General features: G+C 44.7%; 4 protein-coding genes and 1 non-coding gene across 6 annotated transcripts; 2 read left to right on the top strand and 3 right to left on the bottom strand.

Moving 5' to 3' along the window:
• Positions 1–14,736: 14,736 nt before the first annotated feature.
• On the top strand, positions 14,737–19,101 carry LOC109772411 (E3 ubiquitin-protein ligase SPL2). 2 transcript variants are annotated; one of them, XR_002235093.4, is made up of 8 exons: positions 14,739–15,176; positions 16,410–16,511; positions 16,600–16,773; positions 16,871–16,992; positions 17,131–17,250; positions 17,734–18,029; positions 18,698–18,793; positions 18,827–19,101. XR_002235093.4 is itself a non-coding variant. In XM_020331098.4 (7 exons), exons 1-6 carry the CDS (start codon positions 14,853–14,855, stop codon positions 18,026–18,028), a joined length of 1,137 nt encoding a protein of 378 aa, XP_020186687.1. In that variant the 5' UTR covers positions 14,737–14,852; the 3' UTR covers position 18,029; positions 18,698–19,101. The 2 variants fall into 2 exon arrangements, 1 of the variants encoding a protein (XP_020186687.1); XM_020331098.4 differs by having other exon boundaries at positions 14,737–15,176; positions 18,698–19,101.
• A 172-nt stretch (positions 19,102–19,273) lies between these two features.
• On the top strand, positions 19,274–20,238 carry LOC109772412 (uncharacterized). Its single transcript, XM_020331099.4, has one exon. It carries the CDS (start codon positions 19,501–19,503, stop codon positions 20,101–20,103), a length of 603 nt encoding a protein of 200 aa, XP_020186688.1. The 5' UTR covers positions 19,274–19,500; the 3' UTR covers positions 20,104–20,238.
• A 59-nt stretch (positions 20,239–20,297) lies between these two features.
• LOC120963732 (U2 spliceosomal RNA) lies at positions 20,298–20,493 on the bottom strand. Its single transcript, XR_005755480.1, has one exon. It is a non-coding gene; the product is annotated as a U2 spliceosomal RNA (small nuclear RNA).
• A 436-nt stretch (positions 20,494–20,929) lies between these two features.
• Positions 20,930–28,639, bottom strand: LOC109772413 (copper-transporting ATPase PAA2, chloroplastic). The gene is made up of 17 exons (XM_020331100.4): positions 26,930–28,639; positions 26,699–26,776; positions 26,128–26,225; positions 25,998–26,051; positions 25,408–25,494; positions 25,035–25,199; positions 24,379–24,489; positions 23,880–23,948; positions 23,686–23,795; positions 23,475–23,580; positions 23,148–23,214; positions 22,860–22,939; positions 22,323–22,777; positions 21,847–22,021; positions 21,608–21,739; positions 21,372–21,522; positions 20,930–21,259 (listed from the first exon to the last, which is right to left on the bottom strand). The coding sequence occupies exons 1-17, from the start codon at positions 27,558–27,560 to the stop codon at positions 21,159–21,161; spliced, it is 2,670 nt and encodes an 889-aa protein (XP_020186689.1). The 5' UTR covers positions 27,561–28,639; the 3' UTR covers positions 20,930–21,158.
• Positions 28,640–31,516: 2,877 nt separating this feature from the next.
• LOC141021970 (uncharacterized) lies at positions 31,517–35,512 on the bottom strand. Its single transcript, XM_073497839.1, has 6 exons — positions 34,592–35,512; positions 34,009–34,093; positions 33,057–33,386; positions 32,643–32,724; positions 32,509–32,560; positions 31,517–31,858 (listed from the first exon to the last, which is right to left on the bottom strand). The coding sequence occupies exons 1-6, from the start codon at positions 35,510–35,512 to the stop codon at positions 31,517–31,519; spliced, it is 1,812 nt and encodes a 603-aa protein (XP_073353940.1).
• Positions 35,513–71,795: the final 36,283 nt, after the last annotated feature.

Consider the following 71,795-nt stretch of genomic DNA (forward strand, 5'->3'; position numbering starts at 1 on the left):
TGATCCGGGAACCCCGAAGTGACAATAATCGAGACCACTCCCGGTGATGACCATAGTTTGAGGAGTTCATGTATTCACTATGTGTTAATGCTTTGGTCCGGTACTCTATTAAAAGGAGGCCTTAATATCCCTTAGTTTTCGCTAGGACCCCGCTGCCACGGGAGGGTAGGACAAAAGATGTCATGCAAGTTCTTTTCCATAAGCACGTATGACTATATTCGGAATACATGCCTACATTACATTGATGAATTGGAGCTAGTTCTGTGTCACCCTATGTTATGACTGTTACATGATGAACCGCATCCGGCATAATTCTCCATCACTGATCCAATGCCTACGAGCTTTTCACATATTGTTCTTCGCTTATGTACTTTTCTGTTGCTACTGTTACAATCACTACAAAACGCCAAAAATATTACTTTTGCTACCGTTACAGTTAATTCCATACTACTTTGCTACTAAATACTTTGTTGCAGATAATAAGTTATCTAGGTGTGGTTGAATTGACAACTCAACTGCTAATACTTGAGAATATTCTTTGGCTCCCCTTGTGTCGAATCAATAAATTTGGGTTGAATACTCTACCCTCGAAAACTGTTGCGATCCCCTATACTTGTGGGTTATCTCTGGCCCTCTCTCTCTCCACTAAGGCCCATCTAGGCCCACTAGTTTCCCGGGGGGTTTCCGGTAACCCTCCGGCACTCCGGTTTTCTCTGAAATCACCTAGAACACTTCTGGTGTCCGAATATAGCCGTCCAATATATCAATCTTTATGTCTCGACCATTTCGAGACTCCTCGTCATGTCCGTGATCATATCCGGGACTCCAAACTACCTTTGGTACATCAAAACACATAAACTCGTAATACCGATCGTCACCGAACGTTAAGCGTGCGGACCCTACGGGTTCGAGAACTATCTAGACATGACCAAGACATGTCTTCGGTCAATAACCAATAGTGGAACCTGGATGTTCATATTGGCTCCCACATATTCTACGAAGATCTTTATCGGTCAAACCGCATAACAACATACGTTGTTCCCTTTGTCATCGGTATGTTACTTGCCCGAGATTCGATCGTCGGTACCTCAATACCTAGTTCAATCTCATTACCGGCAAGTCTCTTTACTCGTTCCGTAATGCATCATCCTGCAACTAACTCATTAGTCACATTGCTTGCAAGGCTTATATTGATGTGCATTACCGAGAGGGCCCAGAGATACCTCTCCGACAATCGGAGTGACAAATCCCAATCTCGATCTATGCCAACTCAACAAACACCATCGGAGACACCTGTAGAGTACCTTTATAATCACCCAGTTACGTTGTGACGTTTGGTAGCACACCAAGTGTTCCTCCGGTATTCGGGAGTTGCATAATCTCATAGTCATAGGAACATGTATAAGTCATGAAGAAAGCAATAGCAAATAAACTAAACGATCAAGTGCTAGGCTGACGGAACCGGTCAAGTCAATCACATCATTTTCTAATTATGTGATCCCGTTAATCAAATGAAAACTCATGTCTATGGCTAGGAAACTTAACCATCTTTGATTCAACGAGCTAGTTAAGTAGAGGCATAATAGTGACACTCTGTTTGTCTATGTATTCACACATGTACTAAGTTTCCGGTTAATACAATTCTAGCATGAATAATAAACATTTATCATGATATAAGGAAATATAAATAACAACTTTATTATTGCCTCTAGGGCATATTTCCTTCATTTTGATTGGTCCATGCTATTATATTATTCATCTTGGATGTTTTATATGCATTATTATGCTATTTATATCATTTTTGGGGACTAACGAACAAAAGTTTTTGAGGATTTTTCTTAGACCAGAAGACACCCAGGAACCTTCGGGAGGAGGTCAGGGGGCACAGATTGGCGACAAGCTAACAGGGCGCGCCCTAGGCGGGGGCGCCCTGCAAGCTTGTGGGCCCCTCGTGGCTCTCCTAACCCTAATCTTTGCTCTGTAAATACCCAAATATTCCCAGTATACCAGAGGGCCCATCAAAAATACTTTTCCGCCGTCGCAAGCTTCTGTTCTTGTGAGATCTCATCTTGGGGCCTTTTCCAACACTCCGCCGGAGAGGGTTTCGATCACGGAGGGCTTCTACATCAACTTTGCTGCCCTTCCGATGATGCGTGAGTAGTTTATCACAGACTTACGGGTCCATAGCTAGTATCTAGATGGCTTTTTTCTCTCTTTGATCTTCAATACAATGTTCTCCTTGATGTTCTTGGAGATTTATTCGATGTAATCTTCTTTTGTGGTGCGTTTGTTGAGATCCGATGAATTGTGGATTTATGATCAGATTATTTATGAATATTATTTGAGTCTTCTCTGAACTCTTTTATGCATGATTAAGATAGCTTTGTATTTCTCTCTGATCTATTGGTTTCGTTTGGCCAACTAGATTGATTTTTTTTTTGCAAAGGGAGAGGTGCTTTGTAGTGGGTTCAATCTTGTGGTGCTCATAACTTTTAAAATTGCGGACACCAAAATCCTACCATCGTCAACAACGGTGGCGAACATGAAAAGTGACAACACAGATGAGTTACTAGGAAAACGTGACGATTTTTCTCTCATCCTACCTCTATGAGCTCCTCCGAGTGACTGCACCGACGAGTTTTGAAATCGATGTCATCACAAGCGTCTCGCTATGGACGAGAACGATGCATCCAACTAAAAGAACATTTCGCCTTTAAGAGACAATGAAGCGCCGAACACGAGGTTTAATCCCTGATACATTTTTTATTTATTCAGTGGCCACACATGCATGCACTGCAATAATAGATATTGAAGCATGATATGAAATTCTTATATAATTCGGGACGTGCATCCCTGCCCCGTCATGATGCGTTGATGCAGTGGCGGACCTAGCATTTGACAACAGGGTGGTCCGCCCTCCAAAAAAATTGATAAGCAATATGACTTGTGTAAAAATATGTATGTGTTCATGTACACAAAATTGGGGGCAAAAAAGCAAACCCTAAGTCTGAAAGAGGCATTTGGGTACTAGTAAATGTGCACGTGCGTTGCTACGGATGACAATGAAGTTAAATGAATCAAACAAATGATTAAGTTTCATGGATGACTTCTTGAAGATGGAATGCATGGATAGTATCATGAGGTGACACTAAGACCTACAAAAATTTATTCAATGGCGGAGCTATGTGCACTTGGGGGGGGGGCTGCTTGTGCCCCCCACCCCAACATTATTGAGAACACAGGAGTTTTTTTTCTAGGGGCTAAGATTAAAGAAAAAAAGTAGTCATTAGCCCCCCCCCCAAACATCCATATTTCCTGCTCTGCCCCCCTGTTGTTCTCTGCTAGCTCTGCCACTGTCCAAGAGCAAAATTTAGTCTAGGGATTGTTCGGACCTCCTTCAACTCTGTGTTTCACTGGGCTCCGGGCTCTGGCCGGCGGCCGGCGACACCGCGACGGCTAGACTGCTGGGTGTCGGGGTCGGGCAAGCAGAGGAGATGCTTTTTTTTAGAACAGCTAAGGGGTTGTTGTGCTAGGGGGAAGAGGGTTCTGCTCGTGCTCAAGGTGGACACTGGACATGCCGTGGCTGCGTTCGTCCTTGGATATGTTAGTGGGTCTTTTTTTCTCTTTGGACCAATTAGTGATAACAGGTATATAAGCAGATCCAAAATTCAAGGGTGAGCATCGGCCCACCCTGGCCACCCTATACATCCGCCCCTGCGTTGATGGGTGTTTTGCTGAACACTTTACTTTTCTCCCCGTTACAATGCATGGCATATCTGCTAGTAATAATAATAAAGCGGCTATTGCTTCTTTCTTTCGAATTTTCGTCCGTCCGTATGTTTCCAAAAAATAATTCATCCAACCATACATACGAATTTCAGATTTTTGACCCATTGGCCATATGGGCCTCAGCCCACCCACATGATGGCCCAGGCAAACTGAAGGAGAGAGAAAAGTAGGTACTGGGAGTCGAACACACGACCTCACATTCAATTTTCAAGGACACGTTCAACTCACCACACCGGAGATTGTGTAAAGAAATTAAGTGCGTATATTTTACATTGTCCCACCTCGCTCCCTTATATAAAATCTCACCAACTTATATACGTCTAGCAATTTATACTCCCTTTGTTTACTTATACAAGGCCACTATGAAATATACGTTTTGTATCTATACAAGGCCACCAACAGGAATCGAGATAAAATTAACAATATTTTCTCGTACTACAACATGTTTAATACTCGCATGCATCTAGTTATAATGACAGTCAGCTACTCTCTTCACTCAGTTTTCTTGCATGCATGCGATGTATTAATGATCCGAATAAACAAAAAGAAAAAATGACTTGCAAAGCTAGGCATTAAATTTTACATTGGTACCTGCAATCTAAGTTTGTGGCCTTATATATAAAAATGGAGGGAGTATCAATAACCAGCCTATAAAATGATGGGTGGATCGGTCTCTTCGTAGGAATAAAACTGGGGAATTAAATGGGAGAGAAGAGTAAAATGCATTCATGGTTTCTGAACTTGTATCAAAAGCTCACTTTGGTCACCGTACCTAAGAATATGGTCAGTACGGTCACTATATACGACTTGAGGTGATTCTACGGTCACTGCCTCATGTATAGCTCTGTATTTTACTTATTGACCAGTCAAACGCCACATAACCCTCTCTCTACCTTTTACGTGGGTCCCACCTTTCAATGGAAAAAAGAAATAAAACACTATGCTTCGAAGGGGAATCGAACCAAGGATCAGCCGCAGCACCGCAGGATCAAAGTGTGCACAAATTGTTAGTGTGGTAGCCGCCGCGTGTGTGCATGCTATTGTGTGCGGACGGGACGGGTCTTCCTTCTGTTCGAGACGCTGGTCCAGAATGCAAGACGAGATAGCACGAGAGAGACTGCAACTATATTCAACTGTATTCATTCACGGGGCCGGCTCAACTTTATTCACCATCGTGGCACGAGGGAGAATGTACGGGGATGATGAGCACGTAGGTGCGGATTTGACTCACCTAGATAAGCTCATGCAATCATGTAGTACGTTAGACTAGGTCTAGTTGTTACATTTCTCTAAAAAAGGTCTAGTGATTATAGGGAGAGAGCTACGTGAATGAATCTCACGCTGGTGCAGCCGGTCTTCTACGGGCATTCCAACAGAGAACACGCTATTCCTTGCTGATGGTGCGTGTATAGGCCTGCGCGTGGAGCTCAAGAAGTGAAGAAGAGGATACTAGTACCTGCTTCCAGCGTGGAGCTGCTGTTGGCCCAGTCCGTATCGCCAGCACTTTTCGACGACACGTGACTGAACGACGCTGACGATCCCGGTGAAGTTCTTCTACGTCGAGAGGTAGCGTAGTATGCAAAGCGCTTGTACTAGCTGTTAGATCCTCTGGATCGGGGTAGGTTAGAGACTTCGGTAGTTCTTACCTTCTCCTTGTGGCTCGAGGAGGTCCCAGTGCCGGCCATGGTGACGGTGGCCGGAGATAGCAGAGAGCAGCGGTGGCGGTGCTTCCCGTCAGCACTGCACTAACCCTAGATCGGTAGGAGATGTAGGTGGGGTGTACGGCGTCATGACGAACCTCGTATTACGAGCCGCGGCCCCACCTCTTTATATAGTGCAGGTGACAGGGGCCCGTCAACCATAGTGGGTTGAGCGCCCCCGACCAGGGCGCGGATCTAAGGGCCCGGTGGGCCGTTGGGCCCACACGGTGGAGATCATCCTAACATTCTCCCCTTTGATCTCAACTTTTACTTTTGACCTTATACTTTTACTTTACTCGTTTCATAACAGATCAATACATAGAACATGTTTCATCGTCACAGCTCAATTGCCGATAGAATCAGACAACCACAACGTACCTTTCTGTTTTGAAACAAATTCTTTAACTTTGGGCCCTTTATTGACCGGAAATCTTAGACTATACCATAAAACCCATGTCGACTGTGTGTTCTCCGAACACACTGGGCGGTAAGCCTTTAATAAGCAGATCTGCAAACACTTGTCTGTTGCTTTTATGCTTCAAACATTTATACATAATTTCGGACTTTCTCCTTTACAACGCATAACTCTATGTCAGTGTGTTTGGCATCAACACTTGACTCGTTGTCATAGGAGTGAAAAACTTAAAATGGTTATCGCTGTTGTCAATCATTATATATCAACTCCCGATACATGTCTCCTTAACCATTTTGCCTGTCCCTCAGCCTCATATCAAGCTATAACATATCTTTGCATTACATTGATGATAATTGTTTCATTCTTTGAAGCTTTTCCACACAAAAACTCCAAGTGTGAAAGTTGGCGATAATTGTGGATTTCGCTATACATTACACAAGTCATGTCTTTGTACTCACAATCTTTTGAGAGCACTTATTTCTTTCAGCATGAGGCTGATATCTTTGACTCCATTCCAGTGGTCTATATATGGACTGGACATTCCCAAAACAACCTGGATACGTGGACTGTGTCTGGGTAATATATTGAGCTTCCAACAGCTGAAGCATATGGCACCATATCCATTTTCAATCTTTTCTCATCAACTTTTGGAACACCATAGTTTCCAGTTTCATTACCCTTGACTATAAGAACAGGCGTAGGTTTTCTCGCATGCATACTTTAGAGACCTTTCTTAGCATGTTCATGCGACATTTCTAATACCCCTTTTATTCTTTTCTTGGTGAATCTTGATAATTATAACGAGAGACACTCTATCGAGAACATTCTTTTTTTTGAACTTTGAGAACAAGAACTTCTTTTCTTCTCCTGCAGTAGATTGACATGACCACTAGCAAGTAGGACGTCATCCACATGAACAGGATTAGGAAATGAATTTCACATTCTATAACTTTGCATGAATACAATTGTCCTCTCATTTTCTTTAACCCAAAATAACATTTGATTCTTCTAACTTTAAATGCCACTGTCTAGAGACTTAGTCTAGTCCATAAAATACTTCTTGAAGCAGTATCCCTTGCGTTCTTTACTTTCATCTGATGTAACTCAGATCATGATGTCGATCATGATGTGCCACTAACACTCATTGTAATCTATTCATTCTCTTTGCACAAAATCTTTCGATTTAAGTCGCGCTTTACACCTTTACATATTCCCTTTGGAGTCACATTGACCTTGTAGACCCTTTACAACCTACTATTTTGGCTCCATTGGAAATTACTTACGAGTCCCAAACATCGTCGGGATTCACCAATCTTATTTCATATCATATAGTCTCTTATCATTTAGACAAAACAAACACTTCTCAAAGCTCGATTGAGCGCTTTAAATGAGGTGGGATCAACCTCCATTTGAATTTCACTAACATAGACTTTATATTAATTAGAAGTATCTGATTTTCTCATTCCTGGAGACCATCTGTGTTTCAGGTACTGGCACTTCTTTCATATGGGGCTGTTGTTGCTCTGTCATTGCCAAGAGGCAAATTAATTGTATAGTCTTTCATTTCCAAGAGGCAATAGGTTTTATAGGGACCTTTATCACAAGATCCATGTTTACTCATTCCTCCTTTATAGAGCTAACAACAGGTGTTGTATAGGTCATACAACACGCTCCCCCAGATTACTCCATCTTCACTAAAAATGGCGTATCTTTAAACTTAATTATTTGGGTTTATTCTGTTAAAAACTTTCTTCTTTATGGCACTTTAAGCACTGTCTTAGTATTCCTTAGTCTGCTTTCGGAAATGTAAAAGATCCAGAAATACAACTATTTCTTTTCTTTAGGAGTATTATTATGACCATCGCACTCCCCCAGACGATCACATTCTTCATTAATGGATCACTTTAGATGCATAATATGCATCACATTATCTAAAGTATAGGGGAGTTTCATCATTCTTAATTTATCTCATATTTCTTTCTCCCCCTCGAAATGTGGCAAGGAACGTTTCTGCCACAATTTCAAAAAACCATTCATAATTCTTGTGAATTGAGGAAACTTCGATTATCTACTTCATTTATCTGATTACTTCATACGAAATGAAGTTATCTGTTAACTGGTATGGGAGTACTTTTTCCTCATTCCATTTCAGAAACTCAACAAAGTTCTTTATCATTAGTACTTTTGCAAGTCACACTTGCATATCATCCTTATCTTTAGGTCCGTCTGTAACTTTTATTCTCTTTGGATTTATTGAGTGCTTAATGACCGTTACACATAAGGTGTACGGTCGATACTAGAAAAGCATAATAGCTACTCCATACTTTTCTCCCAGAGTGGGACACATTAAACGCACATGAGTCATCGTATCTTTCTCTTGTCATACATGATAAGTCCTTTGCCAAAATTTCTCTTTACCCAGTTACGCAAGTATTTTCCCAGACTTTTTCCCGCCATGCGGGTTTTATTATAATCATCTTTTCCCGCTATGCGGGTAATTCCCTGTAAGGGATATAAATGCCAGAATTGGCTCTTTTGCTTGCATATTCAATCATCAAAAACAGAAATAAATCCGAATGCTCTTTGACACACGTGCTTGATCCAACGTTGGTCAAATTAAACATGCATGTTGCTTGTTTCATCTCAAATCATGTTGACTGGAAAATCTTCTTCATAGAGAGTACATGAAAGACATTCGTCAACCAAGACTCTCAATGATCTATCTCTTTTCTTTTCTTGGATTAATATCCAATAATTCTTTTCTTTTGAATCCATTCTTTAGAGAGAACATACTCCCTCACGTTATGACCTTTCTTGGTCATCTTTCGGGTCACAAGTACCCATCCATTCGCTTTCATGAATGAAAGCATGGAAAACTTTTAGCCTGAGAAAACTTAGCCCAATAATCAACAATAATGAGCATAAAAAATAACCCTACGTTGGTTTGGTTAAAAATATGCACATTAAACTTTTTAAAACTTTCTTTTTATATTCTAAATCACGTTGTGGCAGAATTAGAATAAAACATCATCCTTCTACATTAATTCCATATCACCGTTGGGCGGAAATGGAAATAATGCGTATAACTCATAAACAATGCGATGATAGTATGTCTGTTAAACAACTTTGCTAAGAAATAATCATCAACAACTTTATTGTAGCGGGAACAAGAAATATACATTTCTCGAGTTCAAGAGCATTTCTTGATCTTTATCGATTCTCTGAAAATTGGTCATTTTGATACAAAATTTATCAGAGATTTAAGCTTTGAACATAAGACTCATAGAATTATAGTACTGTTATCATCAACGTTGGTCAGAAAATAACAATACCATATTTTAACTTTAAAACAAACATCTTTCTTTTGTCATAGCGGAAACTATCTAAATCTGATTTCACCTACAGGGGAAAACATTGCTAAAAACAATTCTTCCAATTAAATTTTCCCGTTGGTTCCAATTTAATTGGAGAATAAATTTTTTACTTTCTTTGTAAAAGAACACTATTAATTATTTATGCAGCGGAAAAACATGAATAAAAATTCATGACTTTTTTTTCTTTTTACAGAAACTTTTATTTGACTAAATAAAAAATTCGTGAACTTTATTATTTTGTTTATAAAATTCATGAACATTTTTTTATTTGAAAATTTTCTATTTTCATTTTCAGAAACTTTTTCTGTTTACTTCTCTATTCTATTTTTTTGTCTAGAAAACAAAAAAACGTCGGCTCAGCCCGCGGCTGCGGCCTCACCCAGTCCATGGCTGCGGCCTTGCCCTTTCGGCCCAGCGGCCTGCTCCCTTTCTAGGCCAGCGGCCCGCTCTGGCGCGCTAGGGTTAATCGCGGCCGTTCAGCATGATCCGACGGCTGACCGCCGTTTTCGCCCGAACAATCGACCCCCCGACCGAAAACCCTAGCCACTTTCCCCTCGCGCGCCCCCGCTCTTCTTGTCGCTCCGCAGCGGCGGCTCTACCTGCCGGTCCGGTCGCGCCGCAGCTCCTTTTCTTCCCTTCCCTCTTCTTTGACAGAGAGAGAGCGCGGCGCGGTGGAGCCATCATCTGCTCCTCTCCCTCAAAGGCAACGCCCTGCCACCGGGGAGACTTTGTCCGGCCGCCGGTGACGGGGTTGAAAGGCCACCGCACGGCGCAAGGCTCTGCTTCCTCCCCCCTTTTCTTTCCATCTTTCATGCCCCCTTTTCCTTTCTTTTCCGGCGAGCAATTGCTAGCTCTGGTGGTTCTTCTTCCGGACGCCTCGGCTTACCGATGCGCGTCCGAACCGAGAGGAACGGCGCGTCCATAACGGCGGTGCAACTTTTCCGGTGAGGCCTGAGGCCCTTCTCCGGTGATGTACTTTGCCCTGTCCAGGGTTCTTGGGGGCGAGGGAGGGATCTTTCTTTCTCTGTAATTCTTTGTACCGAAAAATCTTAGCCTAGCATGGCCTGATATCATTGTTAGAACCTCTGGATCGGGGTAGGCTAGAGACTTCGGTAGTTCTTACCTTCTCCTTGTGGCTCGAGGAGGTCCCGGTGCCGGCCATGGTGATGGTGGCTGATGATAGCAAAGAGTAGCGGTGGCGGTGCTTCCTGTCAGCACTGCACTAACCCTAAATCGGTAGGGGATGTAGGTGGGGTGTACGACATCATGACGAACCTCGTATTGCGAGCCGCGGCCCCACCTCTTTATATAGTGCAGGTGACAGGGGCCCGTCAACCATAGTGGGTTGAGTGCCCCCGATCAAAACGTAGATCTAAGGGCCCGGTGGGCCGACACGGTGGAGATCATCGTAACACTAGCTAGTGTGCTCCCGATCAATCGTTTCACAAGCAATACCAAAAAAAACACGCGTATGTGTCGTTCCTGTTTATCTTTATTTGCTTCACGTCTTGCTGCAAGTTTTTACAAGGGGATATAGGAGTATATATACTGCTAAGACAACTAGTACTACTTCCCTACACACGATGATGATTTCTCTCTCTAATAATAAAGCACGGATTGATTCCGTGGGTTCATCATCACAATGCGTTTTCTTCCTATGTCATAATACGCTTCTTCCTGTCCGTTTTTTTTTATTTCGATATTCTTCTTAATATCCGAGGTGGTACTATCTATTTCTTCAACGATGCGTTTCTTTACCTAATCTTTGAGAGTCATCTATATCTTTATCCGGTAAAAAAAGAGTAAAACCGAGCGTTGTATTCTAAGCTTCTCGCCTAGGCCACGACGTCAAAAAAAATAAAGAATTTCATGCTGGGACCGAACTTGAGCCCTATGGATAAATGTTGCACGTCTGTGCCATCTAAACTGCCATCATTCTGGGTTATCATTACGTTAAATGCCTGTAATAAGCCAAGGCGAATTGTTGGCCCACAAATCGGGCCAACTAAGGTTTCTTGCGCCCCGGCAGTATAAGGCAAAAATAATTGCTGGTCAATGCAATCGATCTCAAGACCTCCTGTTGATTACTATATCATAACACAGCCAACCACCTAGATCCTGTTGTGTACTCCTGTTAACGTTGATACAGATGTCAACTTAGTCCCACCTCGCTATTTTAGACCATATCTAACCAATTTATATACGTCTTTAAATTCCTAGGTATCACGAAGCCGTCTCACGAATCAAACGGGGCTTTGGCAGAAATAAGAAAGGAAAAGAGAGAGGCTAATTTGTGGGCTATACTAAAAAGGAAGGAAATTAAACGAGACGTGGAAGTAATAAGGAAGAAAAATAGAGAGGCAAACTTGTCGGCTTACTAATAAGGAAGGAAGTCAAAGAGACGGTGACAAAAATAAGAAAGGAAAGGGAGAGGCTAATATATGGACTAAATTAATTATTTATAAAGTTAGTGTGATTAAAAAAACAAAAGATCAAGAAATCACACATATATTGGACAGAATTTGTAAGCTAGATTTTACAAAGTTATATTGTTTGTTTTGCTTTTTATGCACTTAGCAAATTTCATGAGCGCAATTAGCAGGTCCGAATGCATGTCCAATATAAAGGGTTGTTCACCAGGATCACGTTAAGTTTTTAACCCGTGGCAACGCACGGGCATTTGTGCTAGTAGAAACCTATACATACGGACACGTGCAAGTACTCGTTGTACTGAACCGGACAGGACATCTAGGCCTTGCCCCGCAGACCGCGGCGTTCGCCCTGCCACGACGACACGTACACGATACCCACGATGGCGACGACGGCGAGGACGTGCACCACCAGAAGGATGGCGACGCCGACGAAGAACTGCGACAATACACGTCACTCCTCGACCTCATGTCATCTAAGTAGCCCGACGACTTGCGAAAGTGTTGCGTTTAAGTGTGTTGTGTGCGCGATTTATAGAAATTTCTAGGGTTTCATGATTTATAGGAATTTTTGCCGTCTATTTCACGTCAGGGGGTCCACGGGGCAGCGACAAGGTAGGGGGGCGCGCCCTCCACCCTTGTCGTTGCCTCGGGACTCTTCTGGCCCAACTCTTTTGCTTCGGGGGCTTCTTCTGGTCCATAAAAAATCACTGTAAATTTTCAGCTCATTTGGACTCCGTTTGATATTCCTTTTTTGTAAAACTCAAAAACAAGAAAAAAAACAGAAACTGGCACTGGGTTCTAAGTTAATAGGTTAGTCCCAAAACTAATATAAACTAACATATAAATGCATATAAAACATTCAAGATGGATAATATAATAACATGTAACAATTAAAAATTATATATACGTTGGAGAGGTATCACATACTTCACCTTGTAATGAAAGATGGCTTTCACAAGGTCAATGACACTCTTAATGCTCATTGTTGGAAGTGTGGATATTTGGTTTGAAAACCTGTAAGCGATGAACTCGGACATGAGCTGTCTGTGTTTTTGGGACACAAGCTTGCCATCCGCATTCTTGTGTCGGCACATGTGACTCGGTACACAACTCACTATGCGCCAAGTGGGATCTCCTTTCCATGGCCTTGCACGCACAATCCATAGACATCTTGGCACTTCGCATTTAACCGTGTAACACACATTAACGTCCGAGTTGGCCACTCTATATGGATGATAATGCGTAACCGAATAGTTGTCGAGCCACATCTTCAATTCCAAGAAGGATCCAAACTCACAACCGGGATATATCCCGTTCTTGCCGTCTTCCAAATCGCAGTGAGAACTTGGCCTAACTCCAAGAGATATACATTTGCCACCATCTACAACGGCTTCATCCGCGAGACTAAAATCCTTGAACAATGGTGTCTTGTAATCCCGCTGAAATACCTTCTTAAATGCTTCGGCCTCCTTCGCCGCGAACCCCTCCTCATCAACTTCTTCATCGGGACCATCGTCATCCGAGTCCGATGCATATGAACGGGAAAAAGGGATGGATTGGTCCATTCTCTCTTGCACATGATATTTGTCGAGATCACCCACATTGTTGTCATGGAGATCAACTTCGTTGTCATCCTCCTCGTACTCATCATTCTCCTCTTGAAAAACTTCATTTTAGTTGTTTGAAATCAGGATCAATGTTGGCCAAACTTGTTGCGTCAAATGAGGTTCCGGTTCCGGTTCAAATGGGGAGTACTAGCAACCAACGGGGAGGGGTTCCGGTTCAAGTCCAAATGCAAACTAGAGTCAACCTTCTTGGAGGCAAATAACTCAAGAGCCTTGTCTAGAGATTCGGCAACCGTCTCCTTGTATGCAACCCAACGTTGCTCGGAGTTCACACGTATTGTCTTACAACGGTTGTGCATTCCAAAACCAACATTATGCCTTCCCTCCAGCTCAACAACGTCACTTGGGTCCATCCAATTCAAATTCTTCCTCACTTGTTCCAAGACATCCGCATAGCTAGGACTACTCTCAAACACCATGTCAAGCTCATCCGGGTCCGGCTCAACATTGCCTTTCAAAAGGCCTCTTTATCCACATGATGAACATAAACACATGTTCTTCCCATCCCTAAAATAATCAAAAACACACATATATCCAATAAGTACTTAACCGAATGTTTGCACAAAATACATAAGCCCTGACATAGATATGAAACAATAACCCTAACCCCCACTTAACAGTAACCACAACCCTAACCATAGCATAACCCTAACCCTAACTCCAACATAATAACACACATAACCCTAACCCTAACCCCAACATAATAACACACATAACCCTAACCCTAACCCCAACATAACAACACACATAACCCTAACCCTAGCATAGTAGGAAGCCTAACCCTAGCAAATTGGCAAAGAAACATAACATGTTTCAACACAAATTTTCAAATCCAAGCCAAAACTAGGGTTTCCCCAAACTAGCAAGATATGAGCAAACGTGACAATTCTTATGGATGAAAACGAGGGGATCGGAGGAGATTACCTTAAGGGAGGGGTTGGCTTCGAAATCCACGGACAAATACTCCGGATTTGCAAAATTTGAGAAGGATTTGAGAGGGAGGGGGCGCTTAGCTTCGGGTGTGGGTAGGGTGGGTGGGGTGGGGGTTGGGGCAGCCTAAGTGACACACAGACAGTACAGCGCCTAAGGGATAGGCGCCAATGCTGCACATTACATGTGTGGCGCCTATCCCTTAGGCGCTGCACGACTGGATGTGGGCCGCGCCTGGCTCGGCGTGTGACGCCTAAGAGCCAGACGCTGCACAGTATAGTGTGACGCCTAGCTGTCAGGCGCCACACAAAACGGTCGGTTTATGAATTTTTTAAGGACAGTTCAGATCGTGAATTGATTTCGCCAACATGTCAAATATGTTTTTTTTGCCTATGTCCTACTCCACAACTTTTTTGACTTGGGAGGAGGCAAATCCATATACCAGGCCTTGTGTAAAAAAAACACCGGAAAGAAAGAAAAAAAAGCACTGTAGCTATCTCCGATCCGGACCGTACCCAACCCCGACTCGCCCCCCTCGCCGCACGCACAAGCCAGCAAGGTCGTCTCGCGCACCGCCGGCGGCCACCATGTCAGCGCGGGACCGGGAGACGATCGAGGCGCTCGCGCGCGTCGCGGCCGCGCTGGACGGGGCGGTGCTCGGCCTCGGCACGGCGGCGCTCGCGGCCGCGTCCCTGGCCAAGTACCTCGCCGCATCCGGGGCGCTCCGCCTCATCGCCGAGGCGCCGGCCGTCGCGATCCCGGACCTCCGCTACTCCCTCCTCGCGGGGCTCGGCGACGGCGAGTCGCGCCTCGCCGCCGTGCGGGGCCTCGTCCGCTCCCCGCCCGGGGGCACGTTCCTCATCCCCCCTGGCTCCCGCGAGCACTGCGTCGTCACCAGGCACACCCAGACGGTGAGTTCCCCGATTCCTCTCTCGTGTCGACTCCCTACGAGCAGCAAGGTTACGTGCTAGGGCTTTTTACGGACGAGGCTGCTTAGGCAAGGATGTCGATTTTAATCTTATGTACACCCTCGAGGCAATGTTTTGAGGCTCCGATTGAGCAGAAGATACAGACAGCTTAGGTTTATGTGGTACTTAAATTTCTCATCGGTGACTAGGATATATGTGACTGTTTTAAGGTTTCGATTACGCACAAGATATAGGCAGGTTTGGACATTGGGATGCCTGTGAATTTTTTTTGTTTCGCTTTAACCCTAGTTTTAAGTGCTACCGTGCTCCTATTTTTCCTGGGAGGATTTTGATACTTGCAATTATCTATGGATACTTTTCCTTGTAATTTATTTCTAGGAGTAGGATGGAAAATTTATCAACTTCTGTGGTTCCCTTCTCAAGAGGATAGTTTGGAGAAGTAGAGAATTAACACTTGCAGTTTGAGCTTCTGTTGCATCAGGAATTAAATGATTGACTTCATACCTCTATCTAATTAGCGATGCAACACCCAGCGGTGGTAACAAGGTCTTCGAGCTTCAAAAGCGGCTTTAACCCTGTTATGCTTTCATGGGTTTTTTCCTCCAGGAGAGCACCATTGTAAAAGATCAGGAAATGTGGCATGCGATGTGGTGTGATGCAACCAATATGGAGGTTTGAAGTTAGCAAGTGACAGAGGGCATCATGATGTCGTAATCATTGGATGATAGGAAATTGTTCTAGAGTCTGAAATGAACTTAGGAAACTGCATCCTGGGTCAATGAACTTGATAGACTTTTTAGCTTTGCTTAAATGCAGTTCCATCCAATAGGATTGTGTGCTGACTGCTGAATTTCTTATGGGTCTTTGTATAAACAGTGTCTTGGAATGAAGTGTTGGCTCCTGCCAGTGGCTGATTTAGATGCAAGTTCTAGAATATCCCAATGCCTTTTGACTATTGTGTGAAGTTTCGCCTCGATACATTTTAGTTGTTATTCACACAAGGGTCTGGATCTTGAAGTTTTCTAGTTCCCATGTATTTTATTTTATTTGTTATCATGATATATCCCTATGAGTGAAAAGTAAAATAGCACTTGTGTGCCCCAAACTTTTCTTATGGTTTTGCATTGCTCTTTAAACGCACCGTCGTGTACCCACTATGCTCTCCTTGTAGAGATGTCTAACTGGTGTAATGTGATCTTCTATATACTTTTGTAGTGCTTGTTCGGCGAATGGAGAGGCATCTTTGGATGGACTTTTGACCTACATGCTCTCTTTTTTAAATCATTGAAAGAGCAAATTATAACATCATCTCGATGGGTATGCTATCTACACTTGATAGTTGATACACTTGCTGCTTCCGTAATCATTTTTACCTCTAATTTTACTGTACTTTTCCTTTTGAAAGGTTTCGTTTGGTCTTGTGGATCCTGCTTCCGAGAAATCAGGGGAAATGGTACATGTGAAGTTTGATGGGGCTGTTCATCAGTCATTACCTCTTACAACTGTGTATCACAAGCTTATCCCAGTTGAGCAAAATTCTTACACATTGTTTCAGACTATTGTTGGCAATGGCTATCCGGTAAGCTATTGTACTTGTGTGCTGAAACAGATGTTTTCCTAGGCAGTAATCACCTTGTGGATTTCTTTTTATAGCTATTTGCTTATTTATATGACAGATTGCGTTATTGGATGAGGAAAAGATTCTTCCTATCGGAAAGGAGATTACAGCAATAGGCTTATGTCGATTAAAGAATCGAAGTGTTGAGATCAGCTCGTGCCCAGAGCTTCCATATTTCTTGTAAGGATGCTATTTAGCCATAGGTTTCATATTCTTATTGGTGCCAGCCATCATAATTCTAGAACATCCGCAGTTTATTATGCATGCTAAGGTCTTATTTTGTTCCGTGGCTTTCTGTAACACTTTGCCTTGATTCAGGTCTGATCTGACCAAGGGTGAGATGGAAGCCGAGATGTCCTCACGTGCTAGATTCTTCTTCTGGGTTACTGTTGCTCTTGGAACCGTGTCAGTTGGCTTACTAGGCCATGCCATTTACAGGTACCATTTGTAACTTATGGAACAGGGTGGTGAACAAAATATTTGGGTGAATATTTCTTACTGTGAACTATCAAATGTGGCGTTTTCACCATTGCTAAAGGCTTTATTTGCTGAACCTTGATTATTACTAGTCAATATGTACGTGCAATGCACATTAATTTGGAAGTATATTAACACATGCGGATATTAAGTAGGATATTATTTGCGTGTTATTATGTGATTAGCACTATATTTGGCATGAAATTAACTGCATGCTAAACGTGTTGAGCGCTCGACATTGAAGCAGTGTAGGTCGTTGGATTGACATGATTTGATGGCCGAGATTAATTGGATCTGCCCCTTTGGGTCTTTTTATATTGGTATAGATGGGGATAATTACAACTAGATACTTCACATTAGTCTGATATGGTTCTTTTGGAGCTGTTCCATTTTCTTTTTTGTAGTCATGTTTTTGCGGATAATTTGATTTTTGTAATGATGCAGGTTATGGGAGAGAGTTAAACGGCACAGAGAGGCAAGAGAAGCTCAAGAAAGATTTCACGAGGCTGACAATGAAGATGATGCTGGAGAAAATGGTAGCGACGACGAGCCTGGTGAAATGGGAGACGGGCAGCTATGTGTCATATGCTTAAGGAAAAGAAGGCGGGCAGCTTTTGTTCCTTGTGGTCATCTTGTGTGCTGTTGCAACTGCGCGAAAAGGGTGGAACTCATGGATGAACCATTGTGCCCTGTGTGTAGGCAAGACATCCAATACATGCTCAGGGTTTATGACTCTTAAGGTAATTGAATAACTTTATTCTTCTGGAGGGTTGACTCACGAACTCACTATATTTTTTCTGACCTGTGGGCTGTGGCATGTTACTTGGATTATAGCAATTGGAAATCTCTAGCTATGTCTTTTCTGGTTTTCTGTCTGTAAATTTGCTATATCAACCCAACAACTTGATTTTGGTCAGACAACTCTGATTGGTCTTTGTCTAGATGGTTGGAGAGCCTGTAGACATGTGCTCTTTCTTTCTGAATTTGATTCCTTTGACATCCATTACATGCTTAGGGTTTATGACTCTTGAGGTAATTGAAAACCTTTATTCTTAGTGCCCACTATACTTTCCTGGTTATAGCTGTGGCGTGTTATTTCAATTATAGCACGACTGAAAATCTTTACTGATGTCTTTTCTGGTTTTCGACATGTAAAGTACTGAATCTTTGTGAGATGACTCCTGATTTGGTCTTTATATAGAATCGGTGGAGAGCCTGTAGACATGTGCTATTTTGTAAAATTGAATTTGTTTGCATTGACTGGCAGAAACTGTTAGCAGATTCGACATCGGAATCACTAGCGGTGTAGGCACAACATATTCTGCCACTCATTTAAAATGCACCTAACCAATTCAAGCTATCACTGAAGTTCTGGAAAGAGATTTGACCTTGTTTAATCTTATCGCAGGCTCCTTGCTGACATGGCCCAAGCAGCGGCAAAGTGGCGGCTCCAACTGTCCATCCTCCTGTCCTGGGTGCTCTCCATTTTTCGTTCCTAGTTTAGGTTACTGCTTTTTTTATTTTTTTTGCGGGGAAGGTTACTGCTACCCTGAAAGTATGTGAATATAGGACTGCTAACCCTCAGAAACTAGATTATCAGTACTTGCTAGTTTAGCCTGTGAATATGGGATTATGTATGATCTTAGATGACCCCATGAACTTTGGCCCGGAATTTAAGGATTGCCAAGTTTTTTGTTGGTGTTGCATGGGTACGCCTAGGGATGTAAGTGGACGTGTCCGTCAAGTGTACGAACTCCCGCATTCATGGTTTTTGTATTAGCTCGGTTTTTAAAAGCAACATTGATTAGTTTATTTTTGCCTTCTTGGATGGTCGTGGGATAGTGTGTAATGTGAAATGTGACAGACGGGTGGGGTGGGGTATCATACGCCCGTCCGTTATGTGAATGTGTTTTCCCCTCGGCCAGTCACCTTTCTTGTCCATTCACGTTTCTTTCTGGACGGATGCGACTATCCTTTTGTGATGTTGGGCAGCAATCATGGCCATGGCCATGAGCTCCCGCTTCCCGGCGCCAACTTAGCCGTTGCTCGGCTCGCCCAACGGACAACGGTCACCTCGCAGTCCCGCGCGCTCAGTATTTAAGCCTACCCCGGCACAGGGCACACCCCTTGTCAAAGAACAAACAAGTAACAACGTCGCAACACCAGCTAAGCACACGACAGACAGCTCCAGCTCTGCTCGGTGCAAGTGCAATGGCGTCGAGCCCCAGCTCCAGCTCCAGCCTGAGGAGCTCCTGCTCCTTCCCCAACCTGCTGCTGTGGCTCCTCAACCTCTCCCTGCTCGCCCTCGCGGCGTCCGCGCTCGGCCCGGCGCTGCTGCTCCGGCCCCGCCCGACGCCCTTCGGCTGGGCGCTCGTCTCCGTGCACGCCGCCACTCTACTCTCCACCCTCGCGTCCATGTACACGCACCTCGCCCGCCGCCGCCTCTGCTGCCACGCTCACGCGGCCCTCGCGGTCACCGCGCTCTGCGGCCACGCGCTCGCCTCCTACGCCCTGCTCCTCCGCCGCGACCGCAGCCTCGCGCTGCTCGCGTCGGCCAGGGACCGGAGGGAGCAGGTCGCGCTGGTGCTCCTGGAGGCGGCGCTGCTGCTGGCCATGTTCCTCGTGCAGGCCGTGGCGCTGGCGGCGGCCTGCGCCGTGGGCCGGCGGTGGGCGAGGGAGCACGAGGCGGCCGAGGCCGAGAAGGCCGCCGCGGCGAGGAAGATGGCGCGCGTGCGGGCCGGCGTGACGCCCGTGGACGAGGAGAAGGGGGCGAGCGGCAAGGTGGTGCTCACGGGAAACGCCGACGAGTGCTGAACGAAGATGTGCCGTGTGTTTAAATAGAGCTGTCGGTCGCTTTCTTTGCATATTGTCTGAACAGCTCTCACAAATACAGTACAGTAATTTGGTTCAAGTTCTACTGTTGAATACAGAAACCAAGCTCAGTTTTCATTTTGTTCTAAAAAAGAAAACCAAAGCCATCAGGAAGAACAAATATTCCACTTGTTCTGGTGGGGTGCGCCGGCCCAGGCAGCAGTGCAACGCCTGGGCGACACGCGAGGACCCCAGCAGCAAGCTACTGTGGTGGGCCCTCCCCCATAAAAAATAAATTTAATATCGTTGTGAGCACATGGCCCACATATCAGATATTAAACTGATAAGAACAGATACTACACTTGATCTTAGCCAAAAGGCCGAGAAAGGTATGCTTCTCCCCGTGGCCCTGGGTCTGCTTATATAGCGTGTCTTCCCCTCCCTTCCGCTCTGGCTGCGCGAGGTGGGACTAAACGAAAGCGCTGCACCAGCACAGCAGAGGCGCTCCGCTCGGTCGTTTTCTCGGAGGCGAGGCGCTGGTCCGTTTGCTTGGGCCGTTGTTGAATAAGGCCGAGCGCAGATGGGCTGCTGATTCCCGTAACATGGCCTGACAGTGCAACTACACATCTCTGTGTTTTCATTTCTCAAAAAAAAAACATCTCTTTTGTTTTCACGCGTACATTACTGTTATTGCTAAAAAACGCATACATTATTTATTTTCTTCTAAAAAAGCATAAGTTTTTTTAGAGAGATTCGTTGTTTTTTCTTCTTAAATAAAAAAAATCAGACATTTTGGTTCCTCGCGGTGGGCGAGAAGGTGACGAGGCAATGCATGGATGATCTTTTGTTACGTGTTGCCAACAGAGTGTTCATATCAGGGACACATGTATCGGGCTGTACAACATCCGTTGCAAGAATCGACCCGTATGTGTCGGGTCGGTGGTGGAAAACTAGTAGCAGTTCAGTCGAGGCACGCTCTATGATCCTGTACAAACGTGTGTCTCGGCAAATAATAGTATCTACCCTATAATATCTGGGACTTTGGTCTAGACTTCAGGTCATCCGGTCCGGGTCTTCTCTGCCTTCTGAAACGATCCATGCAACTGCAGGAGCAAAGAATTGCTGACGACAAAGATGGAGCTCAGGGCCATCAGTCCTCCTGCACCACACCCACATCACCAGATGTTACATTATCAAAGTTATTACTTATACAAATGTGACTGAGGAGACATAAACAACCATGGCAACTGTCTTCACCAGATAAACATTACCTGAAAGAGAGGGTGTCATGGCGAAATCAAACTGAGGCAGTAGCGCTCCAGCCGCGATGGGGATGGCCACTATGTTGTATGCCACCGCCCAGGCCAAGTTCTGGTGAACTTTCGCCATGGTTGCTTTAGACAGGGATAGGGCATCCACAACCTGTGCCAGAGAGATGATCGTCATCTATCAATGCATCATGCAACTTGAATTAGTCTTGTAGAAATCAGAGTGCAAAGAATTCTACCTGAGAAAGTCGGTTCCCTAGTAGAACTACTGAAGCTGCGTCAGAGGCGGCATTCTCTTTTGAGTGAGTTCGCATAGCTATTCCAACATCAGCAGCTGCCAAAGAGGGTGCATCGTTTATTCCATCGCCAACCTATGCAAATGATGAATTTTGTCAAGCTCTAATTTTTAAGCTGTGCACAAAACTTAGGTGTGTTTTTGTTGATAGTAGATCAAATATAAAAAACCACAATAAATTACCATGGCAACTCTATGCCCCTCCCCTTGCAAGGTTGATATAATGCCTGCCTTTTCCTGTGGGGTGAGGGATGACCTTCTGTTTTCACTCCTGATTCCAACAGTTTCCCCAATGCCTTCCACTGCCTCTTTCCTGTCTCCTGACAATATATAGGTTGCGATTCCTTCCTGCTTTAGCCTGTAGATTAACCAGAAAAGGAATGACTGTTACACACTGCTTGAATTATAGGGATATAACTGCAAGAGACACATCACTTGCATGACAACAAAATAGTAGCATCCGCAACATTTGAGGTTCTGGCAAGATGAAACCATTTTATAACATTAGAGATCAAATGGGTTTTCAAGTTTAACACATTTTGACAAGTGGGGCAACATGATAACTTCTGAACATGTTCCTGGCAGTTAGGAGAGTTATATTTGCACTAATATCGCATGCAAAATACATTTACAATGCAAAAGATGCCTCCAGTAAATACCTGTCCACAGTTGATTTTGCATCATCACGTAGAACATCTGAGATAGCAATAGCACCTATTATTCCTTCTCCTTCACGACCAATATAAGCGATTGATTTTGACTGATTCGAAGATGATGCTTCACTAGAAGGCACAAACTCTAGGCGCTTTCCAAGATCACTCAGTTCAGTCGGCGACGCCTTGGTTTCAAAACGATTGTGGACCCAGTCCAAATTACCCACTGCAACCAAACGCCCATCTACTTCAGCCAAACAGCCAAAACCAGGCTGTGTAAGCTGCCCACTTGTCGTTGGAATATCCAGTTTGCACAGTTCAGCCTCCTTCGTTATAGCATTCGCAATAGGATGCAATGCTGTTTTCTCCACTGCAGCAGCAAGACGAAGAATCTCCATCCCATCATATGCTAAAGAAGCAATAGAAGTAACAACTGGTTTTCCTTTCGTAAGTGTCCCTGTCTAAGAATCACAATATAGACACTACTTATAATACAGATACAGAAATTCTGCTCGAAGAAAGATGATAAATGATGTCATATACCTTATCCAGAACAATTGCATCTATCCCAGCCAAACGCTCCAAAACATCACCTCCTCTAATAAGTAGCCCTCTTTTAGCGCCTGCTTTCATATTAAAGAAAAAATCACAAGGCGTTGTAAACTCATAAAAGACATAAAGTACGATAAGAGTTGCTACAAATAAGTACTGAATTGAGGAATGTTTAGTCAATGGCATCAATGCAAAAGAACCTTAAATTGCATTCATGCAGTGTAAATTGTATGATTCATTGTGTCATCAAACATTGAGAAAAAAAGTTGGACAAGTTACCCATGGAAGTTCCTATTAAGATAGCTGTAGGCGTAGCTAATCCAAGTGCACACGGACAGGAAACAACCTGCAGGATGAAATTATGAAAATTATCGCAAACAAGCATTAAAAGAGGCAGTTCTTAAGTGTAAGCTACGTGAAACAGCTGCTCAATGGTCAACCACCTCCAAACAGGACAACAACGTCGAGATTTCAGGATGTTTTGCATGTGCAATGAGCCACAATAGATATGAAGAATAATCAGTGAGTTACTGTAGTCTGGCCATGTAAAATTGGTCCATGATTTGGAAGGGTGAGCTTTAGGAAAACAATAGCACGGTTACTTACTAGTACATCCACAGCAAGCTTCAAGCTCAAAAGCAACGAGTCCCCATCAGGACCAGAAATATCATTTAAAAGGACCTCCGGAAATAGGTGTGTGCCCAATAAGTACCTTGGGATATACAAAGAAAAAGTTTAAAACAATATTTATATAGCTGCAGCAGTTTTTTGTATGCTTTTCCCTGAGAAAGAAAAGAGAAGGAGCAACGGAGCATACCAGAAAGAAAAGGTTGCAGCAGACAACGTCATAACAGTATACACAAATGGCCCTGCAATCGCATCCGCAAGCCTTTGAACAGGAGCTTCATGTGCTTGTGCATCTTCAACCTGTTCAAGGGCAGTATGAATATAATTACAAACATATTCCCTTTTAGTATAAAATAATAAAATAGTTATGCAGTGTATACCAACCATGCGGATTATCTTAGCAATTGTTGACGACGGTCCAGTGGTTGTGGCTTTGATCCTTAAAGGTCCATCCTGTAGAAAAACCAAAAGAATGAATTGGTAAATTAATTTAGGTTAGTTTGAAAGGAGCATATGCACTTCATGAGAGAGAGAGAGAGACTTCACGAAACTTCACACGTGAGCAGAATGGTCGACCAAGTTTGATACCCCAAAATTTTAGAATTTTTAAAATTTTCCTAACTTTTTCGAATTTACTCTTCACGCGGGTGCGTATGGAACCATGTTCACCTTTGTATATTTGTGAGTGAAGAGCTTATTGAAATGTTAGTTACGATTCCCAATTAACCTCTGCATTGACTATGAGGGAAATATACACGATACATAGATCATCAATGTTGTAATAAAATCAAAATTGATTAACACAATGTAGTGGGAGTGAAGATAAAAAACGGGGCAAAAAAACCACACTTTCTGGCAGAAATTATTATGTGCATGTACATACCCAGTTAACAGTTCCAGAAAATACAGGGCATCCTTTTTCTTTCGCTACCGGCAAGGATTCTCCAGTAAGCATTGATTCATCCACAAAACTTGATCCTCCAGTGACATTTCCCTGTATGAATAGGTGCCAATGGAGCAGTAGATCTATCAGAATTCTATGCAAGCACAAGCTGATGTACAGAAAGTGCAACAGAATGATGACAATCATGTCCATATTAACGACCATTAGTTCCCTCGCAAAAAAAAACTTCAAACATTTTGACTCGTCCTAGAATATATACTAATAAATATTTTAATTGACAATTTCGCTCAAAACCATTCATTAGAGACAGCATAGAAATTCACAGAGAGTAAGGATATCAAAGTATGTGAGTAAGCAATACATGAAACATCATTTTAGTTGGCAAATCAATACCGATCAAAATATGTCTCTTAGAAGTCTGAAGAATTAATACAGAAAAGGGAAAAGGAGCCACCTCCAAATGTCTTTTAGCACATTTATATCACTCTGTAAGATGCCTTACCACAAGGAATTAATGGCCATACAGGGGTTCATCCAATTTAGACTTCATTTATGTTTAATCACACAAATGGTGCATCACTGCACTGTAATTGTAAGATACTAGAAAATACAAAAAATAAACCATGGCTCCTTACATCTACAGGGATAGTTTCTCCTGGAAGAACCAATACTGAGTCTCCAACACGGACATCATCAACAGGAACTTCAACTGTTATTGCATCCGAATTCAAAATGCCATCTGAAGGGAGGTCCTCACTTGAGGATGTAACGACTAGCCTCGACTGAGGAGATAAGAGCGACTGCCATATAATATGAGACATAATGAGTTGTAAATTTATTAGTTATATTGGTCAAGAAATTATAGACAGGTGTACGTTACTTCAGTAACCATCAATATGTTTTCAATAGTTTATACAGATTTACTAATAAAAGTATCAGCCTTCTTATTTTAGCTTCTAGTAATGCAAAAAGGAAATGTTGCATGTGTTTATACAGATATGTACTTACAATTAGCTCATTCATATCGCTAGATGCCTTAAGCCTAGCACTTTCCTCAAGAGATCGTCCCAGAAGTACAAATCCAAGAAGCATGACCTGCATGCTACAAGATGAATTTCTTCAACGAAACTTTCTTAAAACAGTTCAACTGTTGTTTGATCAACTGCCAAATCAAATGAAGTAATATGGAAGACAGAAATAGGATTTGTGAGTTGAATGATTCGATTATACAGTGTCTGGCTTGTTAATAAATATGCCCAACAAATAAATGTTGGACATTGACACTGATTTTGTTAAAAGACTTAAAAGCAGAGCAATTTTATTAATTGACAATAATACAGTGCCAGGGCACAAGAGCAGTGGCAGCAAATACATAGGAGTTCCAAGTTTATTAATATACTCCCTCCGTTTCTAAATATAAGTCTTTGTAGAGGGTTTCACTAAATGAACTACATACGGAGCAAAATGAATGAATCTACACTTAAAATGCATCTATATACATCCGTATGTGGTTCATAGTAGAATCTCTACAAAGACATATATTTAGGAACGGAGGAAGTATTTTTCTTTGCTATTTTCATGCATGAAAGATTGCTCACCGGTTCATCGAAGAAGGTTGAATTCCATGCCAATTCAGGGTTCAGCAAGGAAACCTTCATACAAGAAAATCTCTATTAGACTATTAGTATTCTTGTGTCTGAAAAAAAAATCCCCTATAAGTTGACTTACTGCACTTATAGCAAATGCAGCTGCAGACCCGAATCCTACAAGAGAATTCATGTTGGGGGAGCCTTGCTTGAACGCTCTTAGACCATCAAAAAGTATATCTGAGAAAGAGTTACATTTACCACAGAGTGAGAAAGAATTAATAAAATACCTGAAAAACACAGTGCAAGACCATGCTGGAAATCGGTTTCAGTTCGAACTTGCAATTTGTTTTTAAAATGCAGTTTTCTTAACTCTAGAATAAAGAATGCACAATCCCTCTGACTCTGTCATTATGTCTCTGTTTCGCAGGTGGCATTTAACAAATGTCTCTTAAGAGACCGCCATATCAAGCAAAAGCTCATGAATCAAAAACCAATATACTAATGATGACTAAATGTAGAGCCAAAGTTCGAAACATCTTGTGTCGATACACCTACCTGGTGAATACTGAGTTTTCTATCATTCCTTTGAACTGATTTTATATGTTGTAATGCACGTACCAATCACTGTCCTTGTGGAAACATAGCTAATAAACAACAAGTACACTAATTAATGCATAAGATTTCGAAGATGATATTGGAGCCAAGTATACCTCTTCCAGGCCCAAACAGCGCCACCACAGCAATGCCACATTTCACATACGAGTTATGCAACACATCCAAAAATGTTCCTGCGTAGTGCACAAACCGGTCATATAATAAGAATTCGATAGGGTGAGCATCAGTGGCCAATCTAGTCTCAATAAAATAAGCAGCCAACTGAACTTGGTTTTTTCCCGTTCACAACTTGAGATCATGCTCCCGTGGTTTAAATTTAAACTCACCATGGCCGATGTGGATGCCGAGTGAGTGGAGGAGATGGGACGCGTGCGAGCCGCAGCAGAGCGCCACGAGCGTCCACGCGAAGGCGACGCGGCCTCGGCTTCGGGTGAGGAGCTCCGACTTCCGGGCGGCCATCTCCCTCCACTTGAGCGCGCTCTCCGCGGCCCCCGCGGCCGCGCCCCCTCGCCGCGCCGCGGACGGGAACCCGCACACCGTCAGCCTCTCCGCCAGCTCCTCCCCAGCGCCCGGCGCCGGGGACCGCAGCCGCACCGCGGCCGACTCGGCGAGGAGGTTGACCGCCGCGTTCTCCACCCGCGCGTCCGCGGCGAGGATCGACCGCACCCGCGCCGCGCAGCCGCCGCACATCATGCCGCTGACGTCGAGCAGCACGGTCGCGCTGGCGCCCTCCTCCGCCGCGGGGGGGACGTCGACGGCGGTCGAGGCGGAGGGGTCGGCCGCGGCACGGGGCGAGCCCGCTGATAGCTCGCGCGGGATGAGGCGGAGGCGTTGCTGGGAGGCGGCAGCCGAGCGGCGGCTGCGCGGCAGGCGGAGGCGCCGCGCGAAGAGAAGGGGATTGGCGCTGGGAATTTGAGCGCGCACGTGGAGGAGTGGAGAGGCGGGAGCGGTGGCCATGGCGGCCGTCCGGAGGTCTCGCCCGGATGAGAGCCTCGGGTGCCCAGCCGCCTCGCCTAGGGTTTTGAGCCGTGGAGGAGGAGAGGGGAGGAGGAGGAGGCGGTGGTGGCCATGGAGGAACGGGCCGAGTCGACGACGAGTAGGTGGTGGATGGGAAATGGAGTTACGGAAGAGTGGCCGTGGTGAAGTGGAGAGGGATGGCGACGTGGACTGCTCGGAGGAGAGGAGATCGGTAATCTGCCATCCTGGATGGATTTTGATTTTCTGGACGGCGATCCATGGGGTCCTCGAAGGCTTCTTTCGCCGTGGAAAACGCGGTGGGTGCTGTTTCCCGGAGGAAGAACGGAGGACCCCTGCCGCCGGTGGGTGCTGTTTCCCGGAGTATTCACTGGACGTGGTATATCCGTTCGTAGTGGTCACAAAAGCGCTGTTGTAAATTAATTTTTTGGGAGTTTCAAAAAAATATATTAATTTTTTGGGTTGCCTAAGTCACATTTAGATATGTCATAGTTATTGCACATCTAAGTGACTTAATAAAGCACAAAAAGAAAAGAAAAAGGGAAAAGAAAATACCCACACGAATCTTCGCGTATGATCAATGATACATCACTTAGAGCATCTCTAGCATACCCGTATAATGCCCCACACGTAAAATAACCGTCAAAATACGGGTCCGCACAAAAAATGCTGCCCGATCAGACCCCGCAAACGCGTCGGACCCGTAAAAAATTTAAGGGGCGCGAAAAACATCACCGTCAAAACCTTGAAAATAAGGATTTTGGAGGCAACCCGAGGAGGCCCTGTATACGCGAAAGCCCGTTGGCGAGAATCTAACTACCATCGGAACCTCCATAAATCACTCCCGTCTACCCATCCCCGGGCGCCGGCCGCCCGGCGACCGTCCGCCCAACGGAGGAGCTAGCTAGCTATGAGCTCGAATCGGCGGACGAAGGAGCTAGCTCTAGCTGAATCAATCGATTGATTCGGCACGATCGGCTTCGTGCGCTGTATTTGGTCGCCGGCGGCTTCGTATTTGGTCGCTTTGAGCTAGCTGGACGTCGGTGGCTTCGTATTTGGCCGCTTCGTGCGTTGTCCGCTGGTTTCGTAGGAGTAAGCTAGCAGATCGTGGACACGAGCAAGAGGAAAGAAGAAGACGAGGGAAAAAATATGCGAATGTTCGGTTTTACAGTTTAAGTTTAAGGGGTCTGTTCGGCCGCGGACCTGGGGATTTCTTGGTTCATCATGCTATTGCTCTAGGTTTGCATACAACTACATTGATTTTAGTAAAGGGCGCTTTAGATGCACGCGGTCTCAAACCGACTCTTAAAACGCGTTTTTCGCGAACCGTAAATCATGTTTTCAGTTCCGCGATTTAAGGGGTCTGCTAGAGATGCTCTTAGCACATCTAGATGTACTTTAGCAAAACTATATTTTTTTTGTCAAATTATGTACTGCTCCCTCCAATCCAAATTAATTATCGTATCTTTATTAAACTGGGAGTACCTCTGTTCCTAAATATAACTGAACTGCCAAAACGTGTTACATTTACAAATAGAGGATATAGTATGATTACTTGAACTGTGCAGATAGGAAAATCATTATCCGGAGGGGAGAGAACCTCTTGCCAAAGGTTTCCGATCTTATTGCAGAAATGCCAAACGGAGACCGAACTCCATGGAGGTCTTTATTTAGAAACTTCAAAATTCAAACTTTTCAGTTTAAAAAAAATCTAAAAATAAATACACCTATACCTAGATACATAATGTATATGTGTGCAAATCTTCATGTCAAAATACAATTAAATGTGAGCTCACAAAAAAGAAAAATCTAGGGCTTTTTAGCATATGTACTGTTCATCTTTAAAGTCCATGATTTTATTTTTTTGTGCAGCACGCAATTCAAGGTATTTCATCCTGAAATTTTTCACACGTGCACTTTACATCCTTGCATACATGTGTATTTTTTCCAGAATTTTTTGAAACTGAAATTTATGAATTTTGATTTTTTTCAAATAAAGGGCTCCATGGAGCTCGGTCTCCAAAATGCCCTACTCATCTTATTGACCCTATAAGGAATTTGTGGGATGAAGACCTGGTGAGTCAAACGATGTGGCCAATTGATCCGCAACGAGTTCTCGCAATACCCCTTTCTATGCATAACATGTCAGATTTTACTGTGTGGAGCCATACAAAAATGGGTTGTTCACTATTCGATCAGCTTATTTGGTGCATGGAATTTTCAACACGGGATGAAACTGCAATATACTAATGGGATGGGACGAATTAATGTTAAACCCATTTGGGGAAGAATATAGAAATTATCATGTCCGACAAAAGTAAAAAATCTTTGTGTGGCGTACATTGCATGAAACTCTACCGTGTCGTATTACGCTTGCTAACAGACACATGAAAGTTACGCCCTTTTGCCCATAGTGTTCAAACGGGCCAGAAGACACAAAGCATGTGTTGTTCCTATGCCAGAAAGCAAGGGAGTTTTGGAATAAGCTGGGATTGTATGAGGTGATTAATAGAGCTTGTGCTATTGATCATGCGGGAGAGGCAGTACTTGAATTTCTGCTTCTTTTGTCAGACCAGGGTCTTTTTATCCCAGGACTCACAATGCTCATGAAGCGATTGCCATCACAGCTTGGTATTTATGATGGGAGAGACGTAAATTGGTCTATGAAGGAAAGTCTCAAGATGTTGACCTGGCGTCTATGGGGGTTCGTGCTATAGCGACGAACTTTGTTAATGCCCACGCCACTAATGCTTCCAGGAAAAAGGTGTTGGAAATATGCCCTAGAGGCAATAATAAAGTGATTATTATTATTATATTTCCTTGTTCATGATAATCGTTTATTATCCATGCTATAATTGTATTGACCGAAAACTCAAATACATGTGTGGATACATAGACAACAACATGTCCCTAGTGAGTGATGCGACCCCGTCTTCGGAGAAGAGGGAGTACAAGGGGAGGTCCGATCTTCACGGCATAGGATCGATAAATGGATGAGGATAACTAGCTGCAAGCAGCCGAAAAATCAAAAAATAAGAGATTATGACCCGATGAGGAGGATGCTCACCGGGGCTTGCAATCCGAACATTCCGGATCCACAACCCGCAATACTACCCCACACAACCACGCTCAAGTCGTGGAGCACGGGATAGGTGCAATCCGCAAGGAAAACCACGAACTCTAACCCACACAACACGATCTAGTCGTGGAGCATGAATTAGGAGCAATTTCTCAAGGAATCACGAGAATAAGGATAACAAGAGCTCTCCAATATCAAGGGAAGTCTATGTCTTTGGTTTTTGATAGAAATGGCAAAAGTCCCCAACGAAGGGAAGAACTAGCCTATTTATAGTCGGGACAACTCCCCTGGATAGGTGTGAAAGAGAACTAGCTTCTGGAACTAGTTTAGGTGCGAAAGTGAACCAGCTTTGTTTGACTAATGGCTTCAAGACTTAATGAGGTAGCTTCTGGAATACTCTCGTTGGAGGTGGTTGGCAGTTCCCAACCAAACATTGTTCACTGGAGTCGAACAATGTTTCCTTCAGCAGCAAACTCGAGTTCTGGGAACCTTTGGCAAGTTGGAATATCCAAACTCGTGCAAAACATTGTTTCGTCAGAATCGGAACAATGTTTCTTCAACAGACAACTCACTCTTGATGAATTCCTAACTTTGTTTCTTCGCCACAAAACATTGTTTTGCACGGACTGAAATGTGTTTGGCCTTCTTCGATATCGTACCTGAGTTCAACCAACAACAAAGGAGGTGAAGGCACAACCATGTTTTCAAGGTCAAATGATATACTTAAGTTAGCGTTCACCTGATCATGTATTTGCATTGCGCGGCTTCTTGTGATTGGACCGTTGATGATTGGTGGTGTGGTGCCCATGGTTGGGATGTCCTCATCATCCTCCCCCTCTTGAGAAGGAGTCGTGCTCGACTATAAAGGCCCAAAGTATGGGGAAAGATCGGAGACATTGAAGGTTGGGCTAACACCGTATTCTTCTGGAAGATCGATCTTGTAAGCATTGTCGTTGATCCTTTCGAGCACCGTAAATGGTCCATCACCGCGTGGCTGCAACTTGCACTTGCGTTGCTCAGGAAAACGGTCATTCCGAAGGTGTACCCATACCAAATCGCCTTGCTCGAACACCAGCTTCTTCCTGGTCTTGTTTACCCGCTTCGTATATTGTCCAGTCATTTTCTCAATGTTCTCCTTTCCCTGGGCATGAAGTTTCTTGACGAAATCAGCACGCTTACTTGCATCAGGGCTGGTTCGTTCCTGCAATGGCAAAGGCAAAAGATCGATGGGAGCAATAGGTTTGAAGCCATAAACAAGTTCAAATGGGCAAAATTTAGTGGTCGAATGTACCGCCCTGTTATACGTGAACTCCACATGAGGTAGACACTCTTCCCACATCTTCAAATTCTTCTTGAGGACTGCTCGCAGCATCATGGACAACGTCCGGTTGACAACTTCAGTTTGTCCATCAGTTTGTGGGTGGCATGTCGTGGAAAATAGGAGCTTGGTGCCAAGTTTTCCCCACAAGGTCTTCCAAAAGTAGCTTAGAAATTTGGTGTCACGGTCTGACACAATCGTGCGTGGCACTCCATGTAGCCGCACAACTTCCCTGAAAAACAGATCAACAATGTGTGAAGCATCATCGCTCTTATGACATGGGATAAAATGTGCCATTTTGCTAAAACGATCAACTACCACAAACACCGAGTCACTCCCCCTCTTAGTCCGTGGTAAACCAAGAACAAAATCCATAGAAATATCTTCCCACGGAGTATTCGAAATAGATAGAGGAGTATATAAACCATGAGGGTTCAAGCGGGACTTAGCTTTGTGACAAATCTCGCATCTCATCACGTAGCGCTCCACGTCACGTCTCATTCGCGGCCAAAATAAGTGATCAACGAGCACACTTTCAGTTTTCTTAGCTCCAAAATGTCCCATGAGACCACCAACGTGAGCCTCCTGCAAGAGCAACAAACGAACAGAACAATCTGGGATGCACAATTTGTTAGCTCGAAATAGAAATCCATCATGCAAGTGAAACTTCTCCCATCCCTTTCCCTTGTTGCACTTTGAAAATGGTTCAGAAAAGTATGAGTCATGAGCATACAATTCTTTGATGCTTTCTAAAGCAAGGATTTTAACATCAAGTTGGGAAAGTAAAATGTGGCGCCTAGATAATGCGTCGGCAACAACGTTATCCTTCCCTTTCTTGTACTTCAATATAAGGAAAAGACTCTATGAACTCACTCCATTTTGCATGTCTACGGTTCAGGTTGAGTTGGCCCTTTAGATGTTTTAAAGATTCATGGTCAGAATGTATTACAAACTCTTTTGGCCAATAAGTAATGCTGCCATGTTTCCAAAGATCGAACAAGTGCATATAATTCTTTATCATAGACGGAATAATCAAGAGTTGGACCATTAAGCTTCCCACTAAATTAGGAAATGGGTTTACCTTCTTGCATTAGAACTCCACCAATGCCAACACCACTTGCATCACATTCAATCGCAAATGTCTTACCAAAGTCAGGAAGTGAAAGCAATGGGGCTGATGTCAATCTCATCTTCAGTTCTTGGAAGGACTTGTCTTGGGCATCACCCCATTCGAATGGAGTGTCTTTCTTGAGTAACTCATTCATGGGTGCAGCAATGGTGCTGAAATCCTCCACGAACCGGCGGTAGAAACCTGCAAGTCCGAGGAAGCTACGTACTTGGCTCACAGTTTGTGGAGCCATCCACTCACGAATAGCCTTGATCTTCTCTTCATCGACCTCCACACCTTTTGCTGAAACAACAAAGCCAAGAAACACAACCTTGTTTGTGCAAAATGTGCACTTTTCCACATTAGCATACAACTTTTCCTCCCGTAGGACAGCAAGCACACATTTTATATGTCCAACATGATCCTCCAAAGTTTTGCTAAATCAATATGTCATCAAAGTAAACCACTACAAATTTGCCAATGAAGGATCTAAGCACATGATTCATCAATCTCATGAAAGTACTAGGTGCATTCGTTAATCCAAAAGGCATAACCAACCATTCATACAAGCCAAATTTTGTCTTAAATGCAGTTTTCCATTCGTCACCCTCTTTCATTCTTATTTGGTGGTAACCACTTCGCAAATCAATTTTGGAAAATATGGTGGAGCCACAAAGTTCATCAAACATGTCATCGAGCCTAGGAATAGGGTGCCAATATCTCACAGTTATATTGTTAATAGATCTACAATCCGTGCACATGCGCATGGTACCATCTTTCTTTGGAACTAAAAGTATAGGAACAACACAAGGAGAAAGACTTTCCCTTACATACCCTCTGTTAAGAAGATCTTCTACTTGCCTCTGAATTTCCTTCGTCTCCTCTGGGTTTGCTCGGTATGGTGGTCGGTTTGGTAGTGGGGCACCCGGAACCAAGTCGATTTGGTGCTCAATGCCCCGCTTTGGTGGCAAACCAGGTGGTACCTCCTTGGGAAACACATCCTTATACTCCTGCAAAAGATCAAAAACAACACTAGGAAGGGTTGAGGGTAAATCGTTAGCAGCCAATAAAGTTTCCTTGTACATGAGTACAAAGAATGGAGTATTAGGTTCTCTCAATTCCCGCATATCCCTTTTCCTAGCCATTATAACTAATCCTTGTTTTTCCCGGGGTTTGGTCATATTTGGCTGTGGAGCTTTTGGCTGTGGAAACACTCCCTCACTATGTTGGTGGCTCACTCGTTGTGTATGATCACTCTCTCCCTTTTTATTTCCTTTTCTTTTCATCTCATCAAGATAGACTTCCTCGGGTGTCATGGGCAGCCAAGTGAACTTTTCTCCTTTATGGACGAAACATAAGCGATTCGCACGCCCGCTGATTTGCACATCACGGTCATGCAACCATGGTCGTCCAAGAAGCAAGTGACAAGCGTGCATTGGCACCACATCACACTCAACATCATCTTGATATGTCCCAACTGAAATTGGTATTTGCACGCTGCTAATCACCTTAATGGCACCACAATCATTCAACCATTGCATGCGGTATGGGTGTGGGTGACGTTTTGTTTGCAATTGAAGCTTCTCGACCATCTCCGTGCTTGCAATATTGTTGCAGCTGCCACTATCAACAATCACTCGACATATCTTTGAGTTGACAAGGCAACGGGTGTGGAAAAGATTATGCCGCTGCCCCTTTTCCTCCTCCACAACCTGGGCGTTAAGTGAACAACATACAACCAAAGCTTCTCCATCAAGTTCCTCATGAGAGAAAATAGTTCCTCCTACTTCCCAACCTTGCTCCTCTTCTACTTCATCATTGCCACCTTCAGGGTCACTTTCAGACTCCCATTCACCTCGTTCATTGATGATCATAGTTCGTTTGCTTGGACATTCCGAAGAAATATGACCTCTTCCTTTGCACTTGTGGCATTGAATGTCGCTGCTGCGTGTAGAACTCTTTTCTGGAGGTGGAGCAGAGGATACTCCTGCTATAGCTGATGGCCTCTTATCTTGATTGCGAATAGCAGGTGAGGAAGCCGTCGAGGCATGTGGGTGCCTAGGTGGTGCACCCTCAAACTGAGAACCATATGGCTGTTGTGTTCGCTGCCATGAGCGCGTGGTGGTGCGGCCTTGGAAAGCACGAGTACGACCATTACGCATATTCTTCTTCTCAACTCTTATAGCTTGATGTACCACATCTTGTAATGTATCATAAGGAAACATCTCCACAAAATCTGATATTTCATCATTCAGCCCATGTAAAAATCTTGCCATCTTCGCCTCATCACTTTCACGGGTTCTTGTCCGAATTAGCAGCACCTCCATCTCTTTATAGTACTCCTCAACAGTGCGGGAACCTTGAGTGAGCCCCTGGAACCGCTTGTACAATTGCCTCTCATAGTATGATGGAACAAAACGGCGCCTCATGACTTCCTTCATCAAATTCCAGCTGCGGATATGATTATTGCCTGACAACAACCGATCGTCTTGCAACTGATTCCACATTTTATCACACTTCTCTTCCCACTCAATATATGCATCCGGATCCTCTTTTCCCGTGAATGATGGCACATGTAGCTTCACTCTCGCTTGGTTGTCACGGTCATCCTAATCACGACGGTCATAATGATGACCATTGCAACCAAAAATAGCACCATGGCGAGGCGGGGAGTAGGGTTCATAGTCTCCCATGCCTTCATCTTCGTCACCATGCTCGGAGAGATCTTCAAGGAAGATGCCATCACCATCATGTGCCGCTCGTCGCCGGTGATCAGCAGCAAACCCGCGGGGGTCATGGCCTCGCCCGCGAGCTTCTCCTCCATGCAGCCCACCCTCACGGGGGGCAGCAACGTCACCACGGCTCCGTTCAGCACCAACAGCAGGGGCGCCGTGGGCAGCAGCTCCTGCCGCTCTTCCATGACCAACATGGTGATCGTTGTGTTCTTGACGTTGCCGGTTGTCGGCGACCATCGAGGCAGTGGGGCTGTGTTGATGTTGATCCCTTTTACCCGCGATAGGAAGACGACCACCGAACATCCATCGCATAGCTACAACTATACTCTCCTCAATCATATCACCAAGTGCTGCGCGAGTTTTTGGGAGATCATCTTCCACATGTTGATGTCCATGTACACTCGAGTTGGATCCTGTCATGTTAACTCTTGCAAACAAGTGGACGAAAGAAAAATATATGTGGAAAACACTCAGCTCACCTTCTTGCTTACCCAAATTCTAATGATTCCTTGACAGCTATGCGGAAGTAGCAAATCAGGAGTGGACAGGCGAATGAAAGGAAGGAAGCTAACGGTTTCTAGGTGGATCTGGGTGGGGTAAAAAGGGAGGGCTAGTGCTGAGATCCAATTGATGCAAACCAAAAGAACAAGAAAAATTTGTAGATCCTTGCACCACGTTTGAGCTGCAACACTTGCCACTTCAACTTCTGAAATTTCTCACCAAACTGAATATGATTGCGCACTTGCTCACACTTTCTCTTCTCTCTTTTTTTGCTCTTTTTTCACTCTTTTTTCCTCTCTCTCTTTTTTTTACTCGCTTTTTTTCTCTCTTTTTTGCAACACAATAGATCCAACAACAAGACTCGATGAAAAACAGCAGCAACTTTGGATAGAAATTGGTGCAAACACAAAGAGGAAAGCAAACAACTAGATCTCAGCAACAAAGGCTTGGATTTTTTTGTGGCTTTTTGGCTTTGGACATTAGGATGGGGAAAACCAAACTAAAAAGGATAGATCTAGCAACAAAGATACAGATCCTACCGTGTAAACCTTGCTCTGAATACCAGATGATGCGAGCCCGTCTTCGGAGAAGAGGGAGTACAAGGGGAGGTCCGATCTTCACGGCGTAGGATCGATAAATGGATGGGGATAACTAGCTGCAAGCAGCCGGGAAATGGAAAATAAGAGATTATGACCCGACGAGGAGGATGCTCACCAAGGCTTGCAATCCGAACATTCGCCGATCCAAAACCTGCAATACTACCCCACACAACCACGCTCAAGTCGTGGAGCACGGGATAGGTGCAATCCGCAAGGAAAACCACGAACTCTAACCCACACAACACGATCTATGTTGGAAATATGCCCTAGAGGCAATAATAAATTGGTTATTATTATATTTCCTTGTTCATGATAATCGTTTATTATCCATGCTAGAATTGTATTGACAGGAAACTCAGATACATGTGTGGATACATAGACAACACCATGTCCCTAGTAAGCCTCTAGTTGACTAGCTCGTTGATCAATAGATGGTTACGGTTTCCTGACCATGGACATTGGATGTCGTTGATAACGGGATCACATCATTAGGAGAATGATGTGATGGACAAGACCCAATCCTAAGCCTAGCACAAGATCGTGTAGTTCATTTGCTAAGAGCTTTTCTAATGTCAAGTATCATTTCCTTAGACCATGATATTGTGCAACTCCCGGATACCGTAGGAATGCTTTGGGTGTACCAAACGTCACAACGTAACTGGGTGGCTATAAAGGTGCACTACAGGTATCTCCGAAAGTGTCTGTTGGGTTGGCACGAATCGAGACTGGGATTTGTCACTCCGTGTAAACGGAGAGGTATCTCTGGGCCCACTCGGTAGGACATCATCATAATGTGCACAATGTGACCAAGGAGTTGATCACGGGATGATGTGTTACGGAACGAGTAAAGAGACTTGCCGGTAACGAGATTGAACAAGGTATCGGGATACCGACGATCGAATCTCGGGCAAGTAACATACCGATTGACAAAGGGAATTGTATACGGGATTGATTGAATCCTCGACATCGTGGTTCATCCGATGAGATCATCGAGGAGCATGTGGGAGCCAACATGGGTATCCAGATCCCGCTATTGGTTATTGACCGGAGAGTCGTCTCGGTCATGTCTGCTTGTCTCCCGAACCCGTAGGGTCTACACACTTAAGGTTCGGTGACGCTAGGGTTGTAGAGATATTAGTATGCGGTAACCCGAAAGTTGTTCGGAGTCCCGGATGAGATCCCGGACGTCACGAGGAGTTCCGGAATGGTCCGGAGGTAAAGATTTATATGTGGGAAGTCTTGTTTTGGTCGCCGGAAAAGTTTCGCGCATTATCGGTATTGTACCGGGAGTGCCGAAAGGGGTCCGGGGGTCCACCAAGGGGTCCACATGCCCCGGGGGGGCCACATGGGCTGTGGGGTGTGAGCCTTGGCCTATATGGGCCAAGGGAACCAGCCCCAAGAGGCCCATGCGCCAAGAGATAAGATAAAGGGAGAGTCCTAAAGGGGGAAGGCACCTCCGAGGTGCCTTGGGGAGGATGGACTCCTCCCTGGCCGCACCCTTCCTTGGAGGAAGGGCCAAGGCTGCGCCCCCCCTCTCCCTTGGCCCTATATATAGTGGGGGGGAGGGAGGGCAACAATACCTAAGCCCTGGCGCCTCCCTCTCCCTCCTGTGACACATCTCCCTCCTCCCGCAGCGCTCGGCGAAGCCCTGTTGGAATCCCGCTACTTCCACCACCACGCCGTCGTGCTGCTGGATCTCCATCAACCTCTCCTCCCCCCTTGCTGGATCAAGAAGGAGGAGACGTCGCTGCTCCGTACGTGTGTTGAACACGGAGGTGCCGTCCGTTCGGCGCTAGGATCATCGGTGATTTGGATCACAACGAGTACGACTCCATCAACCCCGTTCTCTTGAACGCTTCCGCTCGCGATCTACAAGGGTATGTAGATGCACTCCTTCCCTCTCGTTGCTAGTAAACTCCATAGATTGATCTTGGTGATGCGTAGAAAATTTTGAATTTCTGTTACGTTCCCCAACAGTGGCATCATGAGCTAGGTCTATGCGTAGTTTCTATGCACGAGTAGAACACAAAGTAGTTGTGGGCGTCGATTTTGTCAATTTACTTGCCGTTACTAGTCTTATCTTGATTCGGCGGCATCATGGGATGAAGCGGCCCGGACCGACCTTACACGTACTCTTACGTGAGACAGGTTCCACCGACTGACATGCACTAGTTGCATAAGGTGGCTAGCGGGTGTCTGTCTCTCCCACTTTAGTCGGATCGGATTCGATGAAAAGGGTCCTTATGAAGGGTGAATAGAAATTGGCATATCACGTTGTGGCTTTTGCGTAGGTAAGAAACGTTCTTGCTAGAATCCCATAGCAGCCACGTAAAACATGCAACAACAATTAGAGGACGTCTAACTTGTTTTTGCAGGGTATGCTATGTGATGTGATATGGCCAAAAGGATGTGATGAATGATATATGTGATGTATGAGATTGATCATGTTCTTGTAATAGGAATCACGACTTGCATGTCGATGAGTATGACAACCGGCAGGAGCCATAGGAGTTGTCTTAATTTATTGTATGACCTGCGTGTCAATGAAAACGCCATGTAATTACTTTACTTTATTGCTAACCGTTAGCCATAGTAGTAGAAGTAATAGTTGGCGAGACAACTTCATGAAGACACGATGATGGAGATCATGATGATGGAGATCATGATGATGGAGATCATGGTGTCATGCCGGTGACGAAGGTGATCATGCCGCGCCTCGAAGATGGAGATCAAAAGGCGCAAGATGATATTGGCCATATCATGTCACCTTATGATTTGCATGTGATGTTTGTCATGTTTACATCTTATTTGCTTAGAACGACGGTAGCATAAATAAGATGATCCCTCACTAAAATTTCAAGAGACGTGTTCCCCCTAACTGTGCACCATTGCGAAGGTTCGTTGTTTCGAAGCACCACGTGATGATCGGGTGTGATAGATTCTAACGTTCGAATACAACGGGTGTTGACGAGCCTGGCATGTACATACATGGCCTCGGAACACATGCGAAACACTTAGGTTGACTTGACGAGCCTAGCATGTACAGACATGGCCTCGGAACACAAGAGACCGAAAGGTCGAACATGAGTCGTATAGTAGATACGATCAACATGGAGATGTTCACCGATGATGACTAGTCTGTCTCACGTGATGATCGGACACGGCCTAGTTTGACTCGGATCATGTATCACTTAGATGACTAGAGGGATGTCTATCTGAGTGGGAGTTCATTAAATAATCAGATGAACTTCATTATCATGAACATAGCCAAAAGGTCTTTGCAAATTATGTCATAGCTCGCGCTTTAGTTCTACTGTTTAAGATATGTTCCTAGAGAAAATTTAGTTGAAAGTTGATAGTAGCAATTATGCGGACTGGGTCCGTAAACTGAGGATTGTCCTCATTGCTGCACAGAAGGCTTATGTCCTTAATGCACCGCTCGGTGTGCTGAACCTCAGCGTCGTCTGTAGATGTTGCGAAACATCTGGCATACACGTTTTGATGACTACGTGATAGTTCAGTGCGTAATGCTAACGGTTTAGAATTGTGGCACCAAAGATGTTTTGAAACGTCACGGAACATATGAGATGTTCCGAAGACTGAAATTGGATTTCAGACTAGTGCCCACGTCAAGAGGTATGAGACCTCTGACAGGTTTCTTAAGCCTGCAAACTGAGGGAGAAAAGCTCAATCGTTGAGCATGTGCTCAGATTGTCTGAGTACTACAATCGCTTGAATCGAGTGGGAGTTAATCTTCCAGATAAGATAGTGATGGTTCTCCATAGTCACTGCCACCAAGCTATTAGAGCTTCGTGATGAACTATAACATATCAGGGATAGATATGATGATCCTTGAGCAACTCGCGATGTTTGACACCGCGAAAGTAGAAATCAAATAGGAGCATCAATTGTTGATGGTTAGTAAAACCACTAGTTTCAAGAAGGGCAAGGGCAAAAGGGATACTTCATGAAACAACAAATCATTTGCTGCTCTAGTGAAAAATCCCAAGGTTGAACCCAAACCCGAGACTAAGTGCTTCTGTAATGAGGGGAACGGTCACTGAAGCAGAACTGCCCTAGATACTTGGTAGATGAGAAGGCAGGCAAGGTCGACAGAAGTATATTGGATATACATTATATGAATGTGTACTTTACTAGTACTCCTAGCAGCACCAGGGTATTAGATACCGGTTCGGTTGCTAAGTGTTAGTAACTCGAAATAAAAGCTGCGGAATAAACGGAGGCTAGCTAAAGGTGAGATGACGATATGTGTTGGAAGTGTTTCCAAGGTTGATGTGATCAAGCATCACATGCTCCCTCTACCATCGAGATTGGTGTTAAACCTAAATAATTGTTATTTGGTGTTGAGCATAAACATGATTGGATTGTGTTTATCGCAATACGGTTATTCATTTAAGGAGAATAATGGTTACTCTGTTTATTTGAATAATACCTTCAATGGTCTTGCACCTAAAATGAATCTCGATCGTAGTGATACACATGTTCATGCCAAAAGATATACGATAGTAATGATAGTACCACATACTTGTGGCACTGCCATTTGAGTCATATTGGTATAGAACGCATGAAGAAGCTCCATGTAGATGGATCTTTGGACTCACTCGTTTTTGAAAAGATTGAGACATGCGAACCATGTCTATTGGTATATATGCATGAAGAAACTCCATGCAGATGGATCGTTTGGACTCACTTGTTTTTGAATCACTTGAGACATGCAAATCATACCACATGGGCAAGATGACTGAAAGGCCTCATTTTCAGTAAGATGGAACAAGAGAGCAACTTATTGGAAGTAATACATTTTGATGTATGCAGTCCAATGAGTGCTGAGGCATGCAGTGGATATCGTTATGTTCTTACTTCACGGATGATTTGAGTAGATGCTGAGTGTATTTACTTGATGAAACACAAGTCTGAATTATTGAAAGGTTCAAGTAATTTCAGAGTGAAGTTGAAGATCGTCGTGAAAAGAGGATAAAATGTCTGTGATATGATCATAGAGATGAGTATCTGAGTTACGAGTTTGGCACACAATTAAGAAATTGTGGAAATTGTTTCACAATTAATACCGCCTGGAACACCACAATGTGATGGTGTGTCCGAACATCATAACTGCACCCTATTGGATATGGTGCATACCATGATGTCTCTTTACTACTATCGTTTATGGGTTAGGCATTGGAGACAACTACATTCACTTTAAATAGGGCACCACGCAATTCCGTTGAGACGACACCATTTAGAGAAACCTAAATTGTCGTTTCTTAAAAGTTTGGGGCTGCGATGCTTATGTGAAAAAGTTTCAGGCTGATAAGCTCGAACCCAAAGCGGATAAATGCATCTTCATAGAATACCCAAAACAGTTGGGTATACCTCCTATTTCAGATCTGGAAGCAAAAGTAATTGCTTCTAGAAACAGGTCCTTTCTCGAGGAAAAGTTTCTCTCGAAAGAATTGAGTGGGAGGATGGTAGAGACTTGATGAGGTTATTGAACCGTCACTTCAACTAGTGTGTAGCAGGGCACAAGAAGTTGTTCCTGTGGCACCTACACCAATTGAAGTGGAAGCTTATGATAGTGATCATGAAACTTCGGATCAAGTCACTACCAAACCTCGTAGGACGACGAGGATGCGTACTACTTCAGAGTGGTACGTGATCCTGTTGTTAGACAATACTTGACCTACGAGCTATGGAGAAGCGATGGTGGGCCCATATTCCGACAAATGGTTAGAATCCATGAAATCCGAGATAGGATCCATGTATCAGAACAAAGCATGGACTTTGGTGAACTTGCCCGATGATCGGCAAGCCATTGAGATAAATGGATCTTTAAGAAGAAGACGGACGTGGACGGTAAGGTTACCGTCTATGAAGCTCGACTTGTGGCAAAGAGTATTTTCACAAGTTCAAGGAGTTGACTACGATGAGATTTTTCTCATCTGTAGCAATGCTTAAGTCCGTCGGAATCATGTTAGCATTAGCTGCATTTATGAAATCTGGCAGATGGATGTCAAAACAAGTTTCCTTACCAGTTTTCGTAAGGAAAGGTTGTATGTGATACAATCAGAAAGGTTTTGTCGATCCTAAGGATGCTAAAAGGTATGCTAGCTCCAGCGATCCTTCCATGGATTAGAGCAAGCATCTCGGAGTCAGAATATACGCTTTGATGGAGTGATCAAAGTTTTTGGGTTTATACAAAGTTTGTTAGAAACTTGTATTTACAATAAAGTGAGTGGGAGCGCTACAACATTTCTGATAAGTATATGTGAATGACATATTGTTGATCCGAAATGATGTAAAATTTCTGGAAAGCATAAAGGGTTGTTTGAAAGGAGTTTTTCAAAGGAAGACCTGGATAAAGCTGCTTACATATTGGGCATCAAGATCTATAGAGATAGATCAAGACGCCTGATGATACTTTCAAAGAACGCACACCTTGACATGATTTTGAAAGAGTTCAAAATAGATCAGCAAAGAAGGAGTTCTTGGCTGTGTTACAAGGTGTGAGTATTGAGTAAGACTCAAGACCTGACCACAGCAGAAGAGAGAGAAAGGACGAAGGTCGTCCCCTATGCTTTAGACGTAGGCTCTACATATGCTATGCTGTGTACCGCACATGAAGTGTGCCTTGCCATGAGTTGGTCAAGGGGTACAATAGTGATCCGGGAATGGATCGCATGACAACGGTCAAACTTATCCTTAGTATCTAGTGGACTAAGAAATTTTCTCGATTATGGAGGTGAAAAGGAGTCCGTCGTAAAGGGTTACGTCGATGCGAACTTTGACACTAATCCGGATGACTCTGAGTAGTAAACCGGATTCGTATAGTAGAGCAGTTATTTGAAATGGCTCCAAGTAGCGCGTAGTAGCATCCACAAGATGACATAGATATTCGTAAAGCACACACGGATCTGAAAGGTTCAGACCCGTTGACTAATAACCTCTCTCACAAGCATAACATGATCAAACCAGAACTCATTGAGTGTTAATCACATAGTGATGTGAACTAGATTGTTGACTCTAGTAAACTCTTTGGATGTTGGTCACATGGTGATGTGACCTGTGAGTGTTAATCACATGGTGATGTGAACTAGATTATTGACTCTAGTGCAAGTGGGAGACTGTTGGAAATATGCCCTAGAGGCAATAATAAATTGGTTATTATTATATTTCCTTGTTCATGATAATCGTTTATTATCCATGCTAGAATTGTATTGATAGGAAACTCAGATACATGTGTGGATACATAGACAACACCATGTCCTTAGTAAGCCTCTAGTTGACTAGCTCGTTGATCAATAGATGGTTATGGTTTCCTGACCATGGACATTGGATGTCGTTGATAACGGGATCACATCATTAGGAGAATGATGTGATGGACAAGACCCAATCCTAAGCCTAGCACAAGATCGTGTAGTTCGTTTGCTAAGAGCTTTTTTAATGTCAAGTATCATTTCCTTAGACCATGAGATTGTGCAACTCCCGGATACCGTAGGAATGCTTTGGGTGTACCAAACGTCACAACGTAACTGGGTGGCTATAAAGGTGCACTACAGGTATCTCCGAAAGTGTCTGTTGGGTTGGCACGAATCGAGACTGGGATTTGTCACTCCGTGTAAACGGAGAGGTATCTCTGGGCCCACTCGGTAGGACATCATCATAATGTGCACAATGTGACCAAGGAGTTGATCACGGGATGATGTGTTACGGAACGAGTAAAGAGACTTGCCGGTAACGAGATTGAACAAGGTATCGGGATACCGACGATCGAATCTCGGGCAAGTAACATACCGATTGACAAAGGGAATTGTATACGGGATTGATTGAATCCTCGACATCGTGGTTCATCCGATGAGATCATCGAGGAGCATGTGGGAGCCAACATGGGTATCCAGATCCCGCTGTTGGTTATTGACCGGAGAGTCGTCTCGGTCATGTCTGCTTGTCTCCCGAACCCGTAGGGTCTACACACTTAAGGTTCGGTGACGCTAGGGTTGTAGAGATATTAGTATGCGGTAACCCGAAAGTTGTTCAGAGTCCCGGATGAGATCCCGGACGTCACGAGGAGTTCCAGAATGGTCCCAAGGCTGTGCCCCCCTCTCCCTTGGCCCTATATATAGTGGGGGGGAGGGAGGGCAGCAATACCTAAGCCCTGGCGCCTCCCTCTCCCTCCCGTGACACATCTCCCTCCTCCCGCAGCGCTCGGCGAAGCCCTGTTGGAATCCCGCTACTTCCACCACCACGCCGTCGTGCTGCTGGATCTCCATCAACCTCTCCTCCCCCCTTGCTGGATCAAGAAGGAGGAGACGTTGCTGCTCCGTACGTGTGTTGAACGCGGAGGTGCCGTCCGTTCGACGCTAGGATCAATGGTGATTTGGATCACGACGAGTACGACTCCATCAACCCCGTTCTCTTGAACGCTTCCGCTCGCGATCTACAAGGGTATGTAGATGCACTCCTTCCCTCTTGTTGCTAGTAAACTCCATAGATTGATCTTGGTGATGCGTAGAAAATTTTGAATTTCTGCTACGTTCCCCAACAATCTAGTCGTGGAGCACGAATTAGGAGCAATTTCTCAAGGAATCACGAGAATAAGGATAACAAGAGCTCTCCAATCTCAGGAGGAGCTATGTCTTTGGTTTTTGATAGAAATGGCAAAAGTCCCCAACGAAGGGAAGAACTAGCCTATTTATAGTCGTGACAACCCACTGGATAGGTGTGAAAGAGAACTAGCTTCTGGAACCAGCTTAGGTGTGAAAGTGAACCAGCTTTATTTGACTAATGGCTTCAAGACTTAATGAGGTAGCTTCTGGAATACTCTCGTTGGAGGTGGTTGGCAGTTCCCGACCAAACATTGTTCACTAGAGTCGAACAATGTTTCCTTCAGCAGCAAACTCGAGTTCTGGGAACCTTTCGCAAGTTGGAATATCCAAACTCGTGCAAAACATTGTTTCTTCAGAATCGGAACAATGTTTCTTCAGCAGACAACTCACTCTTGATGAATCCCTAACTTTGTTTCTTCGCCATAAAACATTGTTTTGCATGGACTGAAATGTGTTTGGCCTTCTTCGATATCGCACCTGAGTTCAACAAACAACAAAGGAGGTGAAGGCACAACCATGTTTTCAAGGTCAAATGATATACTTAAGTTAGCGTTCACCTCATCATGTATTTGCATTGCGCGACTTCTTGTGATTGGACCGTTGATGATTGGTGGTGTGGTGCCCATGGTTGGGATGTCCTCATCAGTGAGCCTCTACCGGACTAGCTCGTTGATCAAAGATGGCTATGGTTTCCTAGCCATGGACATGAGTTGTCATTTGATAATGGTATCACATCATTAGGAGAATGATGTGATGGGCAATACCCAAACTATGAACGTAGCATATGATCGTGTTAAGTTTATTGCTATCGTTTTCTGCATGTCAAGTATATGTTCCTATGACCATGAGATCATGCAACTCACTGACACCGGAGGAGTGCCTTGTGTGTACCAAACGTCGCAACCTAACTGGGTGACTATAAAGGTGCTCTACAGGTATCTCTGAAGGTGTCTGTTGAGTTGGCATGCATCAAGACTGGGATTTGTCACTCCGTATGACGGAGAGGTATCTTAGGGCCCACTCGGTAATACAACATCACAATAAGCTTGCAAGCAATGTGACCAATGAGTTAGTCACGGGATCTTGTATTACGGAACGAGTAAAGAGACTTGTCGGTAACGAGATTGAACTAGGTATGGAGATACCGACGATCGAATCTCGAGCAAGTAACATACCGATAGATAAAGGGAACTGCATACGGGATTAGCTGAATCCTTGACATCGAGGTTTGACCGATAAGATCTTCATAGAATATGTAGGAACCTATGGGCATCTAGGTCCTGCTATTGGTTATTGATCGTAGAGGTGTCTCGGTCATGTTTGCATAATTCTCGAACCCGCAGGGTCTACACACTTAACGTTTGGTAACGATATAAGTATAGTTGAGTCATTATGGTGGTTACCGAAGGTTGTTCGTAGTCCCGGATGAGATCCCGGACATGACGAGGACCTCCAGAATGGTCCGGAGGTGAAGATTGATATATTGGACGAAGGGTATTGGAGTCTGGAATTGTTCCGGGGGTACCGGGTGATGACCAGCGTCACCGAAAGGGGTTTTGGGGGGGGGGGGTGGAGGCGGCAAGTGTTGGGGGGGCATGGGCCAAGGGGAGGGGGCAAACCAGCCCACTAAGAGCATCTCCAGCCGCGCCCCCAACTAAGGATGGCAATGGGTAGGGTATGGGGCGGGTAGAGCAATACCATACCCATACCAATGTACTTAATGGGTACAAAATTCTACCCACCCGTACCCACGGGTATGAACCTTTACCCATACCCGATGGGCACCCATACACATTGGGTACCCAACGGGTAGATCAAACAGTACACAAGTTATTCATAATTTTATATCCATCGATATCACATTTCACAAAAAAATATTTATCTCAACTCAATAACAGATAAATGATTACATGACAATCATCTCAGTTCAATTGACAATTGGTAAAAACTTTAACATAAGTTCACAAGCTCACGACACACATAATGTGTAAGGTCCACATATCAGCATAAATGGGTATGTTATGGGTATATCCATGGGTACAAGGCTATACCCGTGCCCTACCCATGACTTAACGGGTAGGGTATGGGTACTAACCATGTGTATACAATTATGCCCATACCCTGCCCATGCGGGTACGGTACCCGCGGGTACCCGTACCCATGGGTAAAATTGCCATCCTTACCCCCAACAGCCCCCCAGGCCTTTTTTTGCCGCCGGCGGCCGAAAATCGGCCCAGTCGTGCCCCTAGGAGCCCGTTTTTCACCGGTTTGGGCCGAAACTGGCGCCGGCGGACCCAGGCCGAACCCGGCGCGCTGGGGGCGCCTGGGGGCGCCGGGGAAGTGTTTTTGGCGTGAACGGGGATGGGCCCGCCGCGTCAGCGAGACGCCGCTTCGTCGTCCTCATCGCCTCGGTTCCCGTGGGAATCAATGCGAAGGCTGCCGCGCCGGTTAGCCTCCATTGATGCCTCACGGGCAGTGCAGTGAAGGCGCCACCGACGCGCGTCCCACCCGCTCCCGCCACGCGTCGCCCGGCATGCAGGCTCTCGCCACCCGGCTACGGCTATAAAAGCCGATCCCCCGCCGGTGAACGCCACAACTGCCACACTTCACCTCGCATCGCCACACAAAGCAGCACACTCCCCCCTTCCCCGCCAATGAGCAAATGGCTGAGAGGTTCCCAAGCGACGGCGCGGTGGCGAACGGCTTCGGCCGCCGCCATCTCCAAGAGTCGGAGGCGCGCCTCCTCTACGAGGCCGAGTAACTGGTGCCCCTGACATGCGTGTGCCGGGGGCGTGGAGGCTAAGCGTCGGTGGCGTCCCGGTGCCACCAGTGCCCGAAGGGGTGGCACGGCGGGCCGAGATCGCCCGCATCCGCTCGTCGCTGACGGAGGAGTAGCGGAACGAGCCGAGGTACGCCGCCGACAGCGACACGCTGTGGACGATGTACTTCGAGCGCCGCCGCGAAGAGCAGATCGCCTCCGCCAATGGCATCAGCCCTTGCGGCCGCCTCAACACCGATGGGCGGCGCGAGTGGTGGGGCGTGCTAGGCCGCACCCTCGAGGCCGTCCTCGACTACATCGAGACCGGCAACACGCCGCGCCTCGAGTACCTGCCGCGGCCATCCTTCTCTGGCCGCCGTGGCAGCTCCTGGACGCCGCGGCGAATGGAGCCGGGGACGTCCTCGTCGTCAGGCTCTGGCTCTCTCTCCTCCGGCTCGCCGGTGCTCCGCCCCGTCAAGCCGGAGCCGGAGGAGACGCCGCTCCGGCGCCGCACCCGCAGCGGCGCCCTCGTCATCAACGAGGGTGCCCGCCCTCCCCGCGCTCCCTCCGCCTGGTCCGGCCGAAGCCCGAGCCGAGGCTGCTCCCCGTGAAGCCAGAGCACGCGGACATGGTGGCCCCCGACGACGAGGCCGCCCTCAAGTGGGCGAGGAGGACTACGTCCGCGAGCAGGTGCGCCGCCAGCACCAGGCATACGCGGAGCATCAGGCCCGGCACCGCGGGCGCGAAGAGGGCGGCATCATCATCCTCGACAGCGACGAGGAGGCCGAGGCCGGGCCGTCCAACGCCCCTCCGCGCGTCGGCGACCCTGGCCAGGGGTGCAGCAGGGACGGCGGCGGCTCCGGCGAGGTGCGCGATAACGACGACGAAGACGGCGGCGACTACAGCCATTTCTACAGGCTTCTCGGCATGTAGATGGAGTGCGGTGGCCGCAGCGTAGCAGGGCTAGGCGTAGTTTGGCGTAGTTTGCATGTTTTATCTGTTTTTTGTACAAATTTCAATGAAGTTTCGCCGAGTTTGTGCCAGATCACCGAGGTTGTACAAATTTTGTATGAAATATCGCCGAGCTCGCGTGATTTTGGCGGCGACCTGGGGGCATCGACTGGGCACGCAATCGCCCCCACGCGCCAAGCAAGTGCCGGTTCACCCCTAGGCGGCTCTTTTTTGGCGTCCTGGGGGGCCGAACGGCTGGAGATGCTCTAAGGGGCTGAGCGCCCCCCTCACCCTATCTCACGTAACCAGGAGGGTTGGGGCGCCCCCTAGGGCTTCCCACCTCCCGGCTTGGGGGGCAAGTCACCCTAGGGAAGATCCCATCTGCCCTGGCCGCCCCCTAGGGGAAACCCTAGGGGAGCCACCCCTCCTCCCTTTCCCTATATATAGAGAGGTAGAGAGAGGGCAGTCGCACCCTTGAGCACATCTCCATGCCACGACGCTGCCTCTCCTCTCCCTCGCATCCCTCTTCCTCTTCGTAGTGCTTAGCGAAGCTCTGCCGAGATTCCGCCACCACCACCGCCACCACGCCGTCGTGCTGCCGGAGGACTCGAGCTACTACTTCACCATCGCTCACTGGATCGAGGAGGTGAAGGCGTCATCAAGCCGTACGTGTGTTGAACGTGGAGGTGTCGTCCGTTCGGCACTAGATTGGGAGTTCGTGGGACGGATCGTGATTGGATCGCTAAGACGTTCGACTACATCAATCGTGTTTCTTAACACTTCCGCTTAGCGATCTACAAGGGTATGTAGATCCAATATCTCCTCTCGTAGATGGTCATCTCCTAGATTGGATCTTGGTGAGTGTAGGAAATTTTTTGTTTTCCATGCAACATTCCCCAATAGTGGCATCATGAGCTAGGTCTATGCGTAGATGGCATGACGAGTAGAACACAAAGGAGTTTGTGGGCGTTGATATTCAGATTGCTTCCTTCCTCGGTCTTTTCTTGATTCGGCGGTATTGTGGGATGAAGCGGCCCGGACCAACTTTACATGTCCACGTACATGAGAGCGGTTCCATCGACAGACATGTGACTTTGTTGCATAAAGATGGCTGGAGGGTGTCTATCTCTCCCACCTTAGTTGAATCGGGTTCGACAAAGGCGGTCCTTGCTAGATACCAATAGCAACTTGCATATCACCGTTGTGGTTTTGCGTAGGTAAGAATCGTTCTTGCTAGATACCCATAGCAGCCACGTAAAACATGCAACAACAATTAGAGGACGTCTAACTTGTTTTTGCAGGGTATGTTGTGATATGATATGGCCAAAGACATGATGAAATATATTTGATGTATGAGATGATCATGTTTGTAATAGTTTATATCAACTTGCATGTCGATGCATACGGCAACCGGCAAGAGCCATAGGGTTGTCTTTAATTATTGTATGACCTGCGTGTCAATCATTAAGCGCTATGTAATGCTTTACTTTATCGCTAAGCGGTAGCAATAGTAGTAGAAGCATGGTTGGTGTGACAACCCCGATGGCAACACGATGATGGAGATCATGGTGTCATGCCGATGACGATGGAGATCATGCCGGTGCTTTGGAGATGGAGATCAAAAGCACGAGTTGATGGCCATATCATGTCACTTATGATTTGCATGTGATGTTAATCCTTTTATGCATCTTATTTTGCTTAGGATGACGGTAGCATTATAAGGTGATCCCCAAGTGTGCACCCCAAGATAAAATTGTGTTCTCCCCAAGTGTGCACCGTTGCGAAAGTTCATCATTTCGAAGCACCACGTGATGATCGGGTGTGATAGACTACGTTCACATACAACGGGTGCAAGCCAGTGTTGCACATGCGGGACACTTGGGTTAAACTTGACGAGCCTAGCATGTACAGACATGGCCTCGGAACACAAGAGACCGAAAGGTCGAACACGAGTCATATAGTAGATATGATCAACATGGAGATGTTCACCATTGAAACCACCTCATCTCACGTGATGATCGGACTTGGGTTGGTGAATTTGGATCGTGTTACACTCGGACAACCGGAGGGATGTTGATTTGAGTGGGAGTTCTTAGGTAATATGATTAATTGAACTCATTGTCATGAACAATAGTCTAAAGTTGCCTTTGCAAATTTATATTGTAGATCAATGGCTCGCGCAGTAGCTCCCCTGAATTTCAATGCATTCCTAGAGAAAGCTAAGCTAAAAGATGATGGAAGTAACTTTGTGGACTGGGCCCGTAATCTGAGGATTATCCTCACGGCTTCCCATAAGTCTTATGTCCTTGATGCACCGCTTGGTGCGCCACCCCCTCCAGCGGCTGTGGACGTTGTGAACGCCTGGCAGTCGGGTGTTGATGACTACTCAATAGTTCAGTGCGCCATGCTGTATGGCTTAGATCCGGGACTTCAAAGGCATTTTGAACGTCATGGAGCATATGAGATGTTCCAGGAGTTGAAGTTTATCTTTGAGAAGAATGCCCAGATCGAGAGGTATGAGACCTCCGATAAGTTCTATGCCTGCAAGATGGAGGAGAACGGGTCTGTCAGTGAGCACATACTCAGAATGTGTGGGTACTACAATCGTCTGGCTGAGTTGGGAACTGAGCTCCCGCTAGAGGCTGTCACTGACAGAGTTCTTCAATCGCCACCACCTAGCTACAAGAGCTTTATGTTGAACTATAACATGCAAGGGATGAACAAGTCAGTCTCCGAGCTGTTCGCGATGCTGAAAGTCGCTGAGTCAGACATCAAGAAAGGCAAGGGAAAGAAGGGAAACTTCAAGAAAGGTGGCAAAGCGATTGCTCCTCCCGTGAAGAAACCCAAGGCTGAACCCAAGCCGGAGACTGAGTGCTTCTATTGCAAGGGAACTGGCCACTGGAAGCGGAACTGCCCCAAGTATTTGGCCGACAAAAAAGGGGCCAACGTCAACAAAGGTATATATGATATACATGTTATTGATGTGTACCTTACCAACTCTCGTTGTAGTGCCTGGGTATTTGATATCGGTTCGGTTGCTCACATTTGCAACTCAAAGCAGGAACTACGGAATAGACGGAGGCTGGCGAAGGACGAAGTGACGATGCGCGTGGGAAATGGTTCCGAGGTTGATGTGATCGCCGTCGGCACGCTCGCTCTTCGATTACCATCGGGATTAGTGGTGAACCTAAATAATTGTTATTTAGTGCCCACGTTGAGCATGAAAATTATATCTGGATCTTGTTTAATGCAAAACGGTTACTCATTTAAATCAGAGAATAATGGTTGTTCTATTTATATGGGTAATATCTTTTATGGTCATGCACCCATTGTGAGGGGTTTATACTTATTGAATCTCGACAGTGATGATACACATGTTCATAACATTGATGCCAAAAGATGTAGAGTTGATAATGATAGTACCACTTTCTTGTGGCACTGCCGCTTAGGCCATATTAGTGTAAATCGCATGAAGAAACTCCATGCTGATGGACTTTTGGAGTCACTTGATTTTGAATCACTTGACACATGCGAACCATACCTCATGGGCAAGATGACTAAAACCCCGTTTTCCGGAACAATGGAACGGGCAAGTAACTTGTTCAAAATCATACATACTGATGTGTGCGGTCCGATGAGCGTTGCGGCGCACGGTGGATATCGTTACTTTCTCACTTTCACCGATGATTTGAGTAGATATGGGTATGTCTACTTGATGAAGCATAAGTCTAAAACGTTTGAAAATTTCAAGCAATTTCAGAGTGAAGTTGAGAATCACTGTAACAAGAAGATTAAATTCCTATGATCCGATCGAGGGGGAGAATATCTGAGTTATGAGTCTGGCGATCACTTAAGACAATGTGGAATCGTTTCACAATTGACGTCGTAATTGTACCTTATTGGATATGGTGCGTTCTATGATGTCTCTTTCCGATCTGCCACTCTCGTTTTGGGGTTATGCATTAGAGACAGCTGCATTCACTTTAAATAGGGCACCATCTAAGTTCATAGAGACGACACCGTATGAACTGTGGTTTGGCAAAAAACCTAAGTTGTCATTTCTTAAGGTTTGGGGTTGCGATGCTTATGTCAAAAGGCTTCAGCCGGAAAAGCTCGAACCCAAAGCGGACAAATGCGTCTTCATAGGATACCCAAAAAGAGACGTTTGGGTATACCTTCTATCTCAGATCCGAAGGCAAAGTGTTTGTCGCTAAGAATGGGTCCTTTCTTGAGAAAGAGTTTCTCTCGAAAGAATTGAGTGGGAGGAAGATATAACTTAATGAGGTTGTTGAACCTTTACTTCAACAAGAAAGTAGCACAGCATAGAAAGATGTTTCTGTGGCACCTACGTCAGTTGAAGAGGAAGCAAATGATGATGATCATGAAGCTTCAGATCAAGTTACTATCGAACCTCGTAGGTCGACAAGGATATGTACCGCTCCCGAGTGGTATGGTACTTGGAGGTCATGTTATTGGACAACAACAACGATGAACCTACGAGCTATGGAGAAGCGATGGTGGGCCCGGATTCTGACAAATGGTTAGAGGCCATGAAATCCGAGATGGGATCCATGTATGAAAACAAAGTATGGACTTTGGAAGTATTACCTGAAGGGTGAAAGGCCATTCAGAATAAATGGATCTTCAAGAAGAAGATGGACGCGGACGGTAATATCACCATCTATAAATCTCGACTTGTGGCAAAGGGGTGGTTTTCACAAGTTCAAGGAGTTGACTATGATGAGACTTTCTCACCCGTAGCGATGCTTAAGTCCGTTAGAATTATGTTGGCAATAGCTGCATTTTTCGATTATGAAATCTGGCAGATGGATGTCAAAACACCGTTCCTTAATGGTTTCCTTAAGGAAGAGTTGTATATGATGCAACCGGAAGGTTTTGTCGATCCAGAGAATGCTGACAAAGTGTGCAAGCTCCAGCGATCCATTTATGGGCTGGTGCAAGCATCTTAGAGTTAAAATATTCGCTTTGATGAGGTGATCAAGGCGTTTGGGTTTATACAAGTTTATGGAGAAGCTTGTATTTACAAGAAAGTGAGTGGGAGCTCTATAGCGTTTCTAGTATTATATGTGGATGACATATTGCTGATTGGAAACAATATAGAACTTTTGGAAAACGTGAAGGAATATTTGAACAAGAGTTTTTTAATGAAGGACCTAGGAGAAGCTGCTTTCATATTAGGCATCGAGATCTATAGAGATAGATCAAGACGCTTGATAGGACTTTCACAAAGCACATACCTTGATAAGATTTTGAAGAAGTTCAAAATGGATCAGTCCAAGAAGGGGTTCTTGCCTGTTTTGCAAGGTGTGAAGTTGAGTCAGACTCCATGCCCAACGACTACAGAGGATAGAGAAAAGATGAGTGTCATCCCCTATGCCTCTGCCATAGGCTCTATCATGTATGCGATGCTGTGCACAAGACCAGATGTTAGCCTTGCCATAAGTATGGCCAGAAGGTTTCAAAGTAATCCAGGAGTGGATCACTGGACAGCGGTGAAGAATATCCTTAAGTACCTGAAAAGGACTAAGGAAATGTTTCTCGTTTATGGAGGTGATCAAGAGCTCGTCGTAAAGGGTTACGTCGATGCAAGCCACACTGATCCAGATGACTCTAAGTCTCAAACCAGATACATATATATTCTAAATGGGGGAGAGGTAAGCTGGTGCAGTTCCAAGAAAAGCGTGGTAGCTGATTCTACATGCGAAGCGGAGTACATAGCTGCCTCGGAGGCAGCAAAGGAAGGTGTCTGGATGAAGCAGTTCATGACAGATCTTGGAGTTGTGCCCAGTGCACTGGACCCGATGACTCTGTTCTGTGACAACACTGGTGCCATTATTCTAGCCAAGGACCAAGGTTTCACAAGAGGACCAGACACATAAAGCAACGCTTCAATTCCATCCGCGATTACATCAAGGAGGAAGACATAAACATTTGCAAAGTGCATACGGACCTGAATATTGCAGATCCGTTGACTAAACCTCTTCCACGGGCAAAGCATGATCAACACCAGAACTCTATGGGTGTAAGATTCATTACCATGTAATGCTAGATTATTGACTCTAGTGCAAGTGGGAGACTGTTGGAAATATGCCCTGGAGGCAATAATAAAGTGGTTATTATTATATTTCCTTGTTCGTGATAATCGTTTATTATCCATGCTATAATTGTATTGACCGGAAACTCAAATACATGTGTGGATACATAGACAACAACATGTCCCTAGTGAGCCTCTACCTATAGCGATGGACATGAGTTGTCATTTGATAATGGGATCACATCATTAGGAGAATGATGTGATGGACAAGACCCAAACTATGAACGTAGCATATGATCGTGTTAAGTTTATTGCTATCATTTTTTGCATGTCAAGTATATGTTCCTATGACCATGAGATCATGCAACTCACTGACACCGGAGGAGTGCCTTGTGTGTACCAAACGTCGCAACGTAACTGGATGACTATAAAGGTGCTCTATAGGTATCTCCTGAAGGAAATATGCCCTAGAGGCAATAATAAAGTTGTTATTTATATTTCCTTATTTCATGATAAATGTTTATTATTCATGTTAGAATTGTATTAGCCGGAAACTTAGAACATGTGTGAATACATATAAAAAACAGAGTGTCCCTAGTATGCCTCTACTTGACTAGCTCGTTGATAAAAATGGTTATGTTTCCTGACCATAGACATGTGTTGTCATTTGATGAACGGAATCTCATCATTAGAGAATGATGTGGATAAGACCCATCCGTTAGCTTAGCATTATGATCGTTTAGTTTTATTGCTATTACCATCTTCATGACTTATAAATGTTCCTCTGACTATGAGATTATGCAACTCCCGAATACCGGAGGAACACCTTGTGTGCTATCAAATGTCAAAACGTAACTGGGTGATTATAAAGATGCTCTACAGGTGTCTCCGAAGGTGTTTGTTGGGTTGGCATAGATCAATATTAGGATTTGTCACTCCGTGTATCGGAGAGGTATCTCTGGGCCCTCTCGGTAATGCACATCACTATAAGCCTTGCAAGCAATGTGACTAATGAGTTAGTTGCAGGATGATGCATTACAGAACGAGTAAAGAGACTTGCCGGTAATGAGATTGAACTAGGTATGATGATACCGACAATAGAATCTCGGGCAAGTAACATACCGATGACAAAGGGAACAACGTATGTTGTTATGCGTTTTAACCGATAAAGATCTTCGTAGAATATGTAGGAGCCAATATGAGCATCCAGGTTCCGCTATTGGTTATTGACCGGAGATGTGTCTCGGTCATGTCTACATAGTTCTCGAACCCGTAGGGTCCGCACGCTTAACGTTCGATGACGATTTGTACTATGAGTTATGTGTTTTGGTGACTGGAGGTTGTTCGAAGTCCCAGATGAGATCACAGACATGACGAGGAGTCTCGAAATAGTCGAGAGGTAAAGATTCATATATTGGAAGGTTGTATTCGGACATCGGAATGGTTCCGAGTGATCCGGATATTTTTCCGGAGTACCGAGAGGTTACCGGAACCCCCCCCCCCCCGAGGAAGTGTTGGGCCAACATGGGCCTAAGGGAGAGAGAGGGAAGCCCGCGGGGGGTGGCCACGCGCCCCTCCTAGGGAGTCCGAATAGGAAAAGGAGGAGGGGGCGGCGCCCCCCCTTCCCTTTCCCTCTCCCTCTCCTTCCTATTCCCTCCGGTGGAGAAAGGAAAGGGGGAGGGGCGAATCCTACTTGGACTAGGAGTCCAAGTAGGACTCCCCCCTTGGCGCGCCCCTCCTGGCCGCCGGCCTCCTCCCCCCTCCTTTATATACGGGGGCAGGGGGCACCCCAAAGGCACACCAAGATTTCTCTTAGCCGCGTGCGGTTCCCCCTCCACAGTTTACGCCTCCGGTCATAGAGTCATAGTGCTTAGGCGAAGCCCTGCGCGGATCACATCACCAACACCGTCGCCACGCCGCCGTGCCGACGGAACTTGTTGGGGAACGTAGTAATTTCAAAAAAAATCCTATGCACACGCAAGATCATGGTGATGCATAGCAACGAGAGGGGAGAGTGTTGTCCACGTACCCTCGTAGACCAAAAGTGGAAGCGTTAGCACAACGCGGTTGATGTAGTCGTACGTCTTCACGATCCGACCGATCAAGTACCGAACGCACGGCACCTCCGAGTTCAGCACACGTTCAGCCCGATGACGTCGCTCGAACTCCGATCCAGCCGAGTGTTGAGGGAGAGTTTCGGCAGCATGATGGCGTGGTGACGATGATGATGTTCTACCGATGCAGGGCTTTGCCTAAGCACCGCTACAGTATTATCGAGGTGGACTATGGTGGAGGGGGCACCGCACACGGCTAAAAGATCAAGCGATCAATTGTTGTCTCTAGGGTGCCCCTGCCCCCGTATATAAAGGAGCAAGGGGGGAGGTGTGGCCGGCCAGGAGGGGCGCGCCAGGTGGAGTCCTACTCCCACCGGGAGTAGGACTCCCTCCCTTTTCCTAGTTGGATTAGGAGTGGAGGGGGAAAGAGGAGGGAGAGAGGAAGGAAAGGGGGGCGCCGCCCCCCTCTCCTTGTCCTATTCGGACTAGGGGGGAGGGGCGCGCGGCCCTGCCCTGGCCACCTCTCCTCTTCTCCACAAAGGCCCACTATGGCCCATTAAGCCCCCGGGGGGTTCCAGTAACCCCTCGGTACTCCGGTAAAATCTCGATTTCACCCGGAACACTTTCGATATCCAAATATAGGCTTCCAATATATCAATCTTCATGTCTCGACCATTTCGAGACTCCTCGTCATGTCCGTGATCACATCCGGGACTCCGAACAACCTTCGGTACATCAAAACATATAAACTCATAATATAACTGTCATCGAAACGTTAAGCATGCGGACCCTACGGGTTCGAGAACTATGTAGACATGACCAAGACACGTCTCCGGTCAATAACCAATAGCGGAACCTGGATGCTCATATTGGCTCCCACATATTCTACGAAGATCTTTATCGGTCAGACCGCATAACAACATACGTTGTTCCCTTTGTCATCGGTATGTTACTTGCCCGAGATTCGATCGTCGGTATCTCAATACCTAGTTCAATCTCGTTACCGGCAAGTCTCTTTACTCGTTCCGTAATACATCATCCCACAACTAACTCATTAGTTGCAATGCTTGCAAGGCTTAAGTGATGTGCATTACCGAGAGGGCCCAGAGATACCTCTCCGACAATCGGAGTGACAAATCCTAATCTCGAAATACGCCAACCCAACAAGTACCTTCGGAGACACCTGTAGAGCACCTTTATAATCACCCAGTTACGTTGTGACGTTTGGTAGCACACAAAGTGTTCCTCCGGTAAACGGGAGTTGCATAATCTCATAGTCATAGGAACATGTATAAGTCATGAAGAAAGCAATAGCAACATACTAAATGATCGAGTGCTAAGCTAACGGAATGGGTCAAGTCAATCACATCATTCTCCTAATGATGTGATCCCGTTAATCAAATGGCAACCCATGTCAATGGCTAGGAAACATAACCATCTTTGATTAACGAGCTAGTCAAGTAGAGGCATACTAGTGACACTCTGTTTGGCTATGTATTCACACAAGTATTATGTTTCCGGTTAATACAATTCTAGCATGAATAATAAACATTTATCATGATATAAGGAAATAAATAATAACTTTATTATTGCCTCTAGGGCATATTTCCTTCAGTCTCCCACTTGCACTAGAGTCAATAATCTAGTTCACATCACCATATGATTTAATACCAATAGTTCACATCACCATGTGATTAACACCCACAGTTCACATCGTCATGTGACCAATACCCAAAGGTTTTACTAGAGTCAATAATCTAGTTCACATTGCTATGTGATTAACACCCAAAGAGTACTAAGGTGTGATCATGTTTTGCTTGTGAGAGAAGTTTAGTCAACGGGTCTGCCACATTCAGATCCGTATGTATTTTGCAAATTTCTATGTCAACAATGCTCTGCACGAAGCTACTCTAGCTAATTGCTCCCACTTTCAATATGTATCCAGATTGAGACTTATAGTCATCTGGATCAGTATCAAAATTTGCATCGACGTAACCCTTTATGACGAACCTTTTTGTCACCTCCATAATCGAGAAACATATCCTTATTCCACTAAGGATAATTTTGACCGTTGTCCAGTGATCTACTCCTAGATCACTATTGTACTCCCTTGCAAAAATCAGTGTAGGGTATACAATAGATCTGGTACACAACATGGCATACTTTATAGAACCTATGGCCAAGGCATAGGGAATGACTTTCATTCTCTTTTATCTTCTGCCGTGGTCGGGCTTTGAGTCTTACTCAATTTCACACCTTGTAACACAGGCAAGAACTCTTTCTTTGAATGTTCCATTTTGAACTACTTCAAAATCTTGTCAAGGTATGTACTCATTGAAAAAATCTTGATGCTCAATATGTAAGCAGCTTCACTGAGGTCTTTCTTTGAAAAACTCCTTTCAAACACTCCTTTATGCTTTGCAGAATAATTCTACATTATTTCCGATCAACAATATGTCATTCACATATACTTATCAGAAATGCTGTAGTGCTCCCACTCACTTTCTTGTAAATACAGGCTTCACCGCAAGTCTGTATAAAACTATATGCTTTGATCAACTTTTCAAAGCGTATATTCCAACTCCGAGATGCTTGCACCAGTCCATAGATGGATCGCTGGAGCTTGCATATTTTGTTAGCACCTTTAGGATTGACAAAACCTTTTGGTTCATCACATACAACTCTTCTTTAATAAATCCATTAAAGAATGCGGTTTTGTTTATCCATTTGCCAGATTTCATAAAATGCGGCAATTGCTAACATGATCCGGACAGACTTAAGCATAGATACGAGTGAGAAACTCTCATCGTAGTCAACACCTTGAACTTGTCGAAAAATCTTTTGCGACAATTCTAGCTTTGTAGATAGTAACACTACTATCAGCGTCCGTCTTCCTCTTGAAGATCCATTTATTCTCGATGGCCTGCCGATCATCGGGCAAGTCAACCAAAGTCCATACTTTGTTCTCATACATGGATCCCATCTCAGATTTCATGGCCTCAAGCCATTTTGCGGAATCTGGACTCACCATCGCTTCTTCATAGTTCGTAGGTTCGTCATGGTCTAGTAACATGACCTCCAGAACAGGATTACCGTACCACTCTGGTGTGGATCTCACTCTGGTTGACCTACGAGGTTCGATAGTAACTTGATCCGAAGCTCATGATCATCATCATTAACTTCCTCAATAATTGGTGGAAGCATCACTGGAACTGATTTCAGTGATGGACTACTTTCCAATTCGGGAGAAGGTACAGTTACCTCATCAAGTTCTACTTTCCTCCCACTCACTTCTTTCGAGAGAAACTCCTTCTCTAGAAAGGATCCATTCTCAGCAATGAATATATTGCCTTTGGATCTGTGATAGAAGGTGTACCCAACATTTTCTTTTGGTATCCTATGAAGACGCACTTCTCCGATTTGGGTTTGAGCTTATCAGGTTGAAACTTTTTCACATAAGCATTGCAACCTCAAACTTTAAGAAACGACAGCTTAGGTTTCTTGCCAAACCATAGTTCATACAGTGTCGTCTCAACGAATTTAGATGGTGCCCCTTTTTACGTGAATGCAGCTGTCTCTAATGCATAACCCCAAAACTATAGTGGTAAATCAGTAAGGAACATCATAGATTGCACTATATCCAATAAAGTATGGTTATGACATTCGGACACACCATTATGTTGTGGTGTTCCAGGTGGCACGAATTTGTGAAACTATTCCACATTGTTTTAATTTGAAGACCAAACTTGTAACTCAAATATTTGTCTCCACGATCAGATCGTGGAAACCTTATTTTCTTGTCATGATGATTTTCCACTTCACTCTGAAATTCTTTAAACTTTTCAAATGTTTCAGACTTATGTTTCATCAAGTAGATATACCCATATCTGCTCAAATCATCTGTGAAGGTCAAAAAATAACGATACCTGCCGCGAGCCTCAACACTCATCGGATCGCATACATCAGTATGTATTATTTCCAATAAGTCAGTTGCTCGCTCCATTGTTCCGGAGAACGGAGTCTTAGTTATCTTGCCCATAAGGCATGGTTCACAAGCATCAAGTGATTCATAATCAAGTGATTCCAAAAGCCCATCAGCATGGAGTTTCTTCATGCGCTTTACACCAATATGACCTAAATGGCAGTGCCACAAATAAGTTGCACTATCATAATTAACTTTGCATCTTTTGGTTTCAATATTATGAATATGTGTATCACTATGATCGAGATCCAACGAACCATTTTCATTGGGTGTGTAACCATATAAGGTTTTATTCATGTAAACAGAACAACAATTATTCTCTATCTTAAATGAATAACCGTATTGCAATAAACATGATCAAATCATATTCATGCTCAACACAAACACCAAATAACACTTATTTAGGTTCAACACTAATCCCAAAAGTATAGGGAGTGTGCGATGATGATCATATCAATCTTGGAACTACTTCCAACACACATCGTCACCTCGCCCTTAACTAGTTTCTGTTCATTCTGCAACTCCCGTTTTGAGTTACTACTCTTAGCAACTGAACTAGTATCAAATACTGAGGGGTTGCTATAAACACTAGTAAAGTACACATCAATAACATGTATATCAAATATACCTATGTTCACTTTGCCATCCTTCTTATCCGCCAATTACTTGGGGTAGTTCCGCTTCCAGTGACTAGTCCCTTTGCAATAGAAGCACTTAGTCTCAGACTTAGGTCCAGACTTGGGTTTCTTCACTCGAGCAACAACTTGCTTGCCGTTATTCTTGAAGTTCCCCTTCTTCCCTTTGCCCGTTTTCTTGAAACTAGTGGTCTTGTCAACCATCAACACTTGATGTTTCTTTTGATTTCTACCTTCGCCGATTTTAGCATCGCGAAGAGCTTGTGAATTGTTTTTTGTCATCCCTTGCACATTATAGTTCATCACAAAGTTCTAGTAACTTGGTGATAGTGACTAGAGAACTTTGTCAATTACTATCTTATCTGGAAGATTAACTCCCACTTGATTCAAGCAATTGTAGTACCCAGACAATCTGAGCACATGCTCACTGATTGAGCTATTCTCCTCCATCTTTTAGGCAAAGTACTGTCAGAGGTCTCATACCTCTCGATATGGGCATGAGTCTGAAATACTAATTTCAACTCTTGGAACATCTCATATGCTCAATGGCGTTTCAAAAACGTCTTTGAAGCCCCGATTCTAAGCCGCAAAGCATGGTGCACTAAACTATCAAGTAGTCATCATATTGAGCTAGCCAAACGTTCATAACGCCTGCATCTGCTCCTGCAATAGGTCTGTCACCTAGCGGTGCATCAAGGACATAATTCTTCTGTGCAGCAATGAGGATAATTCTCAGATCACGGATCCAATCCGCATCATTGCTACTAACATTTTCAACTTAGTTTTCTTTAGGAACATATCAAAAAATAAAACAGGGGAGCTAAACGCGAGCTATTGATCTACAACATAGATATGCTAATACTACCAGGACTAAGTTCATGATAAATTTACGTTCAATTAATCATATTACTTAAGAACTCCCACTTAGATAGACATCCCTCTAATCCTCTAAGTGATCACGTGATCCATATCAACTAAACCATGTCCGATCATCACGTGAGATGGAGTAGTTTCAACGGTGAACATCACTATGTTGATCATATCTACTATATGATTCATGCTCGACCTTTCGGTCTCCATGTTCCGAGGCCATATCTGTTATATGCTAGGCTCGTCAAGCTTAACCTGAGTATTCCGCGTGTGCAACTGTTTTGCACCCGTTGTATTTGAACGTAGAGCCTATCACACTCGATCATCATGTGGTGTCTCAGCACGAAGAACTTTCGCAATGGTGCATACTCAGGGAGAACACTTATACTTTGATAATTTAGTGAGGGATCATCTTATAATGCTACCGTCAATCAAAGCAAGATAAGATGCATAAAAGATAAACATCACATGCAATCAATATAAGTGATATGATATGGCCATCATCATCTTGTGCTTGTGATCTCCATCTCCGAAGCACCGTCATGATCACCATCGTCACCAGCGCGACACCTTGATCTTCATAGTAGCATCGCTGTCGTCTGGCCAATCTTATGCTTCTACGACTATCGCTATCGCTTAGTGATAAAGTAAAGCATTACAGGGCGATTGCATTGCATACAATAAAGCGACAACCATATGGCTCCTGCCAGTTGCCGATAACTCGGTTACAAAACATGATCATCTCATACAATAAAATTTAGCATCATGTCTTGACCATATCACATCACAACATGCCCTGCAAAAACAAGTTAGACGTCCTCTACTTTGTTGTTGCAAATTTTACGTGGCTGCTACGGGCTTAGTAAGAACCGTTCTTACCTACGCATCAAAACCACAACGATAGTTTGTCAAGTTGGTGCTGTTTTAACCTTCACAAGGACCGGGCGTCGCCACACTCGGTTCAACTAAAGTTGGAGAAACTGACACCCGCTAGCCACCTGTGTGCAAAGCACGTCGGTAGAACCAGTCTCGCGTAAGCGTACGCGTAATGTCGGTCCGAGCCGCTTCATCCAACAATACCGCCGAACCAAAGTATGACATGCTGGTAAGCAGTATGACTTATATCGCCCACAACTCACTTGTGTTCTACTCGTGCATATAACATCAACGCATAAAACCAGGCTCGGATGCCACTGTTGGGGAACGTAGTAATTTCAAAAAAAAAAATCCTACGCACACGCAAGATCATGGTGATGCATAGCAACGAGAGGGGAGAGTGTTGTCCACGTACCCTCATAGACCGAAAGCGGAAGTGTTAGCACAACGCGGTTGATGTAGTCATACGTCTTCACGATCCGACCGATCAAGTACCGAACGCACGGCACCTCCGAGTTCAGCACACGTTCAGCCCGATGACGTCCCTCGAACTCCGATCCAGCCGAGTGTTGAGGGAGAGTTTCGTCAGCACGACGACATGGTGACGATGATGATGTTCTACCGACGCAGGGCTTCGCCTAAGCACCACTATAGTATTATCGAGGTGGACTATGGTGGAGGGGGGCACCGCACACGGCTAAAAGATCAAGCGATCAATTGTTGTCTCTAGGGTGCCCCCCTGCCCCCGTATATAAAGGAGGAAGGGGGGAGGTGCGGCCGGCCATGAGGGGCGCGCCAGGTGGAGTCCTACTCCCACCGGGAGTAGGACTCCCTCCCTTTTCCTAGTTGGATTAGGAGTGGAGGGGGAAAGAGGAGGGAGAGAGGAAGGAAAGGGGGGGGCGCCGCCCCCTCTCCTTGTCCTATTTGGACTAGGGGGGAGGGGCGCGCGGCCCTGCCCTAGCCGCCTCTCCTCTTCTCCACAAAGGCCCACTATGGCCCATTAAGCCCCCGGGGGGTTCCGGTAACCCATCGGTACTCCGGTAAAATCCCGATTTCACCCGGAACACTCCCGATATCCAAATATAGGCTTCCAATATATCAATCTTCATGTCTCAACCATTTCGAGACTCCTCGTCATGTCCGTGATCACATCCGGGACTTCGAACAACCTTCGTTACATCAAAACATATAAACTCATAATATAACTGTCATCGAAACGTTAAGCGTGCGGACCCTACGGGTTCGAGAACTATGTAGACATGACCGAGACACGTCTCCGGTCAATAACCAATAGCGGAACCTGGATGCTCATATTGGCTCCCACATATTCTACGAAGATCTTTATCGGTCAGACCGCATAACAACATACGTTGTTCCCTTTGTCATCGGTATGTTACTTGCCCGAGATTCGATCGTCGGTATCTCAATACCTAGTTCAATCTCATTACTGGCAAGTCTCTTTACTCGTTCCGTAATACATCATCCCACAACTAACTCATTAGTTGCAATGCTTGCAAGGCTTAAGTGATGTGCATTACCGAGAGGGCCCAGAGATACCTCTCCGACAATCGGAGTGACAAATCCTAATCTCGAAATACGCCAACCCAACAAGTACCTTCGGAGACACCTGTAGAGCACCTTTATAATCACCCAGTTACGTTGTGACGTTTGGTAGCACACAAAGTGTTCCTCCGATAAACGGGAGTTGCATAATCTCATAGTCATAGGAACATGTATAAGTCATGAAGAAAGCAATAACAACATACTAAACGATCGAGTGCTAAGCTAACGGAATGGGTCAAGTCAATCACATCATTCTCCTAATGATGTGATCTCGTTAATGAAATGACAACCCATGTCAATGGCTAGGAAACATAACCATCTTTGATTAATGAGCTAGTCAAGTAGAGGCATACTAGTGACACTCTGTTTGTCTATGTATTCACACAAGTATTATGTTTCCGGTTAATACAATTCTAGCATGAATAATAAACATTTATCATGATATAAGGAAATAAATAATAACTTTATTATTGCCTCTAGGGCATATTACCTTCAGAACTCTCCCTCGACCCTCTACTGGATCAAGAGTTCGAGGAACGTCATCGAGGTGAACGTGTGCTGAACACGGAGATGCCGTACGTTCGGTACTTGGATCGGTTGTATCGTGAAGACGTTCGACTACATCAACCGTGTTAACATAATGCTTCCGCTTTCGGTCTACGAGGGTACGTGGACACACTCTCCCCCTCTCGTTGCTATGCAGCTCCTAGATAGATCTTGCGTGATCGTAGGAATTTTTTTAAAATTGCATGCTACGTTTCCCAACAGTGGCATCCGAGCCAGGTCTATGCGTAGATGATATGCACCAGTAGAACACAAAGATTTGTGGGAGATAATAGTCATACTGCTTACCACCAATTTCTTACTTTGATTCGGCGGTATTGTTGGATGAAGCGGCCCGGACCGACATTACATGACCATGTTCATGAGTCTGGTTCTACCAACATGCTTTGCACAGAGGTGGCTGGCGGGTGTCTGTTTCTCCAACTTTAGTTGGATCGAGTTTGACTATGGCCGGTCCTTGTTGAAGGTTAAAACAACACACTTGACGAAAACTCGTTGTGGTTTTGATGCGTAGGTAAGAACGGTTCTTGCTAGAAGCCCGTAGCAGCCACGTAAAACTTGCAACAACAAAGTAGAGGAGGTCTAACTTGTTTTTGCAGGGCTTGTTGTGATGTGATATGGCCAAGACATGATGTGATATAAGTTTTTGTATGAGATGATCATGTTTTGTAAAAGTTATCGGCAACTGGCAGGAGCCTTATGGTTGTCGCTTTATTGTATGAAATGCAATCGCCATGTAATTGCTTTACTTTATCACAAAGCGGTAGCGATAGTCGTAGAAGCAATAGCTGGCGAGACGACAATGATGCTACGATGGAGATCAAGGTGTCAAGCCGGTGATGATGGAGATCATGACGGTGCTTTCAAGATGTACATCAAAGGCATAAGATGATGATGGCCATATCATGTCACATATTTTGATTGCATGTGATGTTTATCTTTTATGCATCTTATTTTGCTTAGTACAGAGGTAGCATTATAAGATGATCCCTCACTAAATTTCAAGGTATAAGTGTTCTCCCTAAGTATGCACCGTTGATACAGTTCGTCGTGCCGAGACACCACGTGATGATCGGGTGTGATAAGCTGTACGTTCACATACAACGGGTGCAAGCCAGTTTTGCACGCGCAGAATACTCGGGTTAAACTTGACGAGCCTAGCATATGCATATATGGCCTCGGAACACTGAGACCGAAAGGTCGAACGTGAATCGTATAGTAGATATGATCAACATAGAGATGTTCACCATTCAAAACTATTCCATCTCACGTGATGATCGGACATGGTTTAGTTGATATGGATCATGTGATCATTTAGATGACTAGAGGGATGTCTATCTAAGTGGGAATTCTTTAGTAATATGATTAATTGAACTTTAATTTATCATGAACTTAGTACATGATAGTTTTTTGCATATCTATGTTGTTGTAGATCAATGGCCCGTGCTACCGTTCCCTTGAATTTTAATGCGTTCCTAGAGAAAGCTAAGTTGAAAGATGATGGTAGCAATTACACGGACTGGGTCCGTAACTTGAGGATTATCCTCATTATTGCACAGAAGAATTACATCATGGAAGCACCACTAGGTGCAAGACCCGCTGCAGGAGCAACTCCGGACGTTATGAACGTCTGGCAGAGCAAAGCTGATGACTACTTGTAGTTCAGTGTGCCATGCTTTACGGCTTAGAATCGGGACTTAAAAGACGTTTTGAATGTCATGGAGCATATGCGATGTTCCAGGAGTTGAAGTTAATATTTCAAGCAAATGCCCGAGTTGAGAGATATGAAGTCTCCAACAAGTTCTATAGCTGCAAGATGGAGGAGAATAGTTCTGTCAGTGAACACATACTCAGAATGTCTGGGTACCATAACCACTTGACTCAGCTCAGAGTTAATCTTCCTGATGATAGTGTCATTGACAGAGTTCTTCAATCACTGCCACCAAGCTATAAAGGCTTCGTGATGAAGTATAATATGCAAGGGATGGAAAAGACAATTCCCGAGCTCTTCACGATGCTAAAGGCTGCGGAGGTAGAAATCAAGAAGGAGCATCAAGTGTTGATGGTTAACAAGACCACTGGTTTCAAGAAAAAGAGAAAAGGGAAGAAGGGGAACTTCAAGAAGAATAGCAAGCAAGTTGCTGCTCCCGGGAAGAAGCCCAAGTCTGGACCTAAGCCTGAAACTGAGTGCTTCTACTGCAAAGGGACTGGTCACTGGAAGCGGAACTGCCCCAAGTATTTGGCGGATAAGAAGGATGGCAAAGTGAAAGGTATATTTGATATACATGTTATTGATGTGTACCTTACTAATGCTTGTAGTAGCGCCTGGGTATTTGATACTGGTTCTGTTGCTCATATTTGCAACTCGAAACAGGGCCTACGGATTAAACAAAGATCGGCTAAGGACGAGGTGACGATGCACGTGGAAAATGGTTCCAAAGTCGATGTGATCGCCGTCGGCACGCTACCTCTACATCTACCGTCGGGATTAGTTTTAGACCTGAATAATTGTTATTTGGTGCCAGCGTTGAGCATGAGCATTATATCTAGATCTTGTTTAATGCGAGATGGTTATTCATTTAAATCAGAGAATAATGGTTGTTCTATTTATATGAGCAATATCTTTTATGGTCATGCACCCTTGATGAGTGGTCTATTTTTATTGAATCTCGATTGTAGTGATACACATATTCATAATATTGAAGCCAAAAGATGCAGAGTTAATAATGATGGTGCAACTTATTTGTGGCACTGCCGTTTAGGTCATATTGGTGTAAAGCGCATGAAGAAACTCCATGCTGATGGGCTTTTGGAATCACTTGATGCTTGCGAACCATGCCTCATGGGCAAGATGACTAAGACTCCGTTCTCCGGAAGTATGGAGCGAGCAACTGACGTATTGGAAATAATACATACTGATGTATGCGGTCCGATGAGTGTTGAGGCTCGCGGTGGGTATCGTTATTTTCTGACCTTCACAGATGATTTGAGCAGATATGGGTATATCTACTTGATGAAACATAAGTCTGAAACACTTGAAAAGTTCAAAGAATTTCAGAGTGAAGTGGAAAATCATCGTAACAAGAAAATAAAGTTTCTACGATCTGATCGTGGAGGTGAATATTTGAGTTATGAGTTTGGTCTTCATTTGAAACAATGTGGAATAGTTTCGCAACTCACGCCACCTGGAACACCACAGCGTAATGGTGTGTCCGAACGTCGTAACCGTACTTTATTAGATATGGTGCGATATATGATTTCTCTTACCGATTTACCACTATCGTTTTGGGGTTATGCTTTAGAGACGGCTGCATTCACGTTAAATAGGGCACCATCTAAATCCGTTGAGACGACACCATATGAACTATGGTTTGGCAAGAAACCCAAGCTGTCGTTTCTTAAAGTTTGGGGTTGCGATGCTTATGTGAAAAAGCTTCAACTTGATAAGCTTGAACCCAAATCAGAGAAATGCGTCTTCATAGGATACCCAAAGGAGACTGTTGGGTACACCTTCTATCACAGATCCGAAGGCAAGATTTTCGTTGCTAAGAATGGATCCTTTCTAGAGAAGGAGTTTCTCTCGAAAGAAGTGAGTGGGAGGAAAGTAGAACTTGATGAGGTAATTGTACCTTCTCCCAAATTGGAAAGTAGTTCATCACAGAAATCAGTTCTAGTGATGCCTACACCAATTAGTGAGGAAGTTAATGATTATGATCATGAAACTTCAGATCAAGTTACTACCGAACCTCGTAGGTCAACCTGAGTACGTTCCGCACCAGAGTGGTACGGTAATCCTGTTCTGGAAGTCATGTTACTAGACCATGACGAACCTACAACTATGAGGAAGCGATGACGAGCCCAGATTCCGCGAAATGGCTTGAGGACATGAAATTTGAGATGGGATCCATGTATGAGAACAAAGTGTGGACTTTGGTTGACTTGCCCGATGATCGGCAAGCCATAGAGAATAAATGGATCTTCAAGAAGAAGACGGACGCTGACGGTAATGTTACTGCCTACAAAGCTCGACTTGTTGAGAAAGGTTTTGGACAAGTTCAAGGAGTTGACTATGATGAGACCTTCTCACCCGTAGTGATGCTTAAGTCTGTCCGAATCATGTTAGAAATCGCCGCATTTTATGATTATGAAATCTGGCAAATGGATGTCAAAACTGCGTTCTTTAATGGATATCTTAAAGAAGAGTTATATATGATGCAACTAGAAGGTTTTGTCGATCCTAAAGGTGCTAACAAAGTGTGCAAGCTCCAGCGATCCATTTATGGACTGGTGCAAGCCTCTCGGAGTTGGAATATACGCTTTGATAGTGTGATCAAAGCATATGGTTTTATACAGACTTTTGGAGAAGCCTGTATTTACAAGAAAGTGAGTGGGAGCTCTGTGGCATTTCTAATATTGTATGTGGATGACATATTGTTGATTGGAAATGATACAAAATTTCTGGATAGCATAAAAGGATACTTGAATAAGAATTTTTCAATGAAAGACCTCGGTGAAGTTGCTTATATATTGGGCATCAAGATCTACAGAGATAGATCTAGACGCTTAATTGGACTTTCACAAAGCACATACCTTGATAAAGTTTTGAAGAAGTTCAAAATGGATCAGTCAAAGAAAGGGTTCTTGCCTGTGTTACAAGGTGTAAAGTTGAGTCAGACTCAATGCCCGACCACTGCAGAAGATACAGAGAAATTGAAAGTCATTCCCTATGCCTCAGCCATAGGTTCTGTCATGTATGCAATGCTGTGTACCAGACCTGATGTGTGCCTTGCTATAAGTATAGCGGGGAGGTACCAAAGTAATCCAGGAGTGGATCATTGGACAGCGGTCAAGAACATCCTGAAATACCTGAAAAGGACTAAGGATATGTTTCTCGTTTATGGAGGTGACAAAGAGCTCGTCGAAAATGGTTACGTCGATGCAAGCTTTGATACTGATCCGGATGACTCTAAGTCGCAAACCGGATACGTATTTATATTGAATGGTGGAGCTGTTAGTTGATGCAGTTCCAAGCAGAGCGTCGTGGTGGGATCTATGTGTGAAGCGGAGTACATAGCTGCCTCGGAAGCAGCAAATGAAGGAGTCTGAATGAAGGAGTTCATATTCGATCTAGGTGTAATACCTAGTGCATCGGGTCTAATGAAAATCTTTTGTGACAATACTGGAGCAAGAGCCTTGGCGAAGGAATCCAGATTTCACAAAAGAACCAAACACATCAAGAGACGCTTCAATTCCATCCGCGATCAAGTCAAGGAGGGAGACATAGAGATTTGCAAAATACATACAGATCTGAATGTTGCAGACCCGTTGACTAAGCCTCTTCCACGAGCAAAACATGATCAGCACCAAGACTCCATGGGTGTTAGAATCATTACTATGTAATCTAGATTATTGACTCTAGTGCAAGTGGGAGACTGAAGGAAATATGCCCTAGAGGCAATAATAAAGTTGTTATTTATATTTCCTTATTTCATGATAAATGTTTATTATTCATGCTAGAATTGTATTAACCGAAAACTTAGTACATGTGTGAATACATAGACAAAACAGAGTGTCCCTACTATGCCTCTACTTGACTAGCTCATTGATCAAAGATGGTTATGTTTCCTGACCATAGACATGCGTTGTCATTTGATGAACGGAATCACATCATTAGAGAATGATGTGATGGACAAGACCCATATGTTAGCTTAGCATTATGACCGTTTAGTTTTATTGCTGTTGCTTTCTTCATGACTTATACATGTTCCTCTGACTATGATTATGCAACTACCGAATACCGAAGGAACACCTTGTGTGCTATCAAACGTCACAACGTAACTGGGTGATTATAAAGATGCTCTACAGGTGTCTCCGAAGGTGTTTGTTGGGTTGGCATAGATCAAGATTAGGATTTGTCACTCCGTGTATCGGAGAGGTATCTCTGG

The sequence above is a fragment of the Aegilops tauschii genome, chromosome 4, assembly GCF_002575655.3.
Source record: "Aegilops tauschii subsp. strangulata cultivar AL8/78 chromosome 4, Aet v6.0, whole genome shotgun sequence".
In the NCBI taxonomy this organism is placed as follows: domain Eukaryota; kingdom Viridiplantae; phylum Streptophyta; class Magnoliopsida; order Poales; family Poaceae; genus Aegilops; species Aegilops tauschii.

Coding starts and splice junctions, on each gene's coding strand:
- LOC109772411 (XM_020331098.4), top strand. CDS start 14,853: ATGTCAGCGCGGGACCGGGAGACGATCGAGGCGCTCGCGCGCGTCGCG. Junction 16,512..16,599: donor TTATAACATCATCTCGATGG/GTATGCTATCTA, acceptor TCCTTTTGAAAG/GTTTCGTTTGGTCTTGTGGA. Junction 16,774..16,870: donor TTGTTGGCAATGGCTATCCG/GTAAGCTATTGT, acceptor TTTATATGACAG/ATTGCGTTATTGGATGAGGA.
- LOC109772413 (XM_020331100.4), bottom strand. CDS start 27,560: ATGGCCACCGCTCCCGCCTCTCCACTCCTCCACGTGCGCGCTCAAATT. Junction 23,949..24,378: donor TTTCTGGAACTGTTAACTGG/GTATGTACATGC, acceptor GTTTTTCTACAG/GATGGACCTTTAAGGATCAA. Junction 21,260..21,371: donor CATGACACCCTCTCTTTCAG/GTAATGTTTATC, acceptor GGTGTGGTGCAG/GAGGACTGATGGCCCTGAGC.
- LOC141021970 (XM_073497839.1), bottom strand. CDS start 35,512: ATGAGGCGCCGTTTTGTTCCATCATACTATGAGAGGCAATTGTACAAG. Junction 34,094..34,591: donor ATGATTGTGGTGCCATTAAG/GTGATTAGCAGC, acceptor GATCTTTTGCAG/GAGTATAAGGATGTGTTTCC. Junction 32,725..33,056: donor TGGAGTTCTAATGCAAGAAG/GTAAACCCATTT, acceptor TCCTTGCTTTAG/AAAGCATCAAAGAATTGTAT.
- LOC109772412 (XM_020331099.4), top strand. CDS start 19,501: ATGGCGTCGAGCCCCAGCTCCAGCTCCAGCCTGAGGAGCTCCTGCTCC.